The following is a 72,089-nucleotide window of genomic DNA, read 5'->3' on the forward strand; positions in this document are numbered from 1 at the left end:
TTGAGTGATTTCATTTGCATTTGTTTGGGAATAGGCGTGGCTACACATTAGGGTCATCGGGAGAGTGCGGGGATAATATTTTAACCTGAATTTCCATCCCAAAGGAATGCCCATGCTCCTTTAATGATGTAAATTATTTCTTTTGTTGGATGAGTAGTTTGTTGGTATTCTCGAGCTTGAATTATGCCTATTTTTGGGACACACGTTAAGTATGCGCAATAGGAACCATTGATAGAATCAATTTTCGTATTCCTAGGGCAGGTCCCACAGTTCTATTTTAGACTCAATTTTGTCCCATCTCCAAATATTATAATTTTGGTGTCTGAAAGGATATATTGATGTTATGATCATTTTATTGATAGCGCGGCAGCAATTGAAGGCTGTTTGGAAGGTAAAATCTCTGGAATAGTGAATTTTGAGCACGTGCGGTCTATTTTGTGGTAGGCTACGACTTACCAAATTTTATATTGAGCTTGTATGACTACCAGAGACTACCCCCCAGACGTGACATAGAATTTAGAGTCCTAATATACCCCATGCTGACCACGTGACATATCATGACATAAAGATTCATATATAACTGAATTAATTTAGAAAAAGAATAAATTTATAATATCCAACAACGCCTAAAAGAGAATTTGATACAAGACATACACAAAAGTCTAAACTGACTGTCTAAAAGCCTCTACTACATAGGTGAGTTGCTAGGAAATGTCCCTAGCTAGCTCTAAAATCTGATACTAAAAGACTAATTGAAAAGCATAATAGATAGAACCATCCTCGGAATATGAGGACTCACCAACAACACTTTCAAGCTGATAGAAATATGTACTATCTGCCGAACTGATCATGCATGTCAGAACCTTTAGTAGGAAAAAATATAGGAAGAAAAGTATGCAGTAAGTACTAGGGAATGTACTGAGTATTGGAAAATATAGGAATGTGACATAATCACATGATATGTCTGAAATGTGATAATGCAATGACGAAGTAAACATAACATTGAATTAATAATTAGATTCTTCAAACATTCAAAGAAATATTCTTGAAAGTCAAAAACACAACATATGGGATAAATATTGTTAACCGAAAAAACCATGTGAGCTACAACATGGAGTTGTGTTTTATGCTCCCACATAGAAAAGTGAGATTCTTGCTTGCCAAGAAAAGGACCATAATCTTGAGCTTAGGTTGATCCACTAGCGAATGTCCAATCGGGACATAACCAATGAGGGCACGTAGTTCTGGGACCTGGGTATTCGCCACTAGTCAAACTTGGTGCTAGGTAAACTCTTAATGGGAAATATGAGTAATCATAGTCATTATCATATTCATAACATTGAAAATGGTAAGAATCTAGTAATACCAAATAATTTGTAGAATATTATAGTCATAAGAATAATTTCATTAAAATCACAATTTCTTAACATAGTCTTTGAGACACTTAATCGAAATCATCTTAATCACGATATTCATTTGAACTGAAAAAGTAGAAGAATCAGAAGCATAATAATTTCATAAAACACGTTGATATTTTATTCAAAAATATCCTTGATTTATAAACTCCTTCATATCATAATGCATGCATATTAGCATAGCTTGAATTCATACCATAAAATACCTGCATAGCATGGATTCATGAAAATATTATTGAAAATATTGAATTTTATCAAATCGTGCATAATAAGATCAATCATGAAAAGTAAACTTAAAACTAAATGAACCCATAAAGAAATCATGGAACCCTAAAATTAGAAAAAATCATAGTTGAGAAATTGAGATTTCTTTGAGAATCAATGAGTGAAGAAGAACCCATTGATGAATTTCCCACATATCTTAATGAAACCCTAGCTAGGAATCTAGAAAGGAGTCTTGATGTTTTGAGAATTCTTGAATCTCCTTGGGAGAAACTTGTGGAAGAAGACTAGAGGGTTTTGAGAGAATAAGTGTGAATTAGAAAGGGTTTTAGTATTAGAAATGGTTGTAGGTCCTCAAAATATACTAGAAACGGTGTAGTATAGGAGATACAAGAGTAGGCAAAAACCAATTTACCCTTACTAATAACTAATGGAGGCCAACTTCACAGATCCTTATACAATCCATACAACTGACTACGGACTGTAAAGTTATCTATATTCTGAAATATTTATTGAACAAAAACACTCAGTTGTTGAACTTAAAAGGGTACAAAAGAACTGCTAACCTGAAGTTGAGTGGCTTTGAAGCAATTTTTTTTTAAGCCCTTGGCATTGTCCCTGGGCTTTTTCTTGGAACACTTCATCGGCATCAAGTTAAGCAAATTTTGTTGATTTGTTTGTTTTTCTCAGAATTGATTTGGCATAAACTTGTGATCTTGTACTGCATTAATGTACAACTAATATCTTTTTATGAATAAAATAGAGTGAAATAAAAATCCAAGCACAAGTGTAGCAGAAAATTGAAGGCATAGAGAAGGAACAATTAATAATTACGTAAATTATTAAAAGGCATAGAGAAGGAACATTTTCTTTTCTTTCACCATTTAACAACAATAGACTCATCACTTTCCTCTACTATCATAGGAAAAGAAATATGAATTATGGATTTTTCGCAAATTCAAAATGTAGTAATGGATGTGAGTCTGGTTGGACATTATGCTTGGAAAATTTTGTCCTTCCACCTTTAAGTTGTTGCAAATCCAATAAACTTGAAAAGTTTGTAATGACTATGGTTTTTGATGCATCTTCTGGCCATGGCAATAGGGGCTTCTTTTCTCATGCCTCCATTAACGTCACATTGACTAAAAGCAATTCCAAAAGGCAGAAATCAAAGGGAAAATAATGAGAAAATCAAGATAGGAATAAAGGCATAGAGAAAGAACAATACCTAGAGAGTGAAAAGGCGTAAACATAGAGATACTAAAGAAGGAAAAGGTTGAGTTTTTAAGCGGTGTTATAATCAAAAGGGTTTTGTTTTTTAATTGGGAAAAAATTGAGAGAAAAGGTAAATGTTTTTTCCAGTTTTGTTTGTAGTGGTGCCATGTCACTGGGCCTAGGGTTCTCTTTTATATATATATATATATATATATATAAAAGATATAAGATTTTCGACATCCTAAGCCTCATAGGAATCAGCGCCATAAGACAATTGGGTGTACTTCTTTGAATCGGGCCCAAGAATTTGCAAATGATCCATCGAAAAAGGTGGATTCAGAGCACATCAAGATGGCGGCTGATTTAGATTTATTCGAGAGTTATCCATAGGGGAAAGAATCGTTTGAGGAATTTGAAGAAGAAGGTTGATTTGAGCAAGAAGAAAAAAGCTTTTAATTAAAAGAATAATGCATCGTATGATTTTTTCTGAGAATTTTTGATACTTATTATCTACCATCTTATCGATTTATTATAGATTCTTACCTATTTATGCAGTAATACATAAACTCTATAAATTTATTTATTCTTCTATTGATTGCACATTTGGATATATGAGGCTTTTTCCTCATCTTGGAAAGTATACTGTGAAGTTACTGCATTCTACTTTGTACATCCTCATTTACTTAGATGACATACGTCGAAGAGAGACAACATAATGAAAATCGACCCATTTAAGTATAGAGGAAACAATGCAATGGTAAAAGTTTATATGTTATTATATAATGATATATTAAAACTAGATTGTGCACTCATACCTTACCTCTACTTTTTATTAGATGAAGCAAACCTACATGAAAACATTTAAGTCATACACCAACGAAGTTAAGAACACGTTCATCAATGCATTGAAGGTGGAGTTCAAAGATGTGACTGTCCTCACTTCATTAGTAGAGGTCATCGAGGACGATGAAGATTTGGATGATCACAATCATGTCCAAAGTTCAGCACGTGCTTGTGCATGTTGGTTTTAGTGGATAAATGGAATTGTGTTGTGTTACTGTATTGTCTTATAGTTGATATAGTTGATGACTTTTATTATAGAAGGCCTCCTTAATTATTTATAGAGTGCTATTATTGGAAACTATCAACTTGAAATTGATGTTTACTATTATATGTTGTATTGTGTTCCTAATTTATTTATTGTCATAGTTTATAGAGATAGATGGTAAATATTATAGGAGTTATAGATGGTAAATATTATAGAAGTAATTCTCTATTATTTATAGACCATGATTGATTTAAGAAATATAAATCTATTTATTCAGTCCCACTATATTCCTATTACACCTTAATTCTCAAAATCAAATTTTGTTTTAGTTGATACTTCTCCATTTCGATTTTTCTTATCAATTTTTTCAAGTGATCTCTTAGCTCTTCTGTTTCCATGAACAATGTCATGAAAAAATTTTATTTTATTTTTAAAAAAATTGGAACCTTTGTAGTATTTAAAATTTGACAACACCATAAAAATTTGATGTCGATGGACAGCTCGTCGGTGATTCATCATTTACAAGTCACTTAAAAAATAGAGCATCCGCCATTATTCTAGACCAAAATAAATAAATAATTAGATAAATTTGCTTATATTGAGGACCACCGATTGAATCCACTGTAAATCCTAAAAAACACGCTTTGGCAATAATATACCCTATGAGTTTATAGCCCTAACTAGCATAATGTTAGAAAAGAAAATAATTAATTAATAAAAAATAAATTATTAAAATTTACACAACTAAATTAGCTTAAACAAGTCATATGATCAAATAAGATTCCACATAAATTGGGGATAGTGATCAGAGATGTGTGAGGATAAGTAGTGGTTATACAATCAACATCCTTAGAGCAATGTTTACCAAAATACAAGTATGTTTTGTGAGAATTTCATTTGTTCAACCACAACTTATCCTCATACATCGTTGATCATTGTTCTCAATTTACGTGCACTCTTATATGATCATATGACTTTTTAAAACTGATTTAATTGTATAAATTTCAATAATTTTTTTTATGAATTAATTATTCTCTTTTTAAAATTCCACTAGTTATGGTCTATACATATGTATCTTAATCTAGTAAGTTTACTATGGATGAAGATCTTAGTATGGATAGATTATAACAAGTCGAGGACCAACCTAAGCGTAGTCTAAGACCTTCATTCATAATTATTAAAATTTACACAACTAAATGAGGTTAAACAAGTCATACGATCATATAATAGTCCACGTAAATTGAGGATGACGATTAGAGAAGTGTAAGGATGAGTAGCAGTTATACAATCAACATCCTCAGAGTAACGTTTACCAAAACACAAGTATGTTTTGTGAGGATTTCATCAGTTCAACCACAACTCATTCTCATACATCATTGATCACTATCCCAATTTACGTGGACTCTTATATAATCATATAACTTGTTTAACCTTATTTAGTTTTGTAAATTTTAATAATTTATTTTTTTATCAATTAATTATTTTTTAAAAAAATTCTACTAATTATGGCTCATACATATGTATGCTAATCCAATAAGTTTATTATGGATGAAGGTCTTACTATAGGCTAGACTGTAACAAGTCGAGGACCAAACTAAGCATAGTCTAGCCTAAGCTAAGATCTTCATCCATAATAAACTTACTAGATTAGAATACATATGTATAGACCATAACTAGTAGCATTTTAAAAAGAGAATAGTTAATTAATAAGAAAATAAATTATTAAAATTTACCCAATTAAATGAGTTCTAAAAAGTCATACGATCATATAAGAGTCCATGTAAATTGAAAATAGTGATAAAAGATGTATGAGGATAAATTATGGTTGAACAAATAAAATCAAAGATGTATGAGGATGAATTGTGGTTGAACAAATGAAATCCTCAAAATAAACTTGTGTTTTGGTCGAGGATGATGATTGTATAACCACTAATCATCCTCACACATCTCTAATCGTCATCCCCAATGTAGGTTGACTCTTATATGATCTCATGACTTTTTAAAGCTCATTTAGTTATGTAAATTTAAATAATTTATTTTTTGTTAATTAATTATTCTTTTTTTTGACAATATGCTAGTAAGGACTATAAACTCATACGATATATTATTGATAAAGCATGTACTAAAATTTTAAAAATAATTAATTGATAAAAAAATAAATTATTAAAATTTACAAAACTAAATAAGGTTAAACAAGTTATATGATTATATAAGAGTCCACGTAAATTGGGATAGTGATCAATGATGTATGAGAATGAGTTGTGGTTGAACTGATGAAATCCTCACAAAACATACTTGTGTTTTGGTAAACGTTACTCTGAGGATGTTGATTGTATAACTGCTACTCATCCTTACACTTCTCTAATCGTCATCCTCAATTTACGTGGACTATTATATGATCGTATGACTTGTTTAACCTCATTTAGTTGTGTAAATTTTAATAATTATGGATGAAGGTCTTACTATAGGCTAGACTGTAACAAGTCGAGGACCAAACTAAGCATAGTCTAGCCTAAGCTAAGATCTTCATCCATAATAAACTTACTAGATTAGAATACATATGTATAGACCATAACTAGTAGCATTTTAAAAAGAGAATAGTTAATTAATAAGAAAATAAATTATTAAAATTTACCCAATTAAATGAGTTCTAAAAAGTCATACGATCATATAAGAGTCCATGTAAATTGAAAATAGTGATAAAAGATGTATGAGGATAAATTATGGTTGAACAAATAAAATCAAAGATGTATGAGGATGAATTGTGGTTGAACAAATGAAATCCTCAAAATAAACTTGTGTTTTGGTCGAGGATGATGATTGTATAACCACTAATCATCCTCACACATCTCTAATCGTCATCCCCAATGTAGGTTGACTCTTATATGATCTCATGACTTTTTAAAGCTCATTTAGTTATGTAAATTTAAATAATTTATTTTTTGTTAATTAATTATTCTTTTTTTTGACAATATGCTAGTAAGGACTATAAACTCATACGATATATTATTGATAAAGCATGTACTAAAATTTACAGTGGACTTAATCAATGGTCCTCAATATAATATAATTTATTTAGTTATTTACTATTTTTGTTATATACTAATAATTTTTTACCATTGTACCAATCCGTACACTGAAATCCATCGATTATATAGACTATATAGCATAGATAGGGTCTCACTCAAGCCTAGACTCTATAAATCATTTAATTTTTTTAGTATAAATTCATCTAATCAATGTTAGATCAGATTCATTATCTATGACAATATATGAACTGCCAACAAAATTGCAAAATTCAAAAATAATAAAATGAAAACAATATGTCGAAAACTGAAATGGATTCATTACTATATATTTAACATGATATCGACATCGGAGAAGGTATGATTGGGTTGTAATTCCGATCCACACACCCGTTGCTCTTCTTGAAACAATTCAGGATCTTCCACTTTCATTAGATGATCTTTCATATCCTTGGATGATCATTCAAATTCATTGAATGATCATCCAAACTCTCATCTTCAATCGAATCATTATTATCTATTGTCGGGTGTGGTGGTAGGGTATAGGAGACCCTGCGATGATATTTATCCTTAATATAGGACTAGAGCTATTGACAGCGACATCCAACATGCACAAGGACACCTGTCGGTCATTCTTTATGAATGTGGGATGTATTTTTTTTCTCATTCACTGTCTTATCTATCTTATCTTATCTTATTTATTTATTTATTGTAGTTATGCCTCTTTCTTCCCGTACCACTCTACCACGACTTTCCCTTTTGCTATTCCTATTTTCATCTTATTTTCTATATGTTTGCCCCTATCTGACCTTTTATCTTGTCCTCTCTTAAAGCCGAGGGTCTTTCGGAAACAGCCGCCCTACCTTTCAAGGTGGGGGTTAGGTCTGCGTACACTCTACCCTCCCCAGACCCCACATTATGGGATTATACTGGGTTTGTTGTTGTTGTTGTTGTTGTTGTTGTTGTTGGATAGCTAATTACATCGTCGCTTGACAAGCTAATTATCCGCTCTCAATTACACTTCAAACCATATCATCGTATGAACCATTGGGACGCAATGGGATAAGCATTGTCACTTTACTAGATGATTTCTAATACCAACATTTGGAAGTCTCCTCCCACACACCCATATAATTACTACCAGCAATAATTACTTCAGCTACTGCAATTATAGACCACAATGATCGATCCTAGATTTCGTTGTCAGTCTATAATTGGTCGATAATTGATAACCTCCGTACAAAAATATCAATAAATGAAATCGGGTGTAATCAATGTTCTGTTAACTCTGAAATGAAGAAATGTATTTGTAGGGCTTTTAAACTATGGAAATCTATCCACTAATGAGGTATTGAGTAGATTTTGAAAGCTTTTCAAGCTAGTAAAAATAGTGGGTTTATTTTTTGTAAAAAAAATAAAAAGTTAAATAACAATGAAGGCAATGAGCAAGTATGAAGATTTTCAGTTGTAAAGAGAGGAAGATTTCACCGAAAAAGTCACCGGAATCGAGAAAAATAGGTAAAAAAAGACTGAAAATGGGAGCTTTTTTGGGTGGCTTCTTGGACAATATTTTTTTGGTTATTTTCATAATTCTAAAAATAAATGAGGGAAAAAAATAAAAATTTGTTGGATGAGAAGAAGGGACCAAAAGTGTATTATTAAAGACTTGAGAGTTAGTCTTGTATACTTCAAAAGTCAAATGGATGATTTCATAATTAGTGTCTATAGAGTAAATTTTTCAAAACTTATGTCTAAATGTTCAATTAAATTTTGTGAGTGACTATTTTGCCAACTCTCCACAAAAAGTTGTACAATTACATCCAGCCTATATTTTGCTTTCATTATCTTCTCTTTCCTCTTTATCCAATAAGGAAAAAAGAATCACTAATAAAACCCATCACCGCGGCATCTTTGATTCACCATTTTATCTATCGAGGCATTAATCAAATGTTTACCTCAAATAATGATATTAATTTAAAATAATTAAGTGATAAAATTGAGATAAGAATATATATATATACCCCATTGTCATAAACTCACTGGGATGAAAATAATATTTGTTGGTGAAATACGTTGACATACCCTTAAAACTTGTTAGTACATTTTTTAGATCCTTGAATTAAGGTATGTTGCAATTGAGAAACCTAACAAACGATAAAGTTTCTTTAGACGTTGTTCACTCAATAGAATAGATTTGAGGTTGTACGACTTATTAAGGTAAACGTGTATAATTAAAGGAGGTTATAAATTTTAAATAATTAACTTATTCACGTAATAAGCATTTGACTATAGAAAGTTTTTCAAAGTTTGAGCTAAAACTGTCTAACAAAAATATTTTATTATATGTTCAAATGCTTATGATGCATATCATAATTCGAATGTCTAAATGAAATATATTAGCAACTTTTAAGGAGTTGTTAATATATTTTTCCTATATTTTTCAACTAGTGAAAGTATCTGTGCTTCGCGCAATTATAAAAGGTTTACTAAATTACTATATTTCATTGTTCATATATGTTCAAATGCTTATGGGGCATATCAAAATTCGAATGTCTAAATGAAATATATTAGCAACTTTTAAGGAGTTGTTAATATATTTCCTCTATATTTTTCAACTAGTAAAACTATTCGTGCTTCGCATAGTTATAAAAGGTTTACTAAATTACTATATGTTATAAAATAAACTAAATCTAGCAATTTGAGACAGAGAGAATCTGAGAGAAGAAAGAACAAAAGAGAATTGTCATATGTATATTTTTGTTCTAATATATTTTCTGTGTGTTCCAATGAATTGCCAAACCTGGCAATTTATAGCCAGGAAAAGCATGGCAACTTGCCCAATATTTCAATCAATTGCCTAACTATCCAACTATCCAAGTGGGTGGGTCCCACTTGGATATAGACATCCATACATAACACTCCCCCTTGGATGTCCATGTATAATATGTCTCCTTAACAATTTTATAAGAGATAATATACATAGTTATTTTCTGAACATCTATAGACGATGTGCCTCGTTAAAACCTTACTAAGAAAAACCAAGTGGGAAAAAGCCTAGTGAAGGAAAAAGAGTACACACATCTGGTAATACGCCTTGATTGATGCCTCATTAAAAACCTTACCAGGAAAACCCAGTGGGACAAAATCTTGGTTAAGGAAAAAAAGAGTGCAGCGCGTATTTTACTCCCCCTGATGAAAACTTCATTTGATATTTTGGAGACGACACATTCCAATCTTATATCTTAGCTTCTCAAAAGTTGATGTTGGTAATGCCTTTGTGAATAAATCTGCAAGATTATCACTTGAACGAACTTGTTGTACATTAATTTCACCGTTCTTCTGAAGATCATGTGTGAAGAATAATTTTGGTGAAATGTGTTTCGTTCTGTCTCCTTTTATGAATCCACCTTTCAATTGAGCTATGCACGCGGCATTGTCTTCGAATATAATTGTGGGTACTTTGACATCATTTTCCAGGCCACATCTTTCTTTGATGAACTGTATCATCGATCTCAACCATACACATTCTCTACTTGCTTCGTGAATTGCTATTATTTCAGCATGATTTGAAGAAGTAGCAACAATGGACTACTTTGTAGATCGCCATGATATAGCAGTTCCTCCGTATGTAAATAGATAGCCTGATTGAGATCGGGCTTTATGTGGGTCCGATAAATAACCTGCATCTGCATAACCAATAAGGTCTGTGCAACCTTTGTTAGTATAAAACAAACCCATATCAATCGTACCTTTCAGGTATCGCAAAATATATTTGATACCGTTCCAATGCCTTCGCGTTGGGGAAGAACTATACCTTGCTAGCAAATTAACAGAAAATGTTATATCAGGCCTAGTTGTGTTAGCAAGATACATAAGTGCACCAATAGCACTGAGATATGGTACTTCAGGACCAAGAATTTCTTCATCCTCTCCTGGAGGTCGAAATTGATCTTTTTTCACTTCAAGTGATCGAACAATCATTGGAGTAATTAATGGATGTGCTTTCTCCATGTAAAATCTTTTTAAGATTTTTTCAGTGTAGGCAGATTGATGGACAAAAACCCCGTCTGCTAAATGTTCAATTTGCAGACCTAGGCAAAGTTTTGTCTTTCCAAGGTCTTTCATTTCAAATTCTTTCTTTAGATATTCAATTGCCTTTTGGACCTCTTCAGTGGTTCCAATGAGATTTATATCATTAACATAAATGACGAGTATAACAAATTCTGATTCCGTTTTCTTAACAAAAATACATGGACAAATGACATCATTTATATATCCTTCATTTATTAAGTACTCGCTAAGGCGATTATACCACATACGCCCTGATTGTTTCAGACCATATAATAATCTTTGCAGTTTTATTGAGTACATCTCCCGAGACTTATTACACGATTCAAGCAATTTTAATCCTTCTAGGATTTTCATGTAAATTTCATTATCAAGTGAACCATAAAGGTAGGCTGTAACTACATTCATTAGATGTATATCAAGATTTTTATGTATAGCTAGACTGATGAGATATCAAAATGTTATTCCATCCATAACGGGTGAATATGTTTCTTCATAGTTGACCCCGGGTCTTTGAGAGAATCCTTGTGCAACAAGGCGCGCCTTGTATCTTACAACTTCATTTCTCTTATTTCATTTTCGTACAAATACCCATTTATAGCCAACTGGTTTTACACCTTCAGGGGTTTGGACTACAGGTCCAAAAACCTCACGTTTAGCAAGTGAGTCCAATTCTGATTGAATTGCCTTTTGCCATTCTGGCCAATCACATCTACGTCGACATTCTTCGACGAATTTAGGCTCAAGACTTTCACTATCTTGCATGAGGTTAATTGCAACATTATATGCAAAAATATTATCCACCATAATTTTTGATCCATCTAGATTTATCCCATCACCGGTAGAACTTATTGAAAGTTCTTCATTCACTTGAGTCTCGGGTTCACTGATTTCTTCAGGAATATCAGGAATACTCAAATCTTGACCTTCTTCAAGAGGTTCTTGTGTAGTATCATCTTTATTATTTCTTACGCTTCTCTTTCTAGGATTTTTATCCTTTGAACCCAATGGTCTACCACGCTTCAGGCGTGTTTGGGATTCAGAAGCTATAATACTAGTAGATGGTCCTTTTGGGACATCAATCCGGATAGGCACATTCACTGCAAGGATATGTGATTTAGTTATCCGTTTCAAATCAATAAATGCATCTGGCATTTGATTTGCTATTTTTTGTAAGTGGATGATCTTCTGGACTTCCTGCTCACATGTGCGGGTACGTGGATCAAAATGTGATAGTGATGAAACTTTCCACGCAATTTCTTTTTCTTTTTTGGGTTCCTTTTTCTCTCCCCCTAATGGCGGGTAAAATGTTTCATCAAACCGACAATCTGCAAATCGAGCAGTGAATAAGTCTCCAGTCAATGGTTCAAGGTATCGAATTATTAAGGGTGAGTCAAACCCAACATATATGCCCAACCTACGTTGAGGACCCATTTTTGTACGTTGTGGTGGTGCTACAGGCACGTATACCGCACAACCAAAAATTCTTAAATGGGCTATATTTGGTTCATGACCAAATACTAATTGTGACGGAGAATATTTATTATAATGTGTCGGTATGAGACGTACAATTGCTGCTGCATGTAAGATAGCATGACCCCAAACAGTAATTGGCAATTTTGTTTTCATTAGTAAAGGTCTTGCTATTAATTGTAGGCGCTTAATAAATGACTCTTCAAGGCCATTTTGAGTATGAACATGAGTAACAGGATGTTCAATTTTTATCCCAATTGATAAGCAATAATCATTAAATGTTTGGGATGTAAATTCTCCAGCATTACCAAGGCGAATGGCCTTAATTGGATAATCTGGGAATTGCGCTCTTAATCTTATTATTTGTGCTAATAACTTCGCAAACGCCAGGTTGCGAGATGATAACAGACACACATGAGACCATCTAGATGATGTATCTATTAGGACTATAAAATATCTAAACAATCTACTAGGTGGATGAATAGGTCTACATATATCTCCATGTATACGCTTTAAAAAGCCAGGAGATTTGATGCCAACCTTCAGGGTCGATGGTCTGGCAATTAATTGACTTGATAACAAGCAGCATATGAAAAATCATCATTTGTAAGAATCTTCTGGTTCTTTAACGGATGTCCAGTTGAATTTTCAAGAATTCGTCTCATCATTATTGATCCGGGATGACCTATTCGATCATGCCATAGCACAAATATATTTGGATCAGTAAACTTCTGGTTTACGATCATATTTGCTTCAATTGCACTAATTTTTGCATAATATAGGCCAGATGACAGAGTTGGTAATTTTTCCAAAATATATTTCTGGCCTGAGACACTCTTGGTTATACCAAGATATTCAATATTCATTTCATTTAATGTCTCAACATGATATCCATTTCTGCGGATATCTTTAAAACTTAACAAGTTTCTTGGGGATTTAGAAGAAAACAGTGCATCTTCTATAACAATTTTTGTCCCCTTAGGCAGAATTATAGTAGCTCTTTCGGAGCCTTCTATCATTTTTGAATTACCAGAAATTGTAGTAACATTAGCTTTTCTTCTAAGTAAATTGGAAAAATATTTCTCGTCTTTAAATATAGCATGGGTTGTTCCACTATCAATTACATAAATATCCTCGTGATTTATCATTGATCCAAACAAGATTTGAGGCATTTCCATATTTTCTTCAATAAGAAATAAAATACGTATTAACACATGGTATATTACATAAATTTTTATTTATTTACATTGATTAGAAAAATACAAATATCATATTTAATACAGATAAAAAAATATTTACATATTATTAGTCCTGTCAATATTCATATTTTCGTCTGGAAAATTAAAGAAATCAGCTACATCCAGATGCATTGGCTCAATATTATCTTCAGAGATAAAATTTGTCTCTGGATTATTTTCTGCCCTTTTTAATGATGCCTGATATAGCTGAACCAGACGTTTTGACGATCGGCAAATCCGCGATCAGTGCCCCACACCTCCACATCTATGACATATTGTTTTTGAATTATTCTTCGGTAAAGCTTCTGGCTTTTTACCCTGCCTTTTATATTGCTGGTTATTTCTCGGTGCCAGCCGAGCATCATGATTAAAATTTCTTCTTTGACTACGACCACGACCACGACCACGACTAGGGCCATGGGCTCTTTCTCGTTGGTTAGAATTTGCCTGATTCACTTCAGGGAGTGGCAAAGAACCAACTAGCCGACTATCATGATTTTTCATTAATAGTTCATTATGTCTTTCAGCAATAAGAAGGTAAGAAAGTAATTCAGAATATTTTTTAAATTCTTTTTCGCGATATTGCTGCTGCAGGAGCATATTCGCGGGTGGAAATGTGGAGTATGTCTTTTCAAGTTTATCTTGCTCAGTGATCTCTTCTCCGCATAAATTTAACTGAGTTATAATTCTAAATAAAGCAGAATTATATTCAGTTATATTTTTGAAATCTATTAATTTTAGATTTAGCCAATCATGACGAGCTTGTGAAAGCATGACCAACTTCAGGTGGTCATATCTTTCTTTTAAATTTTTTCACAATTTAAAGGGGTCTTTTAATGTAAGATATTGTAATTTTAGCCCCACGTCAAGATGGTGACGGAGAAATATCATGGCTTTAGCACGATCTTGATTGGATGTCATATTGTCATCTTTAATAGTGTCTGCCAGACCCATTGATTCTAAATGAATTTCGGTATCAAGTGTCCATGATGAATAGCCTTTTCCAGAGATATCAAGAGCAGTAAATTCAATTTTGGAAATATTTGCCATTTTATGAAAAGAAAATTAAATAAAATTCTTACCGCTTTTTGTTACCTTCAAAAACAAATAGCCGGAGCCTCGTGCTGATAACGTGTTATAAAATAAACTAAATCTAGCAATTTGAGACGGAGAGAATCTGAGAGAAGAAAGAACAAAAGAGAATTGTCGTATGTATATTTTTGTTCTAATATGTTTTCTGTGTGTTCCAATGAATTGCCAAACCTGACAATTTATAGCCACGAAAAGCATGGCAACTTGCCCAATATTTCAATCAATTGCCTAACTATCCAACTATCCAACTATCCAAGTGGGTGGGTCCCACTTGGATATAGACATCCATACATAACACTATATATATTCTCACTTTAAATGAAGTATTATGTAATATTTATATTTAGGTTGGTAGCAAAGAATACAATATAGATCTTTTCATCTTGGACATGGTAGCTCATTCATTTTTCTTCAATATGCAAAATAGAATTTTTTTTTATTTTTTTAAGTACAAACCTTTCATATATACATAATAAAACAAAAAAAACTAGAATATATAAGTGGTGAAGTAAATAGAATAATTAGGTTATATTTTAAAAAGATAATCTACTGTATTAAGTTTAAAATATTATTTTCTATTTTAATTTTCTTTATCTTTTATAGGATTACGATCCTCTATGCAAATATTGATTTCTTAAAAATAATTTAAATTTTTACATTGTAACTTTATAATTACTTGTGCTTACTATCTCATTTTACACATTACATAAATATTTTTAAATTTATGAAAATGAAACAAACAGGAGTTATAAATAATATTTAAGAGTAAGAGTTATAAAAATAATAATTAAAGAGATATGAATTACTAACAACTTGAATATACAATTTTAGTAGATATTAAATACACTAATTATTATTCATTGATTTTATTTGTAAAAATATATAAATGAACGAAGAAATTAAGGAAAGAATATTTTTAGAAAAAGGATAAACGATTTGGCTGTATAAGAGATGTGTCACGTGACTATTTTAAAAAACACAATTAAATAATATATAGACATAAATTTTTATAGTTATGTAGCTAAGACATAAAAAAAAATAACCTACACTATTACATTCATAATGTAATAAAAAGGAAAGAAAAAAAATTATAAATACATTTCAACCAAGAAAAGAATAGCTACAAAAATCAATTGTTACTTATGCAAAAGAATAAGCAATGATATTATATAATAAATTATTTCATCTTTAATTTTTTTTGTGAGAAAAATAAAAATAAAACTCATCATTATAATTCTTTTGATTGAAATAAGATAATTATATAAATTATGCTTCATAACAAAAATAGGATCGTAGAGGACTAAATGAGTACTGTTGTCAATAGATGTAGCTCAATTACTATTACAAGCCAAAGTAAAAAAATCTCTAGGAAAAATAATTTCTAATTATGCTTCAAAAAATTTCCTTCTAGGCCTTCCTTTGAAAGTAGATCCACCACCATGTTCTGCTCTCTAAAGCTATGTCAACGTCCTCACCATATGCTACTACTTAAAAAAAAATTTAAAACATAATTATAAATAAATAAATAAAAATATTTATTAATAATGACATAAAACAAATATATATATATATATATATATATATATATATATATATAATTGTTAATATGATACTGTACTATGTATGATATTTATAAAATTTCTATACCAATCATATCACTACTAAAACAGGTCAAAAAATGACGGACAAAAAAGCGACGTACTACGTCGCTCAATAAAGCGACAGAATTTGCGACCCAGTTTGTTCCTTTATTTATTTTATCTTTTTCAATAAAAAGCGACAGACAGAGACTACTTGTCCATCGAATTTTTTTTGGCGATTTTTGCGCCAAATATATATAAAATTAAAAATTAATTATAAATATAAATAGTGACGAAGTCCGACGTTTTAAATTTAAAATAATTAATTATTATTTAAAAATTACGACGCCATCCGTCATTCTTTATTACATTTAATTTATTAATATTTTTTTATAAATAAGCAACGGACAACTTCTCCTAGTCCGTCACTTTTTTGATCAAAATGGCGGTCAACTATTTAAAATTTGCGATGGACTGAGTGATACTGTCCGTTGCTTTTTTTAAAATATTCCATATCAGTCCGTGTTTTCCCCATTTTTCTGGTCTCTCTCTCTCTTCACTCCTCTCCTCCTTCTCTCTAAACTCCCAACCCCCCACCCCTTCGCCTTCTTTCACCGCCTTCACTCCCTCCCCCGTCTTCGTTGGTCGTCGTTGTCACTGCCCTCCATGAGCGCTCTCTCTCCTTCGTGTTATTAAGATTAGCTAGTTTGGATTTTAATTTTGTAAAAGAAAATTGAGAATTTTTTGATTTATTAGACCCCTCTCTCTCCCCTCCACCTCCTCCGATTGCTACACCTGATGAGCCGTTTGAGCTAGCACTTGGGCAGAAGGACAGGCTCAGGAAAGTCATGATTGAGCCCGATCAATCATCGTAAGTTATTTTATTTTATTTATTTCTTCAGTGTGAACTTATAATGCATGAATTAGCATGTTTTTCTTGCAGGTGGCATCCTTCTACACAAACTGCTAAGGCTCTATAGGAGAGTGTTCGGAGACTATATACAGAGTTTTATCACTTGGCACATGATTTCAAATAGTATACGGCAGGCCATGTTTAATGAATTTAAGGTATATATATATTTGCTTATACATTTTTTAGTTAATTAGCTTATCTATTTTTTAGTATACTTTATTTAATTATCTAACGCTACTAAAAAAAATTTCAGACTTCGTGTCTTGGCAGCCGAAGTACAATATGGTCATTGTGACCACATTTAAGAGAAAAACAAGTGCTAAACTGTCTAACTGGTTGATGTCGGCCCGAGATTCCATGACTTCTCCTAGTTGGATGTTACCACATGTTTTTGAGGAGTTGTGTCGTTATTGAAAAATCAATGAATTCAAGGCTATGTCTGATCAAGCCAAAAAAGCTAGAGGCAGTTTAAAGGGTGGCTAGTGTTGGAACAATTATGAGGGTGAAGGTAAGTTTTCTAAATTTTAAATTTTAATTCATATAAATTTAGTTCTTTATATAGTATTTGATTAATATCATCTAAAATTATATTCTTATTTATAGAAAAAAGAATTGGGGTGTCCTCTCCTTCGTAACGAGGTATTCAAGAAGACTCATGTCAAGAAGAGATCAATGAGTCAGATCCGGATGAGTGAATGGAGGAAAGGGCCACACAAAGTTATGTAAGTTATTTAAGATAAATAGTGCATATATATGAATTAAAATTTTATGATGATAACTTTTATTTTTATGATAATTTTTATTTTTAAATGCATGATATGTACCAGCGGTACATTAATGAGATGGAGATTCGGTTTAGCTCACGCCAGAAGGGTCCACTAAAATTTGGACTGAAAAAGTGGCAAGTGGAACGCATAAGGGAAGGATCTATGAGATTGGCTCTCAAAACGACGTTTGACGTCTCCAATCAGGTATACAATGTATTGGGTCATCACACCAAGTCAAGGCAGTTAACGGTGTCCAGATAGCTGAGATGTCGACACAAATCTCAGAACTTACAAGTGTATTGGCAGCGTATGAGGCAAGAAGACTTGCTGAACAAAAAAAATGAGTGAAATCATCGAACAAATCAAAGAACAAGTGATCAACCTTGCTCGTAGGCCGTTCCGTTCTTCAAGAGCATCCACTTCTGGTGATGACTCATCAGAGGATGAAGAATACATAGACCCCACTCCTTAGCTACATTACTCCCTTAGTTTTTGAATATTTTTGTTAAGTTTGGGATATTTGACTAACTTTGGAAGACTTTTATAAGTGTTTAAACTATTAATTTTATATTTTTGAATGTTTTTTAAGCTGTGGAAGATATATTGAATTGATTGTGTTGTTGATTGTGTTGTTTGGGTTGTTATTGAATTGAATTAATTGAGTAGGTGGACAGCAGAAATTGCAGGTTTCTGCTATAAAAAAAGCATAAAAAGCGACGGACATGGCCCTTGTGTACGTCACTTTTTCTACATTTTTATAAAAACTTCCTGCAATAGCGACGGACAGGGTCCCCTAGTCTGTCGCTTTGTTCTTCATAATGACGAACATAGCGACGAATTTAGCAACACTGTCCGTCGCTTTTTTAAAAATTTTAAAATGAACAAAAGCAATGGACTGTGTCGCTATGTTCTTCATGCAACAAAGCGATGCAGTCTGTCCCTATTTTTAAAATTATTTTTTTAAAAAAATACAATAATGCGACGGACTACGGCGTTCATGGCGACGAAAGTGACTGCGTCGCTTTTCCGTCGATTTTGACCAAAAAAGCGACGCAATCCATTGCTTTTTGACAGTTTTTTAGTAGTTTACCAATTCAAAAATAATTTTATCAAAAAGAGAAAATAAATCTAAACTATACAACACATTTGCAAAATAAAAATAAAAATCGAGTGTACTAAAATTCTAAAATTATTATCCCTTGAAATCTAACAAATATTTTATCAAACTACACCATATAATTATTAAATTAGTGTTAAATGCAAATTGACTTTTCGACCAACTACACAAAAATGATGCATTAAAAATATCACCACTATCAAAATTACCTCAATATTATTGTCTTGAAAATTTTCTTGATAATATATATACTTGTTTGGAGGAGGATAACAAATACGTAAAAAAAATATCTTAAAATTAAGAAAGCACAACAAAATACATAAAAATGAAAAGAAAGACTTGAGAATGAATAATTCTTATCTTCATATACTACTTTTCTATTATATGGTATAATTCACAAGACAAAGTGATGGAAAAGAAAAAAATTGACTTTGAATGGGAGTCTTCATGAAACCAAATATGAATTTATATAGGCAAACTAGAAGAATACTATGAGATATTACAAATTTAAGTTTGGGAGTTACCAATATAAATGACGGTCTTAAAAAAGTATCACTTTCACCTTACCTACCTTTGACTTTATATTATATATAAATAAATTAATTTACACCCACAAAACCAGCACATCTCTTTTCTCTATCCCTTCGATATTCAGCAAATTGTAAATAGGTCTCATTTACCGGTAAAGGGTGTGCTGGATCCCTTTGTAAAACTCTGGATATTGCGTGTTATTTCTTTTATCTGGACTTGAGCTAGCGCAAAATCTTAGTCAATGCCAGTAAGTTGCAAAAACTTTATTATGTGTCTCACGACAAACGTTAGTTGTGTCATACTTCAATTTAATACTGTTTGCTTTTATTTATTTACTATAGTAAAATATATATTTTTTTTACTTTTTATTTTCAGCATATCAAGAAAAAATTAGATTTTTTTTTCAAATTTTACCCTCAACTTAATAAATCCGATTCGAGTAGATTCTCGCCCCCGACTAACGAAGAGATCTGGTAGAACTGTCACCTATGAAATTGAGCACAGTTTTGCAAAAAATTAGTCCACTTATTTTATTTATTTTCCAAATCATTTTTCAAGATCTAAGACCAAGTATTTATTAATATAAATATTATGATAAAAGAATATGCAAAGGTCAAAATGGACAAATAAAAGTGTAGGATTACATATTTGGATCCACAAAGTATAAATTTACCAAAATTATGAGATAAAAAGAAACCTGAGGCGATTAACTTTAGTGAGACACAAAATAAAGCAAAGGAAAAGTTGCATTATATTGCGGATGAAATGAAAAGTTTCTAGTTGGGAGATTCTTGCTTTTCCAGCATATCCGCAGGCCAAAGTCTTTAGAAGAAGTGAATTTCTAGTCGAAAACATGAGATTCTTATCTTATTATGTTATCCTTATCTGGATCATATTTCAACTGAAGTCGGCAAATTCCTTTTGTAACTAATCACTCAAGGAATAAACCTATGTGTTCCCATATTTTTGAAATAGAAACCAACCTAAATATGGACTGAAATAGGCTCCAACAAACGAACCAACAAAAAGTCTAGCAACTCTTCATTGGAAAATCTTGAGACGGTAATAACCTTTTAGTAAGCAGGACAATATTTAAATGATTATTGTCTCATTTTTATTTGCAGTTTACTGATATTTGAATTTGAATGATTCAAATCTCAAATTATTTATTTTTTCCTTTTTAATCATTTGAGATACAAATATCAAAGTACTAAAAGTGCATTGTTATTTTTTTTCTTAAGATTAAACCAACTTAGTAGAGCCAAATAGATCCAAATCATTTTTAATCTTTAAAGATTTTATAATTACTAAGAAGCTATTCGGAATAAAATTGCAATGAAGACCAATTACCACTCCTCTGTCCACAACTATCATCATAGCCAGCGGACGCCACTATCACTGTCAACCACCACCTCACCATTACTCTGCCACCAACCACAATTATTGCCTCCAGTTATTTACCGGACCAACCACCTCCATATCATAATTATTACCGATGTCGACCATCACAAATGAAACATTCCGAACCACCTTCACCATTGACAACAATCACTATTATCAATAACCTTTATCATTATAACCGTCATTGTAATGTTTCAACCTAATAATTTAGTGCCTATATTTTTACTAAATACTAACATGTTAAGAGAACAATCAATCAAATTTAAAGACAACGTCTTAATATCTACATTTATACTTTTTTCTCTTGACAATTATGATATCTGAGTCTAGTGTGCACCTCAATCAATTTCACCAGATACCCACTACCTTTTACTAGTATAGATATTGGTAATTTGTCTTTAAACAAATAAAAAGAAATTATCTAGTTTTTTTGTCTTAGCAAGAATTGAACTTGAAATCTCATAAATATTCAACGCACCTTGTTAATTACCACTAGGCACTAGTTCTTTACAAAAAAAAACGGCTCCTTAGTAACTTGGGTAACTTTTTTAAAAAAATTAGTTGCTTAGGCCATTGAGAAAATACTTTTCCAAATGAAAACTCAGAATTATGTGTTTTATAACTGGATAGGGAAATAAATTGAATCAATAATGGTTATTCAACCTTTAGTCTGCTTGGCGCTGTATTGATAGCATGAAACGTTTTTTCGGTTTATGATTTGTTTGAATCACATTCCAGCGGCATAATAATTGAGGGAGAAAATAACAGGAAAAAAAGAAGGTATTTTTATCTCAGTAGCTTTTTCTAACAGTGACTTCCAAGGCAGTGTTCATGTGAATAGAAGCGAAATCAGAATTTAAACTTTATGAATTTTAAATTTTAGAATGGTAATATCAGCTGTTAATAGCTGGGCTTTAAATTTAATTTTGAAAAACTTATCTAAATATATCATAGTTAGAAAATATTTACCATTTATAGTTATATAATTTTAATACATGTATAATTCAATTTTAATACATAATGCAGATTTTTTTACCAAAACAAGCCTAATACGTTTTAAGACACTTGTAATACATTTTGCATGCAATATTTACTTTCATACATAGTGTAATGTATCTATATTACATGCATAATTTATTTTTAATACATAGTACAATGACTATAGATGAAAAATATTTTCTAGATATAGAGCCCGTTTGGATGGGCTTAAAAAAAAGTAACTTTTATGTATGAAGTGCTTTTAGAACTTTGAAGTGCTGAAAATTATTTTTATAAATAAGCAGTTGAGTGTTTAGATAAAAGTGCTTATGATGTGAATTTTAGGGTTAAAAGAAAAAAAAAAGGTAGTTTGGGAATTTAGTTAAAATATAAGGGATATAAAAGTAATTTCCATGATCAAGGAAAATGACTTTAAGCACTTTGGAAAAAAAAGTTAGGAATCCTAACTTTTTATTTTTGACTGACTTTAAGAACTTTATGACTTAAAGTCAGCATTAAGCAAACACGTCCAAAAGCTAAAAAGGGGCTTTAAGTTGATTTTGACCAACTTAAAGCCAATCCAAACGGGCTCATAGTATAGCTAGGTAATAAATAAAAAAATATGTTCAAAAGCAGCAAATATTTTATAGAAAGGACTTCAAAAGGTAATTATCCTTTTAATTTTTGTGCATATTTAGTAAATTTCTTAATACAAATATAGAGTTTCTTAATACAAATATAGAGTTAGAAACAAAAGCTATGGCTTCTAGCTTTGCCCAGACATGTACCTCAACTATTCCACCGAGCACCAACTACCTTCGGTTGTGAAAAGAAGATTTCGTTAAGCGCATTGAATATTTGAATATGTATAAACACTAATATTTAACTTTTATATATATATAATATTATTTCCCAAAAAAGGATTTCTAACTGATCATCCTTGACCAGCCGTAGCCGTAGCCCTACCTCTAATAATCTTCCCACCAACACAACATAAATACTGAATAATATTACCCAACAAATACTTAGGCTGACTGGACAGAAAAAGTTTCTTCGCATGGTGAACAAGGATTTCTACTGTTCATATACTATGCCCACGTGTCAGGAAAGAAACCCCAACTTGAAGACATCCACATAGATACTCCACCTTCAGAAATAAATACTGAACAAAGTTGGCCAAGATTCTCACTCATCCTTTTCCTATTTTTTATCACCATTATTTCCAAATTTTTGGACCTACCCCTCCACAACATTGCATCAATCACATTCTAATTCAATGTAGTATAACACTGCCACCACTCACTCCAACATCTACATTCTGTTCAAAAACTTGTCATATACTCGTTCTATCATACAGAAAAGAAATTTTTGCAGTAGGGTTTCTATCTTTATAACACTTGTCACCTTCTTGATAGTGAAAGTTTCTGCAGTGTACAATCTAGTTCTTGATAATATAACAAAACTAAACTAAAAGATTGAGGCAATCAGGTCCACTAAAAACTCATACCTTTCGGCATGTGTCAACAAACAAACTTGCTTGCATGATATCTTAGTCATGAACATATGGCTGCTACCCGAAACAATCATAAACAAATATACCTATAAGCTACAGCGAATAATAGAAGCAGCAAAACCACGGAAGACAACAAATTGTAGCAATATTATAAGACTACAAATGGAATCAAAATTGGATTGTTCATATTGTTTACTTCATATTTATAAGAAAATCTCCATCAGGTTTATTTTAGTAACTCAAGTGGATAATTAAAGTTTGATATATGAAAAGAATTCATTAATACTACAAGGAGGTGGATTATCTTGTTCTACCCTCTGCATAATTAGGTGGAATTACTTTAAAAAGTTGCCTAATTAAAGGTATAACTATTTGAACAGATGAGAAAAATCAGTGGGGAATCTAGGCTTGACAAAGACTGCAGTGAAACATGATCTAAGCATTGTCCCCTAGAACAAGCATCAGCTGGAGGGGACAGTGAAAATAGCTATGATTAATCATCGTTATCTGATCCGACCTTCGTGTGATCTCTTTTTATTCCTTGCCTCTCTGTCTGAAGCCCTTTAAAAGTCCTTTTGGATAGTATCTCCATAAAGCACCTTTGTACATCCACAAAATTTCAAGCTTAGCTCTTCAGTGAAAATTGTGGAAGAAGAAAAAAAACAACTTCTGCTCAATTACAATACGATCGGGGAATGAGAATTGCTGAAGCTAGTAATCAAGGCACTTCAGTGCTTGATCAAGGGGAATGGCTGAATTTGAGCTTAGGAAGAAACTTGCCTTCAATATCTAAAGAATCTAAGTCACATATACCAACTTCAGGCAAGGTTTTTTCATGTAACTTCTGCAAGCGGAAGTTCTACAGTTCACAGGCGCTAGGAGGCCACCAGAATGCTCACAAGAGGGAAAGAGGTACAGTAAGACAGTATCAATCTCAGAGGATGATGACAATGATGGCTTTGCCGATCAATAACCCCATGTTCAGATCACTTGGTATGATTCCCCACTCACTTGTGCATAAATCCAGCAGAGAAGCAAGTGCAACTGTGGCTACGTTCAGCGAGGCTAGTGCAGGATATCAGAGGACATCGCTTACCAATCAAATGGACAGATCATTTGATCTGAAGTGGCCAGGAAGTTTTCAACTAAATCAGCAGCAAACAAAAGGCCATACCTCAAATCCCACTAAGCTTGACCTGAATCTGAAGTTGTAATTGTTCTCCTCATCCATATAGTCAACCCAACCCCCAAATATTTAAGAACTGAGGCATAGTTGTTATTGTTGTTGTTGTTACCCATCCCCCATGAAACTCGCTATTTGCCCATCTGTTACAGATTCAGTCCATCAGTACATGAACTAATTTGATAAACTTTGGGCAACAATTAAGTGCAAAAGAATTCCATAGCAGTACAGCTCTCTAATATCAGGATTTTTTTCCAGACCCTAGTGTCAGGATCACTAACAAGAATTTCAAGCTTTTCTCATGTCCAGATATGAAACCGGAAGTGTAAAATGTACTTTAGTGCTTTTGTTCCTACATCACCTGGAACAGCATAACACCATAATCTCCATCAAATATATAGCATAAGGTTCTCTAGCTTGTGTTTATAATCTTCTTTTCTATTTATGATCTGTAATCTAGAGAGTACCATATTTCTGCTACAAGAAGTTGGACAAATTTTATCTGGAAGTAATAACAAAGCAACTAAAGTCAAATGTTCTTTACTAATGAAGTTTGAAGATATAATATATTTCCAAGGGGGTGAGAGAGTGTATTGAGCAACACACACTTGTTTTGCAGCATTAATGGAAGATGGAAGTTATGGGGGAACCTTCATAGAAATTCCATTTCCTTCTCAATAAAAGATGTAGGAGAAGGAAATGACTGTCTCAACTTTTTTTGTTTGCTTCCATCATTTCTTGTTCTCCAGATGGTGGTCAACAATGTGCATGACTAAGATATCACATAGTACATCGCAAATAGAACGATTTGGCCTTCAAGTCTAGTACTTTCAACACGTCAGTTTGACCGATTCTTCACTTTCACGTCCCAGGTGAACAGAGATCTAAGCCCCTACTAATTAGCAAATGTTAGCAAGCCTTCTCTAACACTTGCTTTAAAGTTCTAATGCTACATGAAATCAGCAGATTACAAACAGAAAGCCACTACTTGCACCTCTCATAGAACCTTTTGTAAACTAACAGCCACAAATGAAAGTCGTGTCTGGATAATTCATCTTTAGCTTAATGCAAAATCAACCAAAATAAGACCTAAAATATTCACCATCACATCACAAGCGCTCTCTATTAAGTGCTTTGAGATGTTGACACTAGAAAACATCATTTGAGTAACAATCAATACTCTTCTATATATCTTTACTGACAAACATTCTGAAGACATATCTTCGAAACCTGATAGTCATCATCTTGCTGAATTTCATATTATGTAATATATAAGATACAGCACTATAATTTCACATCTCACTAAAACATCAAATATTAGTTCTATCTAATGCACTTACGGGTCGTTTGGTAGGCTATATAAAAATAATTCTAAATAGAGTGTATTACTAATGTGTATATTGGTTGTGCTTGCATTAATTATATATAGATTACTTCTTATGCATTGTTTGGTTTGGTGTATTAAAAATAGCATGCATTGTATAGAAATATTTATTTACAAAGATATTTTCCACAATTATAGTGGAAAAAATGTAAAAAGGGTTTTGAGGGGTAATTGGATCTTTAAACACGCCAATGCCTGTATTATATCCCCTCGCTTTACTAATACCTAAAAATTCATGATATTAGTAATACACCCATTAATACACAATAGAGTGTATTGCATTAGTTATACATAGCATAAAAAAGTGTATCAAACAATATATTACTAATACATAGAGCTAAAAGGGCAGTCTGATGCACTAAAACTTCCGCTATGCGCAGGGTCCGGGGAAGGGTCCGACCACAAGGGTCTATTGTACGCAGTCTTACCTTGCATTTCTGCTAGAGGCTGTTTCCAAGGCTTAAACTCATGACTTCTAGGTCACATGGCAACAACTAATACATAGAGCTAATGCATGCATTATTTTTGTTAATACGCTCTACCAAACGACCCCTTACAATCATGAGTGACATAATCCAAGTTTTATAACATACTATCTCACAGCTACCAATAAATGAAACTTGTAGCTTCTCCGTTTTCAAGTTTTGAGCACCTCAAAGTCATTACTGTCAAAAATAATTTCCCTTATTCAATACTACGAACTTTCTGTTTAGAATATTTTCAGGAAGTACTAAACATCTAAGCTCTCAAAACAAAGCATTGGTACCTATGAGAAATATAGGAGAAAAGTATTATTATTGAATTGTGTATTTACATTATTACACTGAGCCCTATTTATAGACACTACGTGACAATCCTTCTCCAAGTAGGATACTATATACAATTCATATACCTCATCCTATTCTAACATTCTTTCTCAAGTTGGTGCATACAAATCATACGTACCGAACTAGTTACAGATGTAATTAATATGAGGAGCAGTGAGGGACTTGGTGAAAATATCTACAAGTTGATCACTCGACTTCACAAATTTTGTAACAATATCTTCGGAGAAAATCTTCTCTCTGACAAAGTGACAGTCAATCTCAATGTGGTTAGTCCTCACATGAAATACCAGTTATAATGCGATATGAAGGATCGCTTGGTTATCACACACAAGGTACACAAGTTCCATCTGACTGATTTCTATAAATTTTAGTTCTCTAAGCAACTATTTAATCCAATATGGCTCACAAGTTGATATAGTCGTTGCTCGATATATTGCTTCTGCACTAGATCGAGCAAATACAGTCAGTTTCTTACTCTTCCAGGACACCAATCAACGTCAGTATATCCAACGATCTACTCATGACCTTGATCCTCGAAGAGTAGTCCTTTACTTGGAGCTGACTTTATATATCGCAAAATGTGAATTGCATACCAATGGCTATCAAAGGGAGAATCCATAAATCGACATACAACACTCACAAGAAAAGAAATGTCAGGTCTAATCACTGTAAGATAACTCACTCTGATACTATCTAGCCTAGTGTGTCAATTGCGTCGGTCACTTTATGATCTAAAATTGTGTGAAACCCTGTCGGAAAATTGGCAGATGCACAGGAAAACTAGCAGAGGTCAGATCTCGCAATCTCGCAATCTCGTCGGCAGATCTCATCGGACGTAACGACCTTCTGATCAGCTTGTGGGACATCAGTTCATGAAGATGTTTGTTGGGGTTGGTTGCGAGGAGATGCCGGACCAGATATTGCTATTGGATTTTGCACAACACCTATATAAACCAGATTCTGGTCATCTGACAATGCCAGAATAATTTTCAGTCACCAGAAAAAAATGCACAGTGATAATATTATATGATAGCTTTGATACCAAGTGAGAAATATAGAAGAAAAATATTATTATTGAATAGTGTATTTGCATTATTACATTGAGCCCTATTTATAGACACTAAGAGCCCGTTTGGATAGGCTTAAAAAAAGTAACTTTTATGTATAAAGTGCTTTTAGAACTTTGAAGTGCTGAAAGTTATTTTTATAAATAAGCAGTTGAGTGTTTGGATAAAAGTGCTTATGATGTGAATTTTAGGGTTAAAAGAATAAAAAAAGGTAGTTTGAGAATTTAGTTAAAATATAAAAGATATAAAAGTAATTTTCATGGTCAAAGAAAATGACTTTAAGCACTTTGAAAAAAAAAGTTAGAAATCCTAACTTTTCATTTCTGACTGACTTTAAGAACTTTATGGCTTAAAGTCAGCATTAGGCAAACACGTCCAAAAGCTAAAAAGGGGTTTTAAGTTGGTTTTGACCAACTTAAAGCCAATCCAAACGGGCTCTAAATGACAATCCTTCTCCAAGTAGGATACTATATACAAATAATATTCCTATTCCTATTCTAACAATACCCAATTATGGATTTGGAGGCAACACAGACAGAAGAGGGGCTAGCATTAGCACTGCAACCTCACCCACCCCCACAACCTTTTTGAATTTTTGGTGTTATCAGTGATCCTTCCGGTCTTGAATCTTCCATCTAGATCTAGAAGAAGTCACCCCTACTCCCATCTTACAACCGCTCAGATATTGAAAGATAACTATTATCTATTCTAACTAGAAATCAAATTATCGGGTCAATATTAATGCGTGGCAATAATGGTACAATTAAAGAATCTTATAGTATAACCCATCAACCGGTCAACCCTTAATGGATTTTGTATTCATATACCTGGGACCCATGTTCAAAAGTTGAAATTATCACTTGAAAAAGTTCAAATAAAGTAATTTTGGAAAATATTGGACAATTTGTTGATGGGAGCCATTTTGTTGGTGTACCAGCTTGCTTCTTTATCAGCAACTTCACCAACTATATTCATTTGGTTGACATATGTTATGCTAAGGGAAGAATTATGACAAAAAATATTGTGGGTTCCATTTTTGACCATTTCTCAGCACAGGAGTCCCCTCTATTAGGCGAAACATGAATATCAATCGACTCTGCAGTATCGCGTGTAATTTCTTCCCACAGAAATTACTGAAATACCCACATAAAAGCTCCACATGATGTGCACAATATCATTTCTGTCAGCTGTTTAGGACTTTAATAATAGTCATTGCAGCTACATATGGAGAGTTTTTACAGTTAAAGCTTCTATTAGAGGTTCAAGTGAGAAGGTTCTAACAACAACAACAACAACAACATACCCAGTGAAATCCCACAAGTGGAGTCTGGGGAGGGTAGGATGTACGCAGACCTTACCACTACCTAATGGAGATAGAGAGGATGTTTCGAAAGACCCTCGGCTCAAAAGTCACAGCCACAAGTAAGAGAGAAAAATAATATTTATAGCATAATGGCCAAAAAAAATGAAAAGAGAAGCAAATTTTACAAGACAAGAACAATAATGATAGTAAAGTAATGTGATAATTAAAGGCAATAACAGCACAATTATAATGGTACGCCTAGAACTATGACCAACCCTAAACTGACACAAGGCAAGACACCATTCTATCCCTGCTAGCCTTCTACCCTAATCCGCGACCTCCACTCCTTCCTATCTAAGGTCATGTCCTCGGTGATATGGAGTAGCGCCATATCTTGTCTAATCACCTCTCCCCAGTACTTTTTCGATCTACCCCTACCCGTCTGCATAATCCCCAAATCCAACCGCTCGCACCTCCTAACTAGGGCGTCGATACCCCTCCTCTGCACATGCCCAAACCATCTCAGTCTCGCTTCTCTCATCTTGTCTGCCACAGAGGCCACTTCCACCTTCTCCCAAATGACCTCATTCCTAATCTTATCACTCCTAGTGTGTCCACACATCCATCTCAGCATCCTCATCTACGCAACATGCATCTTCTGAACATGAGAGTTCTTTACTGGCCAGCACTTCACTCCGTATAACAACGCCGGTCTAACCACCATTCTGTAGAACTTACCTTTAAGTTTAGATGGTACCTTCTTATCACACAGACTCTAGAGGCAAGCTTCCATTTCATCCACGCTGCCCCAATGCGATGCGTGACATCCTCATCGATGTCCCCACTACTCTGGATGATGGATCCAAGATATTTAAAATTTTCTGTCTTAGAGATAGGTTCAGTGGCAAGCCTCACTTCCATGTCCTCTTCATCCATCGCAACACTGAATTTGCACTCCAAGTATTCAGTTTTGGTTCTGCTTAATCTGAACCCTTTGGACTCCAGAGTTTGTCTCCAAACATCCAACCTATCATTAACTGTGTCCCGAGTCTCATCAATCAAAACTATGTCATCCGTAAATAACATACACCATGGAACCTCTTCCTGAATAGACCGTGCGAGCTCATCCATCACCAAGGCAAAAAGAAAAGGACTCAGTACAGATCCCTGATGTAGTCCCATCTCAACCGGAAAATGCTCTGAGTCACCTCCCACCGTCCAAATCCGAGAAGGTTCTAAGTGGATAAGAAATTTTGGGGTCAGAATGTCTTTTGATTATTCTTAGAAAAGTAGGATTATTCTCGCTTCTCTTCCATTACACTCCCATTTCTCTGTTGCTCCAACCACATTCTTGCACTCTTTGCATGCAGTACCGATTGCTCCCCAAATCCAGATGAAACACACTTAAATGCGGAAAGATCAACATTCAAATGAAGGACAAAGCAAAAGCACTCCAAGGTTGTGATATTTATAACTTGCTTGAGGATAAATAACATAATGTAAATTAAGTTCCATAAAAGGGGTTAAATGAGAAAGATTTTATACAACAATCTCGGATCATACTACTGCTTACAGGACACTCCAATATTGAGTTTTTGAGTCTTCTGCATAACAATGGGAAGCCTGTCAGCGATGATGCTTGGATCACTATATGCAGCAGCATCAGAGGGATATCCTTTCTGCAGATATTAAGAAGATTAGCAAGGGAATGCTACAAACCAGGTAACTGTAACACAAAAGCAACAAAATCTAACATAAGAACTATCCCAACATAAAATCAAAGGTGCAGTGCTAATCGGACACAACACTCCTGTAAAATAATGAATTTTCTAACAATAGGCATTCAAGAAGAGAGATGTGGGAACACTGTGCAAGAGATGGAGGCAGAAAACCAGGAGGAAAATTCCAGGGATAACAGTAGAAATATTAAAGAGGTTGCGACAATTCAAAACTCAATTACTAAGATAGAAAATTAGGAAATTGAAGAACCAGAATTCCTTCTAATTCAACAACTGTTGATTTAAGATAAAGAGAGGGGGACTTCAACTTGGGTTAAGAAAAATATGGTGAAGCTAAGGAAAATTCTGGGGGCAGATTTTCGGGGGCATGAAGAGGAAGCCATGGAACTATTGTTACAAACTGATAGTAGCAGACTAGCAAGACGAATGGAGTCTGATACTAGTTGTAAGAAGACAAGATTTAAAGGTGCAAAGAACTAAAAAGAAATTGGTGGCTTTTGATGTCAACTTCAAAAACAGAGGGAACAGAAATATGGAGAGAAACAACCTACACAGTAAATAATGCAGTTTAAATTAAAGTCATAGAATGTGAGGAAATGAATAATAGGGGAAAAAAGACTGGGTAAAAGCTTGGTGTTAGACTGGAAAGCAGATATATCCTGTTTTCAAGACCAAGTTGGATTGGGATTTAACAGAGATGGTAAACAAATTTGTGGAGGTAGATGGGTTAGATTTGCCTGGAAGCCGGGGATTATGATGATGTGAGATAGCAGAACCTGGAAAGGGGAGACCCTAGAAATAGGATCATACACATTGACTTGTAAGTTTGAGGCTCAACTGCACAATTTCTTTTGTCACATTACAGGGGTGTATGCCCCAAACTGTTACACAGAAAGAAGATCAGTATGGGAGGAAATTGGTGCAGTCAGGGGATTAATGGAGGGACCTTGGGCTGTATGTGTGGATTTTAATGTCAGCGGATTCTTCTCAGAAAAAAAGAATTGCAGCAGAAAACAGAAGGCATGAAGGATTTCTCTGATTTTATTGAAGAGATGAATCTTATTGATCTTCAAATGGAAGATGCCACTTTCACTTGGTTTAAAGGGGACAATCAAGAAGTTGCCTCTAGAATTGACAAGATCCTAATTTCTAAAGAGTGGGATGATAGTTTCAACAATTTGAAACAAATTCCTCTACAGCGATTAGCATCAGATCACATCCAAAGCATTGCAGGGTGGTTATTGGAATAAGAACAAAAGATATTTCAAATTTGAAAATTGGTGTTCAAGTTGTGAGAGATTCATTGAAAAATCAGGGAGCGGTGGAACAACTTCAACTTCACTGGAAAACCTGATTTCATATTGGCTTGCAAGCTAAAGCTTTAAAAAATAAGCTTAAGGAGTGGAGTAGATTTGAGCAACGAAACTTAGGCTCACAGAGGAAGCAACTGTCAAAGAAGTTGGCAGGGAGCTGGATGCAGTTATAGAAGATAGAAGACTGACAGAAGAGGAGACAGTTAGAAAGAAAGAACTATTATTGGAATATGAGGGACTGATCAAAAAAGAAGAAATTGCCTGGAGGCAAAGATCAAGATCTCTCTAGTTGACAGAAGGAGATAAGAATACAAAATTCTTCCATAAGATGGCCAATGCTCGAAAGAGATATAACATTGATCAGTTATATATTTAGGGTGAGACAACTCAAGATGCAAACAGAATTGAAGGTAAGATAGTTGATTACTACAAGAAACTATACACAAACACAAATACACTAGAGACCTGCTTGTCATTTCCACAACTGTCCAGTATTGACAACAGAGGAAAAGCAGAGGTTGAAAGGATATTTGAGGAAGAGGAGAGGTGATTAGGTGTTTAAAATTGTGTACAGTTGACAAAACTCTAGGGCCGAATGTCTTTACCATGGAATTCTTTATCAAATGTTGGGAGGCAGTAAAGCAAGATATTATGAATGCCTTTCAAAAAATTTATGATAATGAAATGTTTGGAAAAGTTTCAATGCCACATTCATTGCTCTTATTCCAAAAGAAAAATGTGCCAAAGAGCTAAGGGACTCCAGGCCTATCAGTTTGATAGGCTGCATATACAAGATATTCTCCCAAGTAATAACAGAGAGGTTGAACGGGGTGATGGCAAAGCTAGTTGACTCGCAACAAGTGGCCTTCATCCAAGTAAGGCAAATCATGGATGTTGTCTTAGTAGCTAATGAAACAGTGGGATCCGGACTGAAACAAAAGAAACCAGGAATTCTCTGCAAGTTAGACATAGAGAAAACCATCTGATAATGTCAACTGGAGATATCTACTGAGTTTACTGGAGAGGATGGGCTTTGGGCAGAACTGGATTCACTGGATCAAATATTGCATCTCAACAGTGAGCTTCTCAGTGTTAATTAATGGTGCACAGTGCATCAGTAGGTTTCTTTAGACCACAAAAGGGTCTTAGACAAGGTGGTCCCCTGTCACCTTTTTCTGTTCTTACAAGTTGTGGAAGGTCTCAACAACATGGTGAATACAGCAAACACAAATGGTTTGCTAGACGTCTTTGATGTGGCTAGAGAAGGGAAAGTCTGGAGGTGACCCATCTTCAGTATGCAATGATACACTCATTTTTCGTGATGCAGTAAAAGAACAACTCAGGTTTTTTAGGGTGATTCTGGTTTTTTAGGGCATAGCAGGACTCCACATCAACGGGAGGTAAAGCCTTCTATATCCATCAATGAGGTTACTAATATGGAGGTGTTGAATGCACTCTTAGGTGATGAGGTTGGCTCATTACCAACCGCATACCTTGGAATGCCTCTGGGAGCTGAGTGCCTATGGGAGCCAAGTTCAAATCATCTGAAATTTGGAACAATGTCAAGGAGAAGTGTGAAGAAATAGGCGAGATGGAAGAGTCAGTAACTGTCTTTGGGAGGGAGATTAACACTCATTAATCCAGTCTTAGATGCCATGCCAACATATATGATGTCTTTGTTTCCAATTCCAAAAGAGGTCATTAAGAGATTGGAGAGCATTAGAAGGAAGTTCTTGTGGCAGGGGAACAAAGAAAGGAAGGCTTCCACTTGTAAAAATGGAAGGCACTGATCGTAGATGAGAAGTATGGGGAACTTGGGATTAAGAATTTGAATAATCATAGCAAGGCACTGAGAATGAAATGGTTATGGAAGTATACATATGAAAAACATCTACTGTGGGGAAGTAATTGAAGCAAAATATGAGGAAGATAAATGGATGACCAAGGAAAGTACTACACCTTATGGTGTGAACTTATGGAGATCCATCAGAGTTATGTGGAATGAGTTCAAGAATAATACCAAAATTAAAGTGAACAATAGGGAAAAGACTGACTTCTGGAAAGATGATTGGCACAAGGCAGGCAATGTGTCAATGCTTTTTCCAGATATTCAGAATTTAGTGTTGCACCAAAAGAAAACCATAGCAAATCTGTGGACAGCTGAAGGTGTGGAGCTTCATTTTCAGAAGACAGCTCAATGATTGGGAAATTCAAAGAGTGGCTGAATTTTTCAACACAATAGATCATTTCAGTGGATTTCAAGATGGTGATGATGAACTTTGGTGGCAGGGTAGTGATAAAGGTTCATTCAAGGTGAGTAAAGCTTACAGGAGGATGAACCATCTCAATCAGCAGAAAATCAGTTGGCCTTGGAAACACATTTGGAAAACCAAAATTCCTCACGAAGTAGCAACGTTTCGTATGGCTTCTATCTAAGGAGGCAGTTCTTACACAGGATAATCTTATGAAGAGAAGGATACAATTATGTCCCAGATGTTTCTTTTGAGGTGAAAAAGCAGAGACAGTTAACTTCCTATTGATACATTGTAAGATCACAGGGAAACTACAGAGATAATTCTTAAATGTCAAAGGCATTTTCTGAGAAATATAGGAGAAAAATATTATTGAATTGTCTCTACATTATTACATTGAGACCCTATTTATAGACACTACATTAGACTCCTTTCCCAACTAGGACACTACATTATAATCCTTTTCCAAGTAGGATTCTATATATTATTCCTATTCCTATTCTAAGTAGGATTGTATATACTATTTTTGTTTCTATTTCTATTATAACACTCCCCCTCAAGCTGGTGCATACAAGTCATATGTACCTAGCTTGTTACCGAGGTAATTAAAATGAGGACCGGTGAGGGGCTTGGTGAAGTGCAAGTTGATCACTCGACTTCATAAATTAGATAGTCAATCTCAATGTGTTCAGTCTTCTCATGAAATACTGAAATTGATGCAAAATGTGATAAAACACATAATGATCGGCTTTACTATGAAACATGCCAAACTCCTAAATTACTGTGCTGAACTTTCCAAACCAAGCTTGAGAAGACTGTTTCAGTCCATAGAGTTACTTGCATAATTGACATACAAGGCTACTAAACTCCCCCTGAGCAACAAGGTGGTTGCTTACACTTCTTCACAGTGCAACGGTCGCCGGAAAGTGCTCAAAATCTAGTATAAAATATATGGATCGCCTTGGAATCAATAGACGAGTCAACATTAAACAAGAAAGTCATCGAAAAACTGAACGGAACATGCTCATGTGTCGAAGTATTAGATTTGATGTCTTAAAGTGGTCACAATCTGAGAAATAAAATTATATAGGTAGTGTCAGAATGATGGCACGACCCTACTGGAAAATAGAAATTATATGGGTAGGGTCGAATTGACGACAAGACCCTACTAAAAAAGAGAAATTATATGGGTAGGGTCGAAATGATGGCCACGACCCTATACAAATAAGAAAGTAGTCACCGAAAAGATGGCATGGTGCTATGCAAATTGGACATGAAGAAATAGTCACCAAAAAGATGGCACAGTGCTACACAAATTGGATATGAGAAAGAAGTCATCGAAAAAATAGCATGGTGCTACATAAATAAGATATGAGAAAGTTGTCACCAAAAAGATGCACGGTGCTATGCAAATGGATATAAGAAAGTAGTCACCGAAAAGATGGCACGGTGCTATGCAACTCAGATATGAGAAAGTAGTTTGAAAAAATGTACGGTACTACGCAAATTAAATATAAGAAAGTAATAACGGGAAAGATGTACGGTGCTACACAAATTAGATATGAGAAAATAGTCACCGGAAAGCTATACGATGACCCAACTTTTGCTAGCATATTCATTGGCCAAACGGGTGACATATATGGGTAATAGCCACCCGCCGACAGCGGAAGCTCTTTGATTCTCTACCAAGATCGTAGAGGCTCTGATGCCATGTGAGAAATATAGGAGAAAAATATTATTGAATTGTGTCTCTACATTATTACATTGAGACCCTATTTATAGATACTACATTAGACTCCTTTTCCAACTATGACACTACATTATGATCCTTTTCCAAGTATGATTCTATATTTATTCTTGTTCATATTCATAGTCCTATTCTTATTCTAAGTAGGATGGTATATACTATTCTTGTTTCTATTCTTATTCTAACACATTTCATGGTCTATGCCTGAAAAGGTTACAGAGGCACATCAGTGTTGGGAAGACGTAGGTTTGCTGGCTAAGAACAAAAGCAGATGGAGAACTATTCATGCTTGCATCTGGTGGACAATTTGGAAGGAGAGAAACTCCAGATATTTTGAGAATAAAGAGAATAGTATGCAGCAGATCAAGTTAAATTGTATGTTAATGTTGTGTTTTTGGTGTAATCAGATATTTTCTAATGATCCTGTCCCTACCATGGATGTATTAGATTCATTATAGACATAGGATCATAGATTTTGGAAGTTCTATTGTAGATATGATTTCAGCACTTTCCATGCACTCATCTGTCCCTATGAAATATATACACAGTTAACAGTTAAAAACAAATTCTTATCAACAATAAAACTAACATGGAATGTACTCTAAGAAGGGAAAGTTCACGGTGTCCCTAAAAGTTGTTTTTAGATGGAACTATGTAGCTTTTTTTTAATAAGAAACAGAATGTTGCATAGACCATTTACGTTATAAAGAGAAATAGTGTGATATGCCACATAACTATGCTGCAGCCAATAGTTTTGAGAGTTCACGTTCAAGTTCTCAAGTATATTTCTAAAATATTGGTAAAAGGAAGCAACACTTTGGTCATTGAACCTTTTTGGTTATTAGGTGCAATGCATGGTAGGGTCATTCTTATTGAAGTTAGGCCTATCCATATTAGTCTAGTGAAGTCTCAGTGAATACCAGGGAGGTCTTAAAATGTGTAGCCATTACTTATTTCCTGACTTTGATAGGCAGTAAAAGTTCTTGGTCTCCAATTCATTAGTTGCAATAAACATCAAGTGCACGCACGCACGCACACAGTAGTTGCAATAGCTACGTATTTAACATCATTATGAATTTTAGAATGTGATATGCATAATATTAGCAACCCGTCTGAGGTATAGCCAGATCTCCACCTCCACCAGCGCACTCTTTTCTTCCTACTTGCTTGTCTCTTTCTAAATTCTCCACCACTTTTTACTTCATTTAGATCTGGTTTCTTCTTCTCGCGTCAGAAGCAAACCTACACTCTCTGCTTCCTGTAAACTTATCTACTCACCACAAGATCCCATAATCACTGCAGCAGCAGCTGTTGTGAAATTGTGCAACATACCAACAGCCTATATCAATATAGTGAATGAACCAACCATTTCACTAAAATTTAAAGATAAACTGCCATTACTAAGCAAAATTCAGAATATAAAACAGGTTGCAGTGCCCACAACATTGAAAAGGGAAAGAATTTAGGCACCCACGTAGATAGATTTATACTAGACACGTGTGTGTGTGGTTGCGCGTGGAGAGAGTCGAAGAGAGGGGATGTTAAACTCACAGAAGCCAAGGCCTGAAATGTGGTTTCTCTCCAGCAGCTTTCACGGAGAATACAGGATTTGTTACGCTCCCCAAATAAACAATGCAAACGTGTGTCTCTTAGTCTCATGAGCACTCCATCAACCCTAAGCTATAGGAACATGTCCAACTATCAATGAACGACATAACAGTATTTCTGATGCAATGGATTCGTTAGTAAACCATAATACTATTTGTGGAAAATGTGTAGCAGAGTCACTCACCCAGAAACGCAGCAATAGGAACCAACCACTAGGCATGACTCTCTAGAAACTTTAAAAAATCAGTCCAAATCTATTATAACCAGCTAATGTTGTGGAAGTTGGAAATATTGACATAGTTTAATTAAAAAAAAGCATCCTCAGAACATTACCACTTTAATAGTCAAAAGTGAGATCCCATTATCAGCCAGTTCATCCTCGTATAAGATTATCTGTTCAAATTGAAGTAAGATTTACCTTCGTGCTAAGAAGGTAAAAATATCAAATTGACATGAATGACACTGCTCAGTTACATGACCCAGAAATCACTTAAACCTGAGCCACCAACCTCATCATAAAAGAGAATAGGTTCTTTAGAAGCCAATGCAACCAAATCAATTTTCTCCTTACAATCCTCCCACTGAATGCAGCTGCTTCCTTCTTCAGGTATTGCACTTCCACACTGAACAGACAACAGCAGCCAGAATAAGTCAAACAACTTTTGAAAGCAAAGGACCCTGCAATTGAAAGACGGTTTTTTTTTTTATAAAGGTAATTGAAAGACATGGTTGAGAAAGGAAAACAAAGGAAAGTCTTTATTGGTGATAGATCAAAGCTATTTTAAGCAATAACATACCAAGATGGCAAAACTGTATAAATATTAAATGAGTAACGGAATAACAATAATCTATAGTGCACCCAAGGTTGTGACCTAGAGACCGTTTGGATTGGCTTATAAGCTGTTTTTCAGCTTTTTTGAGTGTTTGACTGGCCAACTTAAAGTCATTTTGTGCTTAAAATAAGCCCCAATAAATAGTTGGGTTTATTTGGATGAACTTATTTTAAGCAGTTTATAAGTTGAAAACAGCTTATAAGTCAAAAAAAAAAAGTTGGCCTGCACCTACTTTTTTTTTTAACTTATAAGTAGTTTTCAACTTATAAGTTGCTTAAAAATAAGTCAATCCAAATAGGCTCCTAGTGGTCAATGAAGTGGTTGAGAACCCTGTCTTGGGTTCAAATCTCAGTGGAGACAAAAAAACACTAGGTTATTCTTCTCATCCGTCCTAGCCTTGGTGGACAAAGTTACCGGTACCTGTTGCTGGTGCGCGGTGGCAGGTATTCCGTGGAATTAGTCGAGGTGCGTGAAAGTTGGTACGGACACCACGGTCATCAAAAAAAATTTAAAATAACAATAATCTATAGCATATTATTAATTCAAATAATATAATGCTTCAACTCAGCGCAGATCATTGCTAAGTTGTAACCCTGAAATGCACATGAGTCCATTGGCTTAAATAAGACAGCCTACAAAGCTAAACACATTGAAACTAATTGTCAATTGGCTTAAACAAAATCTGCAAAAGAGAATTCTGAATGACAAAACCTTCTCAATCTTCAAATAGTTTTATTAGAAGGGCATAAGGTAGAAACCTCGACATTTCTTTCGACGGTTTCACTTCCACAGTAAGGTGTTGTGAAGGTATAGTCATAGTCGAGCACCACCTGTTGCAAAGGTTTACTGCAGAAACCAAAAAGATGAAAGAAAAGAAATAAAGGCAAAAAGGAGTTAGGAAAAGAAGAAAAGGTAAGCAAGAAAACATATCAGAGTACTCACCTTTAGCATAGAAAATAAAAGAAATACATCTGTCCTGGTCAAGACCATACTATCAACTTAGAGAAATTTTAATATTGCACTGAAGTCGCAAACCATGTCCAAAGGGAAAATTGGAAAAAGAACACAAAGTAAAAGGCATGATCTACTTTGACAGAGATCGCCTCAGGTAAAAACAGATAAATTCTAGTGATTTAGAATCTAAATCACACTCATTCAATTGACAATTATAATTAGCAAGGTTTTTACATCAACAAAGAAATTTAACAGACTACCAAGAGTACATGATATTTTAGTTCCAGATCTCAATGGTCTAAGAGATGCTAGAGATGTCTGTCAGTTCTATGATTAGTTGATTACTATGAAGTTCGAACGGGAATAATGAAGGACAGCAATTAAGACACTTGACGTGCACTCTCTCTCGCCTACTCTCTCTATACTCCCCCTTTCCAGTTTATGTGCCAGTGTTTCTTTTTAGTCCATTTCAAAAGAATGACCATCCCCAGCCTCTCTACCTCCACGAGGTAGTGGTAAAGTCTGCGTACATTCTACCCTCCTCATACCCCACTTGTGGATTTCACTGGATATGTTGTTGTTGTTCAAAAGAATGATAATTTTATATATTTAGTAACAATTTAACTTAAGCTTTCCATTCTACCCTTAATGACAAACTTTAATAGCCTCAAAAATGTTAGGCATATTTAAGACCACAAATTTCAAAATTCTTCTAGCCACACAAATATAATGATATGCTTCAAGCCATAAGTTTCAAAAGTCATATATACATATAAATTAAAATATAACATATTACAACAACAACAACAACATTCCCAAGGTAATCTCACAAGTGGGTTCTGGGGAGGGTAGGATGTACGAAGACCTTAACCCTACCTTCGTGAGCTACAGAAGTTGTTTTTGATAGCCCCTTGGCTCAAAAGAAGTGAAATCAAAGCAGGATTGGGAAGAAAATAATGACAGCAAAATAACAAGATGAATAAAGCAAAAGAAACAATAGACCTTAGTAAAAATTGCAGAATAAGCTACAACGTGAATACTAACGCTACTAAATAAGGAGAAGATGAGTTGAGGAGACTAGCCCATGCCTCCTGCATAAAAGTACGACACTTGGCTATCTACTGCCCTTCTACCTTAATCCTTGACCATCGTACTTTCCTATGATCCTATCTAGGGTCATGACCTTAGTATGCTGAAAATGTGTCATATCCTATCTAATATCCTCTCCCCCTCCCCCCGTTCTTTTTCAGTAGCAAACCTCTCACACCTCCTTACTGTTGCATCCGTGCACCTCCTCTTTATATGTCCAAATCATCTCAATCTCGTTTCACTCATCTTGTCCCCCATGGATGTCACTCCCACCTTGTCTTGTATAACTTCGTTCCAACTCATATTTCTCCTAATATGTTCATTTATATATATAAAATTTAGCCATCGTCTTTTACAGCTAGTCCAGTTCAAACGGTAGCCGGTAAAGACATATCAAATCCATTAATGGCTGTCACTTTGCCAAAAAGTGAAGAAGAGGAATCTTCTTCCTCACAAAGAAGATTACCTAAAACTTTCCACAAAGACAGTTCCAGGAAGAATATGGCTATAAAAAAGAAAAAAAATAATAAAATCGAAGCCATAATTAAGCAGACTTTAGAACAATTTTTTAAGGATCACGGACAAGATAAGCATGTTATTAGTCAAGACAATCCAAATCCAGAAAATGATAGAACAGTTCCGAATTCAGATGAAGATGCCAATACCAGTCCGATAAGGAGACCAAGTTCAGAAGAAGACTATGGGAGTAATACAGTCGAAGAAAATAGTCAAAGAGACAAACAAAGAATAAGTTATTCAGACAATAGAATAGGTAATAATCCTATATCTAGAATTTTTTCACGTAGAAGACATCCGGAGGAAGAACAAAATCAAGAATTAAATGAAATAGTGGATGTAGATAGAGACCTACAAATATTTCAACAACATCAACTAAAACATTAAACCCTAAGACATTATACAATGTTCGATGTTTTTCTAGAGATAATCAATTATATAGACATTATAGGGAAGAACAAATATCAGCCATAGGAGAAAACTGTTCAATCCTAAACTTAGTTAATCCTACCTTCCTTTTTGAAAACAATTAAGACTCCTTCCATAATGTTAATGCACATGGGACTAGTAGTCATAGAAATAAAAGGACAAACTAGAAAAAATTTAGTCCCATGTGCATTAACATTATGGAAGGAGTCTTAATTGTTTTCAAAAAGGAAGGTAGGATTAACTAAGTTTAGGATTGAACAGTTTTCTCCTATGGCTGATATTTGTTCTTCCCTATAATGTCTATATAATTGATTATCTCTAGAAAAACATCGAACATTGTATAATGTCTTAGGGTTTAATAATTTTAGTTGATGTTGTTGAAATATTTGTAGGTCTGTATCATCCATTTGATTTTGACTAGTATAATTATAGTCTGTAAATCTTATTGAGGTTTCTCCTTTAGAACTAGTATATATTAGGTGATTTTCTGGTACAAATACTTTCGGTTTGCTTAGTTTATCTAAGTTCCATTCTAAGCCTACATATTCTTCTAGCATTAAATTATCCTAACTGGTAAGCTTTGTCGCTTATGCGCATATTACACCATCTTATTCTATTATTGCTATATCTTATATCGCTTTCTTGACTTTGTATTTCCCACTTTAAAGCACTTATAAGGTCTCCTTTAACTATTCGTTCTTGTCTAAACCAGTTATATTTGTTGTCCAAGCTATCTATCGTTTCTACTAATTTTAGATACTCTTCTTAAGTGTTTTTAAATTGTTCAGCTGTCTGTTTTATCTTATATTCACGATATAGTAACCAATATCTAGATCTTATGTCCCTGTATGCAGAATGTCTTTTCATAAATTTTTAAATCGTGCTTTAAGCTGTATTACCAATTTATATTCTAATCGTGATATGGAGATTTTCAACTTAAGGCTTCTCTCTATTCTCTCTAAACTTCTATCTTTCTAACTCACACAACTATCTCTTATATAGACTTAGAGATAGAAAACGAAAGGTTTTAAAATACACTACATGGCCCAATTATTGATGGCCGACATCCTGATAAGATTCTTTAATAATGCGCGTCGAGTGCTTAGTGGGCCCCATCGTCACATGCATTATCAATTCATCTTTTTGACTGACTGACACACGCGTACTTGTCAACAGTTTTTCCCTTAGAGGGTAGTGATAAAGTGACAGCACTTACAAGACATTTGTGGGCATACCCACATGGCACACTATGTACATTGCTTTTTTACATTATTGGTCAGCAATCCACAAGCATCTTATGTCCTTAGCCTTTATTGTTTTAGCTGTATCATCGTTGTCTTCGTCTTTTGAACGTATCTATATCTTAAGTATCTAGATTATGCAAGGCAATGGAGTCGAAGCTCATGCCTGAATCATCATCTTCATAAGGGTCTTGGGCGTCTTAATAATTATTACTTCCATATTCTTCATTAGAACTTGGAGTTCTACTAGGACTGGTGTTGGCATTTTCGTCTGAGTTGGGAATTAGTCTAGCATTATTTGTATTTGGACTGTCTTTGCTAACAACATGCTTATCTTGTCCTTGATCTCTAAAGCATTGTTCTAAAGTCTACTTAATTATAGCTCCGATTTTGTCATATTTTTTCTTTTTCTGAGTCATAGTCTTTCTGTAACTATCTTTTTGAAAGGATTTTGGTAATCTTCTTCCTGAGGAAGAAGATTCCCTCTTCTTCACTTTTTGGCAAAGTGACAACCATTAACGGATTTGATATACCTTTATCGGCTATCGTTTGAACCGGACTTTAGATCCTAAATTTTTTCGAGTTAGTCCTTTTATCCCTATGACTATTAATCCCATGTGCATTAACAGCATTTTAGGATTTCTAATTGTTTTCAAGAAAGTAGGGTTAACTAAATTTAGAGTTGAAATTTTTTCTCCTAGTGCTGATATTTGTTCTTCTCTATAATGTCTATATAATTGATTGTCTTTAGAGAAACATCTAACATTGTATAATAGCTTAGGGTTTAATAGTTTTAATTGATTATGTTGAAATATCTGTAAATCTTTGTCTACATCTATTATTTCATTTAATTCTTGATTTTGTTCTTCACTAGGGTGTCGTCAGGATAAGATTGTAGATATAAAATTATTACCAATTTTGTTATCTGAATAGCTTACTCTTTGTCTGTCTCTTTGACAGTTTTCTTCGGCTGTCCTTCTTGGTCCATGTGAAAGAAAGTCCATTTTGTGGTTTTTAAATAATGATTGCTTTTCGTTTTGTGGGGTTATTTCTATCCTTTTTAATTGACTAATTAATTCGTCTATCTCTGTTTTTTTAGGTGCTTGTAATTCGGGTTGTTTATAAGGAAATATAATCTTATTACTAGGAGCCCGTTTGGATGGGCTTTAAGTTGGTCAAAACCAACTTAAAGCCCCCTTTTAGCTTTTGGACGTGTTTGCCTAATACTAACTTTAAGCCATAAAGTTTTTAAAGTTAGTCAAAAATGAAAAGTTAGGATTCCTAACTTTTTTTTTCTAAGTGCTTAAAGTCATTTTCTTTGACCATGAAAATTACTTTTATATCTCTTATATTTTAACTAAATTCCCAAACTACCTTTTTTATTCTTTTAACCCTAAAATTCACATCATTTTCCTCATTTAAGCACTTTTATCAAACACTCAACTGCTTATTTATAAAAATAACTTCAGCACTTCAAAGTTCTAAAAGCACTTCATACATAAAAGTTACTTTTTTAAGCCCATCCAAACGGGCTCTAGGTCGGTTTTATGTAAAGCTCTGTATTTCTTTTCAGGATGTATTCGTAAATCTAAGTATTCAAGATGTTTTAGTGAATCTATTTTGTTATCCTAAGGAGCTAACTTTCCAAATTACTCCGTATAATTCTACTCTATAAGTACTAAATCTAATGTCGTCTTGTATGCTAGAAATTTCTCGAAGTAACTCCGCTCTAAGCTCAATCTGTTCTTTGTATGGAGCTTCTGTAAAATATGGATGTACTTGAAACACTGGTTTATCTAACTGTTCTTTTAACCAAGCAAGGTTCTTTTTAAGTTCAGATCTAAATTTTCGTTTTTCGTGTATCTAGTTTTGTCTTAATCTGATTCTCTTTATATATTCTAATGGCATGAAGATTATCCTAATGGAATAGAAATAAGTATTTTTCTGTAATGTTTTATCCGATTATTAGAATAATTAACTTGTCTTTCTAGACCTTCTAATTGTCTATATAAATATACGATATATGGTTCAGGATCTGATACAAAGGATGAGGGTAAAATTGTTCTTATTTCTTTTTCTGCCTTTGTTACTTCTAAGTTATGACGTAATTCTTCTTGAAGCCACTTATGAACTTGTCGAAAGCATTGAAATAAAGGTAGATTATGCATAGATCTATCCAAGCTGATAAGTTTTTTCTCTAATACGCATTCTACACCATCCAAGTCGATTATTACTACTATCTATATCGCTCTGACAACTCTGTATCTCCCACTTTAAGGCACTTATAAGATCCCATTTAACTACATGTTCTTTCCTAAACCAGTTATACTTATTATCTAAATAGTCTACTGTTTCTGCTACTTGTAAATATTCTTCTAATTTTCCTTTTAATTGTACGGCAGTCTGTTTTATCTTATATTCGCGATATAATAGTCAATATCTAGATCATACGTCTCGGTATGCAGGATGTCTTTTCATAAATTTTTTGATCGTGCTTTAAGCTGTATCACTAATTTATACTTTAAACGTGATATGGTGTCTATTAAATATTCTAGTCTATAGTTATCCTCTTTGGTATAATTAAGCCACTTGTATTAGGTATACAATTGTTGTAGCTTGTTTTTTGTCTCTTGTAAAGCTTGATTATTTTTAAATGGTCTACGCATATCTTGTTCTAGAAACTTCTCGCTCTGATACCAGATTTAATAGATTTAGATTTAGATAAATGGTGATTTTGCGGTGATTTTTTAGAATGAAGATAGAGTTTTATTACATAAGTTGTAAATTCTACTCAGTACTCCCTCTCTCATATAGTCTCATCCTATATCATGTTTATCTAGTGGTTTGCACCCTGTTTTCCCTGATTTTACTTTCTTTTTTTAACCTACCCTGTTCATCTCTTCCTCTTAACTTAAGTTCTTAACAACTTCATCTTTAACCACACCCCGGACATACATCTAGCAACAAATTCGTCCTTTGTTCATTAAGCGGACTTTCAAGGCCAATAATCCTAGAAATTTACAGGTTAATCCATAGTCGTTATTAAGAAATCAAGAAGCTAACCATATACTAGGGGGAAATAAATAAAACTGTACAGCAGTTTACATATAAAAACAATAAATCAAAGTAATATCATATTTTTGGGGGGAATCGAGTATAAAATTGTATAAGACTTACATGATTGGACTAAGAGAGGTTTTCCTTTCGGGAACCCCGAAGAGCAAAGAAGCTTAAAAATTTACACAAACACACTTATTATTATCCAAACTTTAGTACAAGCCAGGGATGGTTTTTCAAAGGGTAAGATTATTGTACATGAAGGGAAGGGGAATATGTTGGAGATTTTCAACTTAAGGCTTCTCTTTATTCTCTCTAAACTTTTGTCTTTCTAACTCACACAACTATCTCTTATATAGACTTAGAGATAGAAAACGTAAGGTTTTAAAATACACTACATGGCCCAATTATTGATGGCCGACATCCTGATAAGATTCTTTAATAATGTGCGTCGGGTGCTCAGTGGGCCCCGTCGTTACATGCATTATCAATTCATCTTTTTGACTGACTAACACACGCGTACTTGTCAACAGTTTTTCCCTTAGAGGGTAGGGATAAAGTGACAGCACTTACAAGACATTTGTGGGCATACCCATATGGCACACTATGTACATTGCTTTTTACATTATTGGTCAGCAATCCACAAGCATCTTATGTCCTTAGCCTTTATTGTTTTAGTTGTATCATTGTTGTCTTCGTCTTTTGAACGTATCTATAGCTTAAGTATCCAGATTATGCAAGGCATTGGAGTCGAAGCTCATGCCTGAATCATCATCTTCATAAGGGTCTTGAGTGTCTTGATAATTATTACTTCCATATTCTTCATTAGAACTTGGAGTTCTACTTGGACTGGTGTTGGCATTTTCGTCTGAGTTGGGAATTAGTCTAGCATTATCTATATTTGGACTGTCTTTGCTAAAAGTATGCTTATCTTGTCCTTGATCTCTAAGGAATTGTTCCAAAGTTTGCTTAATTATAGCTCCGATTTTGTCATTTTTTTTCTTTTTCTGAGCCATAGTCTTTTTGTAACTGTCTTTTTGAAAGGATTTTGGTAATCTTCTTCGTGAGGAAGAAGATCCCTCGTCTTCACTTTTTGACAAAGTGACAGCCATTAACGGATTTGATGTCTTTATCGGCTACCGTTTGAACCAGACTAGCTGTATCATGATCTGATACAGTAGATTTCTTAGCATTCGGAGGGGAATGCACACCCTTCTCATCCATTTTTGGTTGAGATGGAGAACTCGTTTCTGGGGTCTGAGTAACTGTATCTGTCGTAGGAACAAACTTACCTTGGAAAGTCTCGAGTTGCTTCATAAGTCTCATGTTTTCTTGAATGAGGGCCTCATTTTTGGTATTGAGTCTTTTGAAGGCCTCAGCCATGGTAGAACAATGATCATAGAAAATTATCTTATCTGTGTCTTTCTGAATGTTGTATTGAGGAGTTTGGGCTAGGCTTTGTCTGAGGGCTGGTGAAATATAAATGTTTGGCCCAAGCATCCCTCTGGCATAGTCTAAAGCTTCGGTAAAATTATTAAAGCATTTGAAAAGAGGGTTTGCAAATCTAGCAACTGTTAAGGCTCATACATTGTCGGATTTGTCAATTTCTGTGCTCTGTCTTTCTGCTTGTGCCTTGATTTTTGTAGGTTCTTTCCAGCAAGTTAGCAAGTACCCCAGATTTGTTCTTCGAGCTGCTACTAAAAGTCGTCACGTACAGATCCACCTGTCGTCGTCGACTGCTCTCGTCTCCCACACTCACAAGCAGAACGGAGAGATTTTCCGGCATCGTCCAGTGATTTTCCGGCTTCCGACGTGAACAGTGTTTCCGGTGTGAACAGTATTTTTCGGTGTGAACAGTATTTCCCGGCGTGAACCAGGTTCTTACAACTGGAGTTGGTACCTCCGGTATCCATATATTCTTTGTTCATACACTTGTCGTGGCATTTTCTAACTGTTGACTTTTGAATAATTAATTAGTTTATATGTGTTTTCGTGGCTTTGGATAGTTATGATAGACTAGGGCCATGTTCTCGCTCGGGGACGGGGACGGGGATGAGGGTAAAGAGGGGTGAGTGGGTTAAAGGAACGTCTAGACTGAGAGTAGGTTCTTGGAACATTGGCACGTTAACGGGAAAGTCCATAGAGTGAGTTAAGATTCTTAAGAAGAGTAAGATTAATATAGCCTGTGTCCAAGAGACCAAATGGGTAGGCCCTAAAGCTAAGGAGGTAGACGGGTATAAGCTTTGGTTATTTGGTAGATTAAAGTATAGAAATGGGGTAGGCATTTTAGTAGACAGTGATTTAAGGGATCAGGTGGTGGAGGTTAGGAGAATCACTGATAGGATGATGTCGATTAAGGTGGTCGTTGAAGGGATCACTCTGAACATTATTAGTGCTTATGCGCCGCAAGCGGGCCTAGCCGAGGAAGAGGAGACGCTTTTGGGAGGATTTGGACGAGTTAGTGGGAAGCATACTGTCTACTGAGAAACTGTTCGTGGGAGGGGATTTCAATGGGCACATCGAGTCTATTTTGAGAGGGTATGATGATGTGCATGGAGGCTTTGGCTTCGGGGACAGAAATGGAGGAGTTTCACTTTTGGAATTCGCAAGAGCTTTTGGGTTGGTGATAGCGAATTCGAGTTTCCCAAAGAAGGAGGACCACTTGATAACCTTTCGTAGTTCGGTGGCTAAGACTCAGATAGACTTTTTACTCCTTAGGAAGGATGATAAAGGTCTGTGCAAAGACTGTAAGGTCATTTCGAAAGACAATCTTACAACTCGACATAAGCTCTTGGTGATGAATTTAGGGATCAAGATGACTAGAAAGAAAAGGGTCGGGGATGACCGACCTAGGATCAGATGGGGAATTTGACCACAACTAGTGCCCTGGAGATGGGAGAGAAATTGAAGGACATGGGGGCATGGGATAGTAGTGGGGATGCGACCAGTATGTGGGATAGAACAGCTAGTTGTATTAGGATTGTAGCAAGGGAAGTGTTGGGAGTCTCGACAGGTAGTCGTAGTCGGCATCGAGGGGACTGGTGGTGGAATGGAGAAGTGCAAGGGAAGGTGAAAGCAAAGAAGATAGCGTATGCGAAGTTGATAGAAAGCACGGATGAGGTGGAGAAGTGGACGAATAAGGAACTTTATAAGATAGCGAGGAAGGAGGCGAAGGAGGCGGTTTCGATGGCAAAAACGACAGCTTTTGAACGCCTTTATGCTGAACTAGAAGAGAAAGGAGGGATAGGAAATTGTTCAGGCTAGCCAGGGAGCGGGAGAGAAGAGCATGCGATGTGGATCAAGTGAAGTGCATTAAGGACGACCATGGAAAAGTATTGGTAGATGAGACCCTCATTAAACAGAGATGGCAGTCATACTTCCATAAATTACTGAATGACGAAGGGGACAGAGACTTCGTGTTGGGAGATTTAGAGCATACAGGGAGGCGTCACGATCTTGGGTATTGTAGCAGTATTACGGTCGAAGAGGTTAAGAGTGTTGTGCGTAGGATGCGCTGGGGAAGAGCAACCGGACCTGATGAGATCACTAGGGAATTTTGGAAGAGCGCGAATTCAATAGGTTTGGCGTGGCTGACTAGGTTATTTAATGTCATCTTCAACACGGCAACGATGCCCAAAGAATGGAGGTCGAGTGTAATGATCCCTCTATACAAAAACAAGGGGGATATCCAGAGCTTCAACAACTATAGAGGTATCAAGCTTTTAAGCCATACTATGAAAGTGTGGAAAAGAGTGGTGGAGATAAGGGTGAGGAGAGGCGTGTCTATTTCAGAGAACCAGTTCGGATTTATGCCGGGGTGCTCAACTACAAAAGCCATCCATCTTATGAGAAGATTGATGGAGCAGTATAGGGAGAGGAAGAGGGACTTGCATATGGTATTCATTGACCTAGAAAAGGCTTACGATAAAGTTCCACGAGAGATACTATGGAGATGTTTAGAGGCTAAAGGTGTACCCGTGGAGTATATTAGGGTGATCAAGGACATGTATAAGGGTGCAAAAAACAGGGTAAGGATAGTAGGAGGGGACTCAGAGCACTTTTCAGTTGTGATGGGGTTGCATTAAGGATCAGCTCTTAGTCCGTTTTTATTTGCCTTGGTGATGGATGGATTGATGCGACAAATTCAAGGTGAGGTGCCATGGTGTATGCTTTTCAGGGACGACATAGTCCTGATCGATGAGACTCGTAGCGGAGTTAAAGCTAAGCTAGAGGATTGGAGACATACCTTGGAGTCTAAAGAGTTTAAACTGAGTAGGACCAAAACAGAGTACTTAGAGTGCAAGTTCAGTGAGACACCTTAGGAGGTTGCCGCGGTAGTTAGACTTGGTGACCAGGCTATCCAAAAGAAAAATAGTGTCAAGTACCTTGGGTCTATAATGCAAGGCAGCGGGGAGATTGATGACAATGTCACACATCGTATTGGGGTAGGATGGATGAAATGGAGGCTCGCTTCCGGTGTGCTATGTGACAAGAAGGTGCCACCACATCTTAAGGGCAAGTTCTATAAAGTGGTGGTTAGACCGGCTATGTTATATGGGGCCGAGTGTTGGCCAGTTAAGGTCTCTCACATTCAAAAGATGAAAGTTGCCGAGATGAGAATGTTGAGATGGATGTATGGGCATACCAGGAGCGACATGATTAGAAATGAGGCTATTCGAGACAAGGTGGGAGTGGCCTCAGTGGAAGATAAGATGCGGAAAGTGCGACTGAGATGGTTTGGGCATGTGAAGAGGAGAGACGCAGATGCCCCAGTGTGGAGGTGTGAGAGGTTGGCGATGGATGGTTTCAGAAGAGGTAGGGGTAGACCGAAGAAGTATTGGAAAGAGGTGATTAGACAGGACATGGCCCAGTTACAGCTAACCGAGGACATGACCTTAGATAGGAGGGTGTGGAGGGCTCATATTAGGGTAGAAGGCTAATACAAAGTCTCATTATTCTGCCTTATTAGTAGGCGCGCACTATAAATTTTTTGTGCTATGATTTCTGTTATTAGTTATTACTCTTTGTACTTTCAGTATTCTATTCTATCTGTGTTACTTACGTTATTTGTTTTTCTCATATTGCTTTGTACTTCCTGTCATATCTGACTTCTTCTATGCTTTTATTGAGCCGAGGGTCTCTCGGAAATAGCCGTCCTACCTTGGTAGGAGTCAGGTCTGCGTACACTTTACCCTCCCAAACTCCACGTTGTGGGATTTCACTGGGTTGTTGTTGTTGTTGTTGTTGTTGTTGAAAAGAGAGAGTTTTACCCCGTTTATTGAGTTTACTACGTCTATCCAAGTCTGAAGAACACCATTAGTCTTACCATGTATAACTACATAGTATTTAACCTTATGTTCTCTACTTTTATCTGAAAAGTATTGACATAATGCATTATTAGCTGCTATAAAATGTTTAGTGTCTTTTTTATTATATGCTATCCAAAGATTGTCTACTAAACATTTTTGAGTTTTGTCTAAAGTGCATTCTGGTATTATCCTGAAAGATAAATTACACTGAGGATAGGAAATTAAATTAAATTTTCTGAAATGAATTCTTTCCATCATGTCTACCGTACTTTGAGGTCTGAAATTAATCTTACCTAAGAGAGTCTATGCGTATGAGTCTGATTGGGCTATGCCCTTGCCTTTGTCTGTTGGCTATTGGCCAGTTGGTCTCATGCTGTAAAAACATTGTATCAGTTAGTTTTAAGTTGTAATCTACTTAGTCTATCAGCTAAATCGTTGTCTTTTCCTTTAACATATTCAAAAACTATGTTGTTATAGATGGATATAATATCCATAAAGTTCAGCCATCTTCTTTTACTACTAGCTTTATTATTTATTGTTTGATGAAACTTGACTATATCTTCGCAGCCTGTTCTTACTAATACTTCAGCTTTGTTTAGAATGTATAACTTAACGCTATTTAACCCGTATATTATAGCTAACACCTCGGCATCTATACTACTCATATTTTCTTTTACCACTTTGGTATGCACATATTCTTTCGTCGCTTTTACTACTATATTTACTAGGTCTAACTTTTAAAATTGCTCTCCATCCTAACTGACTTCCATCAGTTTGGACTATTAAGTAGTCTGATTCTAAGGGTATTTTTAGGTCGGGTAAATTCTTTACCTTTTCTTCTATTTGTTGTACCAACTTAATATCTTCTGCATTAAAATGTTTTTAGCCCTTACTTCCTGTTTTTGCATATAAAGGTTCTGCTATCTTTCCTAAGTCCTGAATAAAATTTCTAGTATAGTTTACAAGGCCTAAGAATTTTTGTAAATCTTTCGTATTGTCTAATTTATCTGGCATATCTAGTACCTTTTTAGCTATATGTGGTTGTAGCTTTATTTTGCCGTCTCCTAAAGTTATTCCTAGAAAATTAATATGAGTCTTACATAACTCCATTTTCTTTTTGCTAATTATTATTCCGTATTTTACAAATAGTCTAAAAACTGTTTGTAGGTGTCCTAAGTGTTCTTGAATATCTTTACTAAATACCAAAATATCATCTGCATAAACTAATACAAAATTTTTATAGTCTCCAAACATATCATCCATTTTCCTTTGAAAAATGAGCGGGGTTGTTTTAAACCAAAAGGCATAGCTAGCCATTCAAAATGTTCTTCTGGACAAGTGAATGTTGTTCATTCTATGCTTTCTGGGTGCATTTTTACTTGCCAATATCCTGATTTACAATCAAATTTACTAAATAGTTTTTTACCTTGTATTCTATTGATTAATTCATTTTTGTCCAGTAGCTTGTATGCATCTGTTCTAGTATTATCATTTAGTCTTTTATAATTTATTCTCATTCTAGTTTTTCTTCTTACTTGCTCACTATGGTTTCTTACCATAAATGCAGCTAAACCGCTACCACTGGTTTTCGTTATCATTCTACAATTTTTATATACAGAAAAGCTGGAGAAACATATGCAGAATTCTTAAAATAGCATTAGCATAAAGATGAGAGCGTAGAGCACCTCCTGAATTTCCATTTTGCAGCCGCTGGAACTTCAACAGGCGATAATGCCTCATGTTTCCAACCAACTAAAGCATCAAATGCATTGAAAAATAATTTTGTGCCACTATTCATATGTTTAAGCACCAAACAATTGTCTCCAAATACCATCTCCGGCAAGTGAGTTGTCTGAAGTTCTTTTTCCCATCTGTATTCATATAAGCATTAGCATTTAGAGAGGAACTAGACCTTTCCAACTAAAGAAGATATCAAATGCTTGACAAGAACAGCATAGCAATGGTTCTACGCATAAGCATAAAAAATCTGCAGCCAATTGTTCACTGTAGCATTACTACAACAAGACAGGTCGCCTGAATCTCACAAATATTTCCAACCATTAATTTCTTGATGATACATTGCTTTTCATGAAACTTTTGGCAGCACATCAATTACGATCCATATGTCTGTTACGAATGAAAAGTAACAGTCTAGCACACATTGAAGAAAAGGTAAATTCGGAAAGGAAAATTCTTGTCACACTAAAGTTGTTCGCTTAGGAATTGACATAGTCACTTAATCGTAAATTTGGTTCCTCTTGAATTCCTATTTCATGTTTGAGTCTAACTCAAGCCCTACACTTCTACTGCACTTTGCTTCAATCTTTCAATTAATGGCTAATTAGAAACTCTGCTGTGTGAGTTTTGCAAAGCATATTGATTCCAAGTTGGGATAAAGGTGGAGCATTATTATCGGTTAACTTCCAGTATAATATGAATACTGCAATTGTCCTTAGTTAGCAGATTGATTTATCAATAGTCGGTTAACCCATATTACCCAGTACCTATGTTGGTGTAGGTAGCAGATACGCTCTGGAATAGTCGAGACCGTTAAGAAAAAAAAGTTGGTTAAACCATAGATCTTTTTCTCCTGAACGGAGAGCAGAACATCCAGAGAAAAATTTAAAACCAACAAAGGAGGAAATTTAATGACGTCCTTCGGCTAATAGATTACAGGGAACAAGGAAAGCCTAAGGGGGGAAGAGATGACCGTGCGGCCACTGATATACACACTTTTGCGCTGCAGTGCAGTTCAAAATCTGACCATTTGACTGCTGTCAGTTCCAGCAATTACAGTAGAAAAACTTATATGCAACCAAACAAGCACCAGAATCTCCAATGCTTGCAGAAATCATATAAGCTTTAAAAAAGCAAGAAATTAGATGCTTATGGTTTTAATCGTTGACACAATAAACATACAAAAATTAAGCATTAATGCAAGTGAAAGACAAAAACGAGGGTTAATTGAATTGTATGTTGGGAGAGGGGAAAGGAGAAAACCGTTGAAGATGAACAGAATTGAGAATGAAAAGCTTGCGACAGTCGATCTCCCAGCCGTGAATGCGGACTCCTCGCCGGCCGGCCGGAAGAGGTTCAGCTCCGGCCGCCTTTAGTTCTTTATCATCACTCTCCCACTCCATTATCGATCGCCAAAGTCAAAAGTTTCACTTCTCCGGTCCTCAGGAAGCTGGTGAGCACCCGGGATGATTTGGTCGAGCAGGAGTCTATTATAAAATTGAATTAGGGAAACCGGAGAAAATTGAGTTAATAGGTAACAAAAAAAAGTCTCCAATTAAAACAAGGTGACAGGTTGATCAACGTTAAATCAAATTATTTACTAATTAAGGAATTAAGTTAAATGGGATGAGATGTAATTTTAAAATTTGTTAAACTTTTAAAGAATACAAACTTTTTTACACTTTTCTGATAGGAATCCCAACTCATCCATTTCAAATTAGTCATTCTCGCCTTTTTTTAAAGAAAAAAAGAAATCGTTTCTCTCCATCTTTCTCTCCACTCCAAAGATCTTTGTCCTCTCTTCTCCAAAGTTCTTCAAGTTTTCTATTCTTTCTTCATTTTCGTCTCGCGCTTTGCTCTTCATTTGCGTCGTCTTCTTCTCTTGTCCTCGACATTATTATTGTGACAGAGGTAAAAATTTCTTCAATAGTTAAGGTTTTGAGTTTCAGTTTTCATAATTTAAAAAAAAAAAAAAGAATATGCATGTTGTGTGTGTATGCTATGTTTATTGTTTCTCCAAATATTTCATAGTTTATTTTTTTTTTGCCCTAATACATTATATTCATTATTGTGATGGTGTGACATTGATGAAAATCTGAAGAAATAAATGATGTATGAAGGACATAGTAGAAAAAATAAGAGTAAAAAGGTGTACAGTTGTTGCAGCAATTTTAAAATTTATTTGATTTTTTTCAAAAGACGAGGTACTTATTGTAACCGCCCTTTCAGCTGTTGAAGAAAAATCATTAATTGCTTAATAAGTCGCAAAAATTTAAGTACTTGATGAACCAACCGCTTAAATTGCTGCAACAAATTTCTTAACTTGCAACCTTAAGTTGTCGCAACAATTTAAGTAATTGATGAAGCAACTGCTTAAACTATTTCATTAAATACCTTAAGTTGTTGATGAAGCAACTGCTTAAGTTGATATAGTAAATTTCTTGAGTTGCAACCTTAAGGTGTTTCTACGATTTAAGTTGTTGATGAAACAACTGCTTAAGTTGATGTAGTAAATTCCTTGAGTTGCAACTATTTAAGTTGCTACAGTTGTTGTAGCAGCTTAAGTAGTTGATGAAGCAACTCTTAAGTTGCTACTGAGAATTCCTTAAGGTGCTGCAGCAGCAAGTACTGAAATTGTTACACTAAATTTTTTATTCTTTAAGTTGCATTTAAGTTATCGTAACAACTTAAATATTTCTAAAGCAACTGGTTAAGTAGTTGTATTTTTAATTTCTTAAATTGCTACCTTAAGTTGTTGTTGTTGTTGTTTCTGCATAAACTCCTTAAATTGATGTAGCAAATCACTCATTTGAAAAAAATATGAAATTATGTATTGTAGTTTTTTTTCTATTTTATTGAAGAATTAGTTGTGCTAATCTATGTGTTTTATCTCATATGTGTAGAAAAATGGCTCGAACAAAAAGAAAATTTTCTTTAAGCGGTACTCTCCGAAAATCTAGAAGAATAAGCACACAATCCCGAAGAGAAGCAGCAGCAGCAGCAAAATCAGCAGAAGCACAAGTATCTATTAATAAATTAACTTTGTTAGCTGATGTCACAATGGTAGATGGTGAGGCAGCCTCAAGCCCATAGGCAATCAGATGAGGGTTCTGAGGCTCAACAACAATCAACAATGGATAAAGATGATTGTTCTTCAAAAGAAGAAGAAGAAGAAGAAAATATATGTGATAAGGCTGATTTTTCTTCAAAACAAGCAAGCAAATCAAACGATATTGTGTTGGCTGAAAGAAGAATAAAATTTCATCATGATATCAATGCCTTTTTTGCCTCTACTGCTGGTTCCCCTCCTAACAGTTCTTCAACAGAAGCCATTGTTATGATAATTAAATTTTCAGACTATGGCTTGTAGACAGTGCTGGACAATCAGCCCTATGATTTAAAAGGTGATATCGTTGTTAGATTAGATATGAAAAAATCTTTCAAAGATTTTAAAAAAATTCTTGTGGAAAACAAATTAGAAAAATATTTTCGATCTAGTATATTTAAGAAGTTTTTGAACATAGATGAGGAAGTAGTTCCACATTTTCAAATGAGCTTGGCATATCAACTTCTTTGGAGAAATATAATTAGTGATGAACAAAAAGCTATTTGAATAAATTATTGTGGCATATCAGTCTGTTTCAGCATGAAAGAATTTGAAATAATGACAGGCTTAAACTGTCATTATACTCTTAGTATTGATGCAATGTTGGATTAGGTATCCAAGAGTTCTAAGTTTGTCGAGAAGCATAAGAAACTGCTTAAGTTAACTGGAAAAGGCTTCAGAGAGAAGGATTTGATTGTCCTTCTAAACTCCGAAGAGGTTTCAAAAATTTGCAAGAAGTCACTGTGCTTACTCTGGTTTGTGCACAATATTCTTTGTGCACGTGATCCAAGCACAAAATTTTTTGTTGAGTGGATTGAGCTCTATGCCGACCGCAAAGCATTTCGTGCCTTTTCATCAGGCCATGAAAGCTTCATACTCACCATTGAGTATTTGTTGAATGATTTGAACCCAAAAGACAAAGCCACCAATCTTTATGGCTTTCCTTGATCTTTCACGGTAAACTTTGTTCAGTAATTTTTATCTTTATTAATATTTAGTTTATTATTCATTATTTTTATCTCTGGTGATATTATTTTATTTAGGCTTGGACATTTGAAGCTATTTTTCATCTTCAGACTCAATTTAAAATGTTATCTGATGAAGAAATTTGTCTGAAAATTCTTAGATGGCTTAAAGCAAAGAAAAATATGTCTGTTAAAATTGACGATTTGTTTGCTCCCCCATCTGACTCGATAAGCCTCATTTTATATTTATGTACCCTTAAATTTACTTTGACGGACTACTTCTACCTCAATAAATTCGAACTTGTTGCAACAACTTTCATAATTGTTGAATATTATTCAGCAAAATTGATCAATTGCTATGCTAGTCTAAGCAGTTGTCGTATTATATTCAGCAACTATCTTGCCTAGCCTCGAAAGTTTCTGTCCAGTCTAAGCAGTTGTTGTTTCTAACCTCAGTAATTGTTGTATATATGACAACAATTATTGTATGTATCATAGCAACTGTTGTATCTATTACAGTAGTTGTTGAAACAATTACAACAATTACTGATGTTAAAGAGAATAACTAGTGTAATTATCATACTTGTTGGATATTATTCATTTTTCCTTAACATTTAGTTTTTATACATAGATTGTGTACCCGTGGATAGCTCCTTCAACCACTGAGATAAAGATGGAATTTATTTCTGAATTTTTTCCATTGGAAGAAGACAAGATAGATCCTAAGCTTAAAAGGCTTCGAGAGTATTTGATTGGAATATCAACTATTAAAAGGGATATGCCTATGGTTGAAAAAGATTTTGATCCTTCTAGAGTTATTGATGAAGTTGTTGCCAGTTTTCACGCCCCTAGAGGGTACCCTAGACGTAACTGGCACCCGAAGGCCATTTCTAACCTCCGAGCGAACCACTTGGTCTAGTCACACATTCATTCAATCACATTCTCTTAGCGGAAACTCAATTAATGAAATACTGTTCGAAATATGAGGGCCGAAGGCCAAACATTCATCAACTCAACAACAAAAATAATAAGACTCCTCGAATTTACCGTTCAACCTCCCCACACTTCAGTCTATGAAGCCTCTATCCAAGTCTAAAAGGTGTCAATGACAAGTCCATGGCTACCAACAATCAAAATAAAAGAAAGGACAACAAAACTATACAAGAAGGCTCAATATCCTCCGGAAACTAGGAGGACTCACCAACTGGCTGGAAGTGTATGTGGAACTTTAACGGAGCGCCGGTTGATGATCTCTAGTACCTGTCTCTACATCATGAAATGATGCAGGCCAAATGGCGTCAGTACATGGAATGTACGAGTATGTAAAATGGCCGGATGAAACCACATTAAGAAAACATCAATATCAACTCAGGATCTCAACTCATACATATGTATACATGACAACTCACTCAAATGTCCTAAGTCCAACAAGAATAGTTTAGACAGGACTAACTCATAAGCCACTTAACTCAACTGGCTCGGAGCACTATCAAGGCCTAAATGGGAGTTTCTGTTAACCGACAACCATCACCTATGAGCCAGTGATAGTACAACAATCAGACGTTATTGCCACGTCCGTCCATACCTTTCCAGGGCATGAACGCCTCCCTAATCATGGATACCATCGATTAGTCAAGTCTTATCATTTTAGGACAGTAAAATGGGAAACATCCGACTTTAACGGTTCGATCCTATGGGAAGCATCCGACTTTAACGGTTCCATCCCTACCTACATTGGCAGCGTAGTTTCTGGGGTTTGAGTATGGACTATACTCTTACCCGATTCGGTGCTCGATACTCCTCCCATGACTCTATGCTCATAAGACTCCCTCCAATCATCTCAAACAAGCCCTCACGGCTAGTTTCATATGGAACATTTCCCACTCATTAACTCTATCCTCATTCTTAACTCAATTTAAGTCATAATGGCAAGTCTCATTTAGGACCTTGTCTACTCGTCAATTCTATCCTCCAGTTAACTCAATCAAGCCTCATTTAGGTAAGCATTTATAACATCTCCTCAAGACTCATCACAACTCTATGACTTTAGCTCAACGATTTAAGTAGAATAACACATTTAAGGAAAAATGACTTAAGCAACATAATCACTTGGCCAAAGAGATCAACAAAACATAATAACAAGTCATCTCCATCAACTCATACTAACATTAAGGATTTAGGAATTTCTTAGCTCAACAACATCAACACATATGGCATTAAATAAATAGGGGACAAAACTCATTCAAACATGAATCATACCAAGAAACTACATTTTTCATAGATATCTAACCTCAAAGCAAGAGTAGGGCACATGGGTGGACTCAACCCATGTTTTAGATAGCCTTACATACCTTAGTGAAGACTTGAAGAAAACCTTGTAGTTGGGTCTTTAATGGGAAACTCAAACCTTGAAGCTCTTGGAACTCTTCTTGTTGGAGAAGGATTTGGAGAGGAAGAAGAAGAGAAAGAGAGAGAAGAGGTTTCTAGGGCTTTTAGAGAGAGTGGAGGGGCTGAAGAAATGATCCCAAAATAGTCTAGGGTGATACATATATAATTTGGGGCAATTCCCAAATTGCCCCTTCTCAAAAGTTCTGAAAAATAGGCAAAAATGCACCTGGCGCGATAGTGGCGCATCGCGCCATTGCAGCGCCAGGCTGAAATACGCCTAAAACCTGCACACCTCGTAGTGGCGCGCCGTGCCAGAGACCAAACTACTAAGGCATGTTTCTGGCGCGATAGTGGCGCATCGCGCCCTTACAGCGCTAAGGCCATTGTTCTGAGTTCTGGGAATTTGGCTTGAAAAACCCTGCACAACTTTTAGTGGTGCGTCGCGCCAGGGGCCAAACTACTGAGGCATGTTCCTGGCGCGATAGCGGCGCGTCGCGCCACTACGGCGCCAAGCCCAGATTTCTAGTAGTTGAACCCTAGGCCTGCAAATCTCTGTTGTGCTCGCTCATCTTAGGATCGCCATACCTTTTGACTCTGAACTCCAAAAGTTACATTCTTAGTGGCGTTGGAAAGAATACTCAACGACTTTTACTTTGATGGGTCGTGGGCCACCAGATTATCGTTTTTCAAAAGATAGAGTTGTTAGAAGTCGACCCTTTAAGCGAACTCCTACCCAAACTTAGCCACGACGAATCTTTTGGAATTAATTTGATCCTAGGGGTCCTTCATGACCCACCTCACCTCTAACGCTGCTCAAATTCTCAAAGACTCATCTCAACTCATGCATACGATCCTCAATACTCGAGTTCGACCCTACCCGTATACAAGAAGGGTTTGAATTCTAGGGAAAATTTTTGAGGGGTGTTACACCAGTGTTGCGAATGAAGATGCAACAAGATTCAATAAAAAATATATTTATATTGATGGTGTTGTTGATGGTAGTGAAAGTGCTGGTGTTTCTAGTATTGGTGGTGGTGGTACTGTTGGTGATGGAGTTGATGGTGATGGTACTATTAGTGGTGGTGGTACTGTTGATGATGGTGTCGATAGTGTTACACCCCACACTCTTGAGCTCAAAATATTTCTTAAGCTTCTTAGAAGTTATCATGTGGGCCGGATAATCTACGACACTATCAAACAAACCTAAGGAAGGGAGAATGTGATTCCCTATAGTAGAGAATGTTGGAAATAGAGTCATAAGAATCCGAAAGGAATTGGAGGCCAAGTAATGAGTTGTAGGACTCAATTTACCTACAGAAGCTACTAACTTAGAAGTCTTACATACCTAAGCTACTTGAGGATATACCAAGCTTGCGAAGCACAGATTACATGGACTCTTAAAATAAGACGAGATTACGAACCCGCGAGGAAAAGAAGAGAAGGATACATGGCAGCACCTCAAGCAAGCAGGTGACCCACCTACTTGGAGTCAAGTAGGTGACCCACCTTCTTGGGGGGGTGGACCCCACTGCCACATGGCAGCCCTCTTCTTGATTGCATGGATATGGTGGCCCAATAGGGGCTAGACATGTGTCACCCTTAGGGGATGACACATGTCACCTTCTAGGAACACCTATATATATGTATACATGACTATTAACTTCAGTTCCTTGTTCAAAAATCAGCAGCAACAAAACCCTAAAACTAAAGAGGAGAGGGGCGACGGCTTGGAAAAAAAAAGGGTAAGTCCCGATTTCGTTCCGTCAATTAATTATCTAGAGTATACCATGATGATATTGAGGTATTATTAGTATAAATTCATGGCTTGGTGCAGATCAAAATGGATAGCAAGCAACCACGGCGTTTAAATCGCGCTAGAGAAGTTCTGAGGCGCAATTTTGGCCAGTTTTGGGTAAGGTAAGGTCCTCCCTTCCAATTTGAAGTTTATGGTGTTGTTCTAGGGTGTATTACACACCTTTTATGCTGCTGGAAGTGTAATAAAGTCATGGAAATGCTCGACGTTTGAAATAAACTAAAATGAAATCATTATAGTTAAATTATAGTCGAAATGAGGCGTTGTGCGTGTGGGGGATACTGCTGGTCGTGTGATGGTGTGTTAAGGTACTGAACATGTTTTAAAAGAGGTGTGGTTGCTTCTATTACTAGAAAGGTTTGGCAAAACTGAAATTAGAAATCCTCTTTTGGTATCGTAGTTTTGAGCGGTTCGTTTGGAGTTTATGTTGTATATTGTTGATGTGAATTGCTTAAACATATGCTACAGGTTATTGTTGTTGGTTGGCTGTAGGTATTAGAAGTGTAATCGGAAACTCGAATAAGGCACATTATAGGGGATATGCTGCCCGATTTTCATTAACTCTTTAACTAGTTAAAGAACTAGTCGAGTAGGCGAGCGAGGAAACGAGTTCTATGAATACTCATAGGTAATCTAAGATGCTGGAAAAGTCTAAGGTGGTTGATATTTGTATTGCTTCCATGTTAAATAGGTTTGGAGGACGACGATGTGAACGCGATTAAGAGAAGTTCGTAAAAGGTATGTAAAGCCTATTTCTTCTCTTCTTTTGGCATATTTTCAAGTTAAGTGGTGAATGATATGAGTTTGAGGGTAAATCTACTCATAAATTCCAAGCATAATTCATGGCCCTTATTTACTTTTGAATGAAAGCACTATTACAGTAATTGAACTAGGGCTTCTCAAGCCTTCCATACGTTAGGAAGTGAGGAGTACGTAAAGTCTATCTTTGTTTCTATTGGCATGTATTAAATATAAGTTATGAATGATTTGTATATGAAATGTGGGAATAATTCCATTCGTAAATCTCTGAGTACAGTTCATAATTCTTATCCACTTTGTGATGGTAGAACTCCTGTAATAGTTGAGCTATTGCCTTTTTAAGGCTCCTATATGATGAACAGTGGTATACGTAAAGCTTGTCTCTTATTCCTTTCAGAATGTGTTAGGTATAAATGTAAATGAAATGAGGTATATGAGATGAGTGTGGAGGTAGTTCCAGTTGTAAGTTCCAAATATAACAAGTGACTCGTGTTTACTTCTAAATACTAAGGCTCTTAAGGTAGCTGAGCTATCACCCTCGAGCCTTCTATATGCGAAGACATGATCCATGACTCTTAGTCACGTCTTAACATAAAGTTCTCGAGTCACTTGTATGTTGAATGTTAATTGAATGTATAAACTCCTACTCCTAAGGTCTCTGCGATGACGAACGTCTCTTATTCTATGAGCTATTTAGCCTTGTCTAGATATACATCTAATACCCCTAAGACTCTAGTAGATATGACCCCTAATGATATTTCGCAGGGTATTTGAAATGAGTACTACTCTGGTCTTCAAGTGCCGGTTTACTTGGCTGTTTCATTGAGTCTCAGATGATGAGTTAAATTGCATATGGTTCCTCACTACTCTACTCGTGCATACTGTAAATACCTTATTCATCGCATCTCATGAAGGGTCAGGCATGATAAATGATGAAATAATTATTCACCGCATCCCATGGAGGGCCGAGCATGATAAACGATGAAATGCTTATTTACCGCGTCCCATGAAGGGCTGGGCATGCTAAATGATGAAATGTTTATTCACCGCATCCCATGAAGGGCCGAGCATATAAACGATGAAATAATTATTCACCGTATCCCATAAAGGATCGGGCATGCTAAATGATGAAATACTTATTTACCGCATCCCATGAAGGGACGGGCATGATAAACTATGAAATGTTGATTCACCGCGTCCCATGAAGGGCCACGCATGAAACATGATGAAATGACAGTTTCACTGAGTCCCTCACTGAAGGGCTGGATACAGTATATAGGCATGCATATGAAAACATAGTGATACATTTGTAACCCCGAGTCTTACAGCGGGCCGAGTACGGTATGTGAGGAAGATATACATGCCCTAATTTCACACGGTGCAAGTATAGTGATTCGTTGAATATTACATTTGTTGCCTGCATCCCTATTTCAGTTGAAAGCTCATTTATACTATGTTATGCTTTATATACTCAGTACATATATCGTACTGACTCCCATTTTTTGGGGGGGCTGCGTTTTATGCCTGCAGGTACAGATGTTCGTTTCGGAGATCCGTCAGCTTAGGATTTCCTCTCAGCTATGTTGGAAGTGCTCCACTATTTCGGAGCCTAATTTTAATACTGGTCATTTGATGTACATATTTATTTATTCAAAGGTACAGCGGGGGCCCTGTCCCACCATATGTTGATGTTACTATTCTTAGAGGTCTGTAGACATATGTGTGTGGGTTGTTTGTGAGTTCATTTTGATTGTGCCTATACGGTATGTTGTAAATGTTTTTATGTTACAGTAGTCTTGTCGGCTTGTGTGCCCTTTCATGATATGGTACGAATGGAAGGGGCCACACGTACATGAAAAAGTTTTAACTCATTGGGATTTTGTAAGTAGTATCACTTTGTGCGTAGATCAATTTGACTACAACTTATAGGTATGTATACGGGGGTCCAGGTCGGATCCCAGTCGCGGCCAGTGGGGTTAGGTCGTGACAAAAGTGGTATTAGAGCAGTTTTTCCTTGGAGTGTCTACAGACCGTATTTAGTAGAGTCTTGTTTATCGGTGTGTTGTGCACCACATCTATCGATAGAAAAAGGTGACCGATGATATTGGAAGTTACAAAGCACGCAAGTAAGCAAGGATACGAAAGATATATGTCAGGTGAGGTATTGAAGTACGATTGATATGTAAAGCTAAAAATAGAAAGGAAAAGTAGACAGAACAGTGCAACAGGTGCAGTTAAGTTGGACATATGAGGTAAGTCCATCATTGTATACTGTTATTGATATTGGGCGCCCTGTGTAGCTGTGATATGACATGATATGAATACATATATTGGCCTTGTGAGGCATTCTTGGCCTTTTCTGCGTGCAGGTGTTGAGATAGTAAGAATACAAAGGAAACTCTGCCCAAATTTTCCGAGAAATAAAAAAGAGAATAAGATACAAGGTTGTGGTATTCCTTGTCCATAATAAGAATGAGATTTGATTAAACTACGAGTATGGATGACCTCAAGAAATAAGTTAATTACTGAAGTAATGGTAATAATAACGAGGAGGTCAATATTGGGATGGAAAAAGAAACTGGAAAAGACTAGTGAGATTAAGAGATGATTTGGGAAAGACTGGTAGTCCTGGATAGATTGATATATATTAAGGTACCGACTGAATTGATACGCGAGGATAAATTGTGATGCGTTATAGTAAAGAAAGTAACAACGAGAATAAGACAAGAGTACAAGGAAAAAAGAATTATGACGGGTATGGAGTCTTAATAAGACAGCTTGTGAGATATTGAGGATAAGACTAGCTAAGAAGGGTAAGTAACCCATAGTAAGAATCGTGAAGAAGGTCAAGCAGTGTTATACTATGGGACTGAATGCGAACAGGATACCATGTGAATATAACAAAGGTCGTTATGAGAATAAGTAAAGCTTAGTAAGGAAGTTCTAACAGAGGCACCCGAGATAGACATAGGTAATTGAATACGAGGACGAAACGAAAGGAGAATGTATAGTCATAGATTTAAAGGGGTAATACAACAACATAGTGTCAAGGTAAACCTAGTATTGAGGCAAGCTCGATATGTTATTGAGAAAGTAAGCATCAGGTGCACAACAAGGATGAAGGTTTATGAGGTATAAAGAAGTATTGTGTATACGTGACTCGAGTACCAACACTAAGACTGGATCAGCACCTCATGATTATGTTAAGATGTCGTACATGGGCAACCAAAGGTATGGGTAATATAAAGAAAGGCATAGATATGGTGCAGTATACGAATGGTGTTGGCAAAGAATCATACGCATTGGAAAATTGAAAATAAGGGCGTAAGGTAGAACACAAACAAATAGTGACATGGGTACACCCTAAAGGGGGGAAGTGGCTCCAAGTAAGATCCCATACTGGCACAAGTTGACAAGATTTAAAAGTCAACAATGAACGGATAGAAGCCATGGCACCGAAGACAGTATTGAGAATTATTAGTAAGGACCTTGAATAGTATAACATTAAAGAATGGGTGCATATAAAGGGGATGAATACGACAAGGGAATCACAATGAGAACTTAAAGATATTGTAAGGGATAGCCAGGCTACACTTGACTAAAGGTCAAGATGTTGGTAACAGAGTTACTGGCCACCGGTATTGTGAGATACAAGTAGCCAAAGAGAAGGGATACAGAAGCCTCTCTGATATTGGAATATGAGAAGACTTAAGAGTGAGTGAAGGAAGAGAAATAGGTATGATAAAAGAGGCTAGTATAGCGACGCTAAGGCATTTTCTAGACTGCTCTAAGCACCTACACACGTTTGTATAAAGATTACGATATGATGTGTGATAAAAGAACTGGAGGGAAGATCTGAGTAAAAGTGCAGTATAACATACCTCAAGTGTTACAAATTGGGTTAAGAGGGATTGTACAATAGCCTTAAACAGAACTGAGCATAAGAGGCTCAATAACCTATTACAGAGGATGGAAACCCCAACTCAGAAATGGAAAGTAGTTAATATGGATTATAGTACATGCTGACCTTGCACTCTAAGGAAGTATGAATTCATACGAGTGATGGTAAATAGGATGACATAATCAACCTAATCCCTTCTAGTTAGGAAGGCATATTCAGCTGAGGGTTATGCGAGATGACATAGAAAGGAAATAATAAGATTTCATGGAGTTTCCACACCTATTATCTCAGACAGGGAAATTCAAGTTCCAGCTAACCACTGGAAATCATTCCGGAAAGGATTGGAAACATAGGTGAATCTTAGTACGACATTTCGCCCTTCGATTAATAGATAGGCCCAGAGAGGATCTAGTGAGTTATTGATGAAGTAAAGCTTATTCAGGAAAAACTATTAAAAGCCCAGAGTTAATAAACATACGCAGATAGTCGATGTCAACCTTTTGAGTTAAAATGGATGAATGAATATTTGTGAAAGCGTCACCAAGGAAAGGTTTAATAGAATTCGGCAGGAAGGAGATACATTAGTCCTTATTAGATCATTCGTAGAATAGACAAAGTCGCCTATGAGTTGGACCTACCATCCAATTGGAAGCAATATATTTACTTTTTATGGATCAATGCTCCGCAAATATATAAGCAACCCTCTCAGAATATTCTCTGTGGATGAGGTCCACATAACAGAAAAGATATCCTATGATTAGCGACCTATCGCCATCTTGGGTCAGCAAATTAGAAAGTTGCAAACTAAGGATGTGGCTCTCATCGAAGCATGTGATGAAATAAAGATAGAGAAAAATATCCGGAGGGGTTCCCTACACCTACAGGTAATCTAAACTCCTAAATCAATGGTGTTGACGAGTAGGAGACCTATGGGTGACAACTGATATTGAGAACTCCCAAAGTCCCGGTAAGACCTTATAAGATTAAACGACATTTGAGGATGAATGTTCTAAAGGGGTGTCATTAGTGTTACACCCCACACTCTTGAGCTCAGAATGTTTCTTAAGATTCTTAAAAGTTATCATGTGGGACACTATCAAACAACCCTAAGAAAGGGAGAATATGATTCCCCATAGTAGAGAAGGTTGGAAATAGAGTCATAAGAATCCGGAAGGAATTGGAGGCCAAGTAATGAGTCGTAGGACTCGATTTATCTATGGAAGCTACTAACTTAGAAGTCTTACATACCTAAGCTACTTGAGGATATACGAAGCTTGCGAAGCACGGATTATATGGGCTCCTAAAATAAGATAAGATTACGAACCCACGAGAAAGAGAAAAAAAGGACACGTGGCAGCACCTCTAGAAAGCAGGTGACCCACCTGCTTGTGGTCAAGTAGGTAACCCACCTTCTTGGGGGGGTGGACCCCACTGCCACATGGAAGCCCCTTCTTGATTGCATGGATACGGTGGCCCAATAGGGACTGGACACGTGTCACCTTTAGGGGCTGACACATGTCACCCTTAGGGGATAACAAATGTCACCTCCTAGGAACACCTATATATATGTATACATGACTATTAACTTCAGTTCCTTGTTCAAAAATCAGCAGCAACAAAGGGAACAAAATCCTAAAACTATAGAGGAGAGGGGCGATGGCTTGGAGAAAAGGGTAAGTCCATATTTCATTCCGTCAATTAATTATCTAGAATATACCATGATGATATGGAGGTATTATTAGTATAAAATCATGGCTTTTTGCAGCACAAAACGGACAACAAGCAACCACGGCGTTTAAATTGGGCTAGAGAAGTTCCGAGGTGCAATTTTGGCGAGTTTTGGCCAATTTCGAGTAAGGTAAGGTCTTTCCTTCCAATTTGAAGTTTATGGTGTTGTTACAGGGTGTATTACACACCTTTTATGCTGCTGGAAGTGTAAGAAAGTCATGGAAATGCTCGACGTTCGAAATAAACTAAAATGAAATCGTTATAGTTAAATTGTAGTCGAAATGAGGCATTGTGCGTGTGGGGGATGCTGCTGGTCGTGTGATGGTGTGTTAAGGTGCTGAACATGTTTTAAAAGAGGTGTGGTTGATTCTGGTACTAGAAAGGTTTGGCAAAATTGAAATTAGAAATCCTCTTTTGGTATCGTAGTTTCGAACGGTTTGTTTGGAGTTTATGTTGTATATTGTTGATGTGAATTGCTTAAACATATGCTGTAGGTTATTGTTGTTGGTTGGCTGTAGGTATTAGAAGTGTAATCGGAAACTCGGATAAGGCACATTATAGGGGATATGCTGCCCGATTTTCGTTAACTCTTTAACTAGTTAAAGAACTAGTCGAGAAGGCAAGCGAGGAAACGAGTTCTATGAATACTCATAGGTAATCTAAGATGATGGAAAAGTCTAAGGTGGTTGATATTTGTATTTCTTCCATATTAAATAGGTTTGGAGGACGACGACGTGAACGCGATTAAGAGAAGTTCGTAAAAGGTATGTAAAGCCTATTTCTTCTCTTTTTTTGGCATGTTTTCAAGTTAAGTGGTGAATGATATGAGTTTGAGGGTAAATCTACTCATATATTCCAAGCGTAATTCACGACCCTTATTTACTTTTGAATGAAAGCACTCTTACAGTAATTGAACTAAGGCTTCTCAAGCCTTCCATACGTTAGGAAGTGAGGAGTACGTAAAGTCTATCTTTCTTTCTTTTGGCATGTATTAAATATAAGTTATGAATGGTTTGTATATGAAATGTGGGAATAATTCCATTCGTAAATCTCTGAGTACAGTTCATAATTCTTATCCACTTTGTGATGGTAGAACTCCTGTAATAGTTGAGCTATTGCCTTTTTAAGGCTCCTATATGATGAACAGTGGTATACGTAAAGCTTGTCTCTTATTCCTTTCAGAATGTGTTAGGTATAAATGTAAATGAAATGAGGTATATGAGATGAGTGTGGAGGTAGTTCCAATTGTAAGTTCCAAATATAACACGTGACTCGTGTTCACTTCTAAATACTAAGGCTCTTAAGGTAGCTGAGCTATCACCCTCGAGCCTTCTATATGCGAAGACATGATCGATGACTCTTAGTCATGTCTGAACATAAAGTTCTCGAGTCTCATGTATGTTGAATGTTAATTGAATGTATAAACTTCTACTCCTAAGGTCTCTGCAATAACGAACGTCTCTTATTCTATGAGTTGTTTAGCCTTGTCTGGATATACATCTAATATCCCTAAGACTCTAGTAGATATGACCCCTAACGATATTTCGCAGGGTACTTGAAATGAGTACTACTCTGGTCTTCAAATGCCGGTTTACTTGGCTGTTTCATTGAGTCTTAGATGATGAGTTAAATTGCATATGGTTCCTCCCTACTCTACTCGTGCATGCTGTAAATACCTTATTCACCGCGTCCCATGAAGGGTCGGTCATGATAAATGATGAAATAATTATTCACCGCATCCCATAAAGGGTCGGGCTTGATAAATGATGAAATGCTTATTCACTGCGTCCCATGAAAGGCTGAGCATGCTAAACTATGAAATGTTTATTCACCGCATCCCATGAAGGGTCGGGCATGCTAAATGATGAAATATTTATTCACCGCATCCCATGAAAGGTCGGGCATGCTAAATGATAAAATGCTTATTTACCGCATCCCATGAAGGGCCGAGCGTGATAAACAATGAAATGCTGATTCACCGTGTCCCATGAAGGGCCGGGCATGATATATGATGAAATGATTATTCACCATATCCCATGAAAGGCCGAGCATAATATACGATGAAATGACAGTTTCACCGAGTCCCTCACTGAAGGGCCGGATACAATATACAGGCATGCATATGAAAACATAGTGATACATTTGTAATCTTGAGTCCTACAGCGGGCCGGGTACGGTATGTGAGAAAGATATACATGCCCTAATTTCACACGGTGTAAGTATAGTGATTCATTGACTATTACATTTATTGCATGCATCCCTATTTCAGTTGAAAGCTTATTTATACTATGTTATGCTTTATATACTCAGTACATATATCGTACTGCCTTTCTTTTTTCGAGGGGCTGCGTTTTATGCCCGCAGGTACAAATGTTCATTTCAGAGATCCGTTAGCTTAGGATTTCCTCTCAACTATGTTGAAAGTGCTCTACTGTTTTAGTGTCTAACTTTTGATACTAGTCATTTAATGTACATATTTATTTATTGAGGGGTACAATGGGGGCCCTGTCCCACCATATGTTGCTGTTACTATTCTTAGAGGTCTGTAGATATATGTATGTGGGTTGTTTGTGAGTTTGTTTTGATTGTGCCTATACGGCATGTTGTAAATGTTTTTATGTTACAGCAGCCTTGTTGTCTTATGTGCCTTTTCATGATATGGTACAAATGGAAGGGACCACATGTACATGAAAAAGTTTTAACTCATTGGAATTTTGTAAGTAGTATCACTTTGTGCGTAGCTCGATTTGACTACAACTTATAGGTATGTATACAGGGGTCTAGGTTAAATCCCAGTCATGGCCTACGAGGTTAGGTCGTGACAGATAGTGCTAGTGGTAGTGTTGGTGCTGGTGGTGGAAATGATATTGAAACACCATTTTCTTCAATTAGGGAGTACTGTTCGACATCCTCTAGAAGCTCCCTACACCTTGAAAAAATATTCAATTGTTGGTTTGGTACCTCTAAGGTGCCTTTATGTTCTTGTGAATGTGAAAAATGATCCGAACGAATGAATCAGTTGATTTTCATGGTGGAGACTCTAGAGGCATCCATCAATATATTGATATTCAAAAGAGGTATCCTTCTGTCTTTAAAATTTTTAGACCCTTACACTTATGTTGGTGTAAAAAGGAGGAGAAAACAGATTTGAAAGGCACTATTAAGTGCCAGAAAAAGGGCAATCAACAATTCAAAAATGGTGGTTGGTCAACAAAAAAAGCTTCAAACGGTAAATATTTACCGAAATATTGATGAACAAAAGAAGAAAAAAACTCTAGCAATGGATTAAGAAGAAATAAGAAACCAAGAAAAAGTTTACAATGATTGAATTGAATTATGATGACTTTGCAATGATGACAAATATGAATGTTTGGTGGGAAGACAGGGTAAGTTTTCTACAATTTATTTTAATATTTAAGTTATTATTTTATTAAGTTCATTTAGTTATTGCAGCTGCTGCAACAATTACAGTAGTTGCTGCAATTATTTAATGAAATTATTGCAGCAAGTACAATAATTATTATGCCTGCTGCAATAACTTTATGGAATAATTGCAGCAGATGAAGCAACTGTTGTTGTGTGTTTATGTTGCTACATTAGTTGTTACAATTATTTCATGAAATTATTGCAGCATGTACAACAATTGTTTTGCTGCTACAATAAATTAATGGAATAGTTAGAGCAGATGCAACAACTGATGTTGTATGTTTATATTGCTGCATTAGTTGCTGCAATTATTTCATAAAATTATTGTAGCAAGTACAATAATTATTGTGCCTGCTGTAATAACCTTATGAAATAGTTGCAGCAGATACAACAACTATTGTTGTGTGTTTATGTTGCTGTATCTGCTATACATAAATTGGTTAAATTATTGCAGAAAATGTTGAACATGTAGCAATAAGTCTACTGATTAATTTTATATTCATGATTGCAGCATGTAGATGAGATATTATGCCTTATGCGAATAAGACATATAGACTATCCCACACATTATGATCCGACAGACATAATTATGGACCTCAATTTCTATAATTCTTTCAAAAATCTATATTCAATTGTCGGATGCTAGCATGCAAAAGGGTGCTGTTTTGTTGAAGGATCGTCTTGATACATATGTGTTTAGTGAATTTTACATGACATTTTGCAAAAGAACCGAACCTTTTTTCGGCAGTGTCCCATAGATTGGTGAATTTTTTTTTATACTATGATGAATCTAGCAAAAAAATATTTCATCACTCTCG

General features: G+C 35.5%; 2 protein-coding genes across 9 annotated transcripts; one reads left to right on the plus strand and one right to left on the minus strand.

The window, feature by feature from the left end:
- Window positions 1-23,866: 23,866 nt before the first annotated feature.
- LOC129875528 (TIP41-like protein) lies at window positions 23,867-54,706 on the minus strand. 8 transcript variants are annotated; one of them, XM_055950828.1, is made up of 9 exons: window positions 54,449-54,704; window positions 53,134-53,319; window positions 39,612-39,699; window positions 38,530-38,643; window positions 38,354-38,413; window positions 38,205-38,246; window positions 37,964-38,092; window positions 30,935-31,040; window positions 23,867-24,196 (listed from the first exon to the last, which is right to left on the minus strand). In XM_055950828.1, the coding sequence occupies exons 1-9, from the start codon at window positions 54,586-54,588 to the stop codon at window positions 24,132-24,134; spliced, it is 930 nt and encodes a 309-aa protein (XP_055806803.1). In that variant the 5' UTR covers window positions 54,589-54,704; the 3' UTR covers window positions 23,867-24,131. The 8 variants fall into 8 exon arrangements, with proteins under 8 accessions (XP_055806803.1, XP_055806805.1, XP_055806801.1 ...); XM_055950830.1 differs by lacking the exon at window positions 23,867-24,196 and adding an exon at window positions 24,864-24,923; XM_055950826.1 differs by lacking the exon at window positions 23,867-24,196 and adding an exon at window positions 27,555-27,959 and having other exon boundaries at window positions 54,449-54,705.
- Window positions 24,293-24,811, plus strand: LOC129875530 (zinc finger protein 1-like). The gene has a single exon (XM_055950835.1). The coding sequence runs from the start codon at window positions 24,293-24,295 to the stop codon at window positions 24,809-24,811; it is 519 nt and encodes a 172-aa protein (XP_055806810.1).
- Window positions 54,707-72,089: the final 17,383 nt, after the last annotated feature.

The sequence above is a fragment of the Solanum dulcamara genome, chromosome 12, assembly GCF_947179165.1.
Source record: "Solanum dulcamara chromosome 12, daSolDulc1.2, whole genome shotgun sequence".
NCBI lineage: Eukaryota > Viridiplantae > Streptophyta > Magnoliopsida > Solanales > Solanaceae > Solanum > Solanum dulcamara.

Coding starts and splice junctions, on each gene's coding strand:
- LOC129875528 (XM_055950826.1), bottom strand. CDS start 54,588: ATGGAGTGGGAGAGTGATGATAAAGAACTAAAGGCGGCCGGAGCTGAA. Junction 53,320..54,448: donor AATTCTGTTCATCTTCAACG/GTTTTCTCCTTT, acceptor ATATGAATACAG/ATGGGAAAAAGAACTTCAGA. Junction 38,247..38,353: donor CACTTTTGACTATTAAAGTG/GTAATGTTCTGA, acceptor TAAAGTTTCTAG/AGAGTCATGCCTAGTGGTTG.
- LOC129875530 (XM_055950835.1), top strand. CDS start 24,293: ATGAGAATTGCTGAAGCTAGTAATCAAGGCACTTCAGTGCTTGATCAA.